The 72,089-nt window shown below is 38.7% G+C and overlaps 1 long non-coding RNA gene and 1 pseudogene across 1 annotated transcript; one reads left to right on the plus strand and one right to left on the minus strand.

The window, feature by feature from the left end:
* Nucleotides 1–7,576: 7,576 nt before the first annotated feature.
* Nucleotides 7,577–27,257, minus strand: LOC131837949 (uncharacterized). The gene is made up of 5 exons (XR_009356384.1): nucleotides 27,198–27,257; nucleotides 18,896–19,081; nucleotides 14,793–15,102; nucleotides 11,665–11,769; nucleotides 7,577–7,883 (listed from the first exon to the last, which is right to left on the minus strand). It is a non-coding gene; the product is annotated as an uncharacterized LOC131837949 (long non-coding RNA).
* Nucleotides 27,258–60,681: 33,424 nt separating this feature from the next.
* LOC131839777 (ribonuclease P protein subunit p29-like) overlaps nucleotides 60,682–72,089 on the plus strand; it is a 19,341-nt pseudogene continuing 7,933 nt past the window's right edge.

The following is a 72,089-nucleotide window of genomic DNA, read 5'->3' on the forward strand; positions in this document are numbered from 1 at the left end:
TTATTTCTCCCTTCTTTTTAGCTTTCCAGATATAATTTCCTCCTGGTTTTCCTCATATCGCTTTGATTCTTCCTTCTTAATCTGATTTTCCTTCCTCCATGGCTAACATCCTCCCTTGGGTTCTGTTTTCCACCTGTTTTCACTTCGCATGCTTGTATCAGTTCAGATTAGATTCCATGGCAAGTAATAGTTAACCTCCCTCCCCAAACAGTGGTGTAGACCAGATAAAAGACTGTTTCTTTCTCCTGTCAAAGTCCAAGTGAGGGCAACTCGGTGCTGGTGTGATGAAGATTCTGTTCCACACAGCTTTTAACCATCCATGTTCCTTTTATTCTGCTTCTTCATCCTTCACGGCTTTCAGTCTCAGTGTCACTCATGGTTTAAATACCACCAGCAGGTCTGCATTCCAGCCACCAGGAAGGAAGAAGTGATACAGAAAAAGAAAAAAGCTGCCAGCTGCTTCTGGGAAGGCTGCTGGAAGCGGCCACAAGATACATCTGATCACAGTTTGTTGGCCAGAGCTCCGAGATCTGGCCACACATAACTGCCCTCGAGGGTGGGAAATGCAGTTGGCTCAGCTAAAAAGTGGAGATATTCATACTATAAAGCCATAGTCTGCTGCATGGGCTGCAATTCATCCATATATTAACAATCTTACTACACACAGAATCCACTCAACGCCCCTGCACCCCCAAGGGAGGTATATGGTTTGCGAGGGCTGTTATAACAAACTTCTGCAAGCTGGGAGGCTTCAACCACCAACATTTATTGTCTCGCAGTCCGGGAGACTGGAAAGCCAATGGCAAGGTATCGGTAGGGTTAGGGAAGGGGCTGTTCCAGGCCTCTCTCCTTGGTTTGTAGATGATCATTTCCATATTCACATGGTGGCCTCCTTGTGGGCATATCTATGTCCAAATCCCCGCGCCCTTTTGTGAGTACACATCAGTCATATTGGATTAGGGACCACTCTACTCCAGTAGGATGTCATCTTCATGAATTACATCTTCAACTGCCATCTTTCCAAGCCCTGAGGTATTAGGGGCTAGGACTTCAACATATGAAATTTGGAGTGGGACACAATTCAACCCATAACAGGAAGTAATCCTTATTATCTGTCAGGTTATTGAAGTCTAGTCTAGGATAGGAGTCTTGGATTCTAGGAAGTCTAGGAATCTTGGGTCAAGTGGCCAAACCTCGTGGCAGACATGCTGGACGAAGAAGGGAGAACATGTTACTGCCATGACTGCCTACTTCTGCCAAATGGCCAGTGATTACGTTCCAGGTAGTTTCTCTCAGAAGGGGTTGTGGTGGGGTCCATCTATACTATGGATATGATTGCTATGTCTACTGACCATGCCACCTGCCCAGAACCCCCTTATTGGAGCACAAACATATTTATGACACTTGCTACTCTGCTTGGTACATCTCTTTAGACATTCAGCTGGCTCAATCAGACTCTGTTCAAGTATCACCTTCACAGGGAAGCCTTTCCAGACCACCCTGTCTAGAATAACCCTTTCCCCTTTCCACCACCTTCTAGACTCTGGCCATAATTTGTTTTTTTTTCATAACATTTATCACTACCTGAAATTATATTAAACATGCCTGTGTTTCTTCTCGGTCTTCCTCACTAGAATGTAAACTCCATGAGGACAGGGATTTGGGACATTTTACTCACCCCTACAGCTCCAGTACCTAAAGCACGGTGCCCAATAAAATGTTGACGGAAAGAATAAATCCTCCAAGACTTTGCTTATCTTACATATATCTTGTAATACATAGATTAAAAATATATTGAGAGTGGGAGAGTCTTAAATTTTGCTCCTGGGCTAATATTAATAAGAATTCATAATTCTGTGACCTATAAGTTAAGAGAGCTATAGACATCCTTGCCATTTTGAGACTTTACCTGGTTTGAGGATTTCACTCAACTTTCTCACTTTCTCTGATAAACATGCACCAAACCGTATGTTCTCATGAGAGCAATATTTTCAAACTATGGGTCATGACTCATTAGGAGTCATAAAATTGCTTTAATGAATCACAACTATTATTAATGAAAAGAAAAAAATGAACCAGATGTCAGAACTTGTCCCATGTTTTAAAAATAAATATTGTTTTTGTGAAATCTCTGTTTTGGTTTTATATATCTATGTACATGTGTACTGTGTTACAAAATAAAATGTGTTTGTTATTTTGGGTCATGGTCAAAAACAGTCATTGCTTTTGTCCTCAGAGAATTGAAACACAAGGAGCTTATCTTAATGCAATTTTTTAGCTATTGAAGCTTAACTCATTTCTTCAATTCACTTCTTTGAGGAGAGAACAATCAATTTGGTTAACACATTATTTTTCAAAACAAACTTTGCCCTTGAAAAGCTCATATTGTTGCAGAAAAAGCAGAATTACCATATAGGATGGGAGATTTAACAAGAAGCACAGTCTTATAGGAGTTCAGGGCAGGGAGCAATTAATTTTGCAGGACAGTCCTAAGAAATGTGTTTATAGTTAGATTTGAGAGATGCACATACATGAGAAAAACTGAAAACAGGTTTTGCCTCTTTCACACTTTTGATAAGGTCCAGCCTTGATGGAGCAACAATCTCGGACTCTTAACTACTAGAGCCATTTTGCTTAGGGCTTGAGAGCATTTCGATTAATTTTAATATCATACATATATATTTTTAATATCATATATATACACACACACACGTACATGCACACGCATGTATATTCTCTCTTTACAGTTCTTCCTATGAAATTCTCCACAGGAACAACGAGATAACATATATTTGTTCTGGCACCCTTAGGAGTATAATAATATTAATATAGATTTTAGGCACTGTGGTTGAACTCATTTTTTTCAATTCAGAATTGTTTTTCTTTATGGAGAAGTAGATTGACTCTGTGTCTTCCCATATGATGTCTATTGCTTTCAGCACTCCAGATTAGGGCCCCCATGTTACTGCCTACTTGAGGATATTCCTAACATCGTGGAATTCTATTCCCTTTAAAAAGATGATGTGTTACCTATTTGACAAAGTATCAGTGGGCATTTACGCATTTGTAAGACTTGGCTTTAGAAAAATCACACATGTGAGAGATGCTTTTTCAGACCAAGAATCTTGATTTGGGGGTCTCTAAAATATGATTATAGAGTCAACAGTATTATTTATCATTGTTATTAGAGATCAGTGGATATTAAACAGAACTCTGGGCTGCGTGTGAAAGAAAGCAGGACTCTGGCTGGTTTTAGAGGTGACTTGAAAGCTGCTAGGTTGGTCTTTTTCTCTTCTCTCTATTCCTTTCTGCTTTTATTCTATCACACTGGCTTTTGCTACCCAGCAGGAAACAGATGCCAGCAGCTTTTCCCCTCATTCCTTCTCAACTGCACCACTGAGGAATCCAAATTCTCTCCCTCTCTCTTGTCCCAAGTTAATAAACAACAAACCAATCAACAAATTGAGCCTGAGGAAAAGTTTAAGTTACCTCAACAGAAGTCTGGTACAGGTGGCCCCCACTCTCTGAAAGTAGAGCGTTCCTATGAAAACCTAGAATGGTGTAAATTGAAGAAGCAATCAACATCAATTTATGTGGAAAATTTTTTTGAGCGTTCCAAGACCCCATCCAAATTACCTCTCTTGTGCTTTTCTGATACCTTAGCATGTCTTGCTAACAGATGCACCAAAAAAATAAAAGAAAGAAAGAAAAAAAGAAAAAAAGAAAGAAAGAGAGAAAGAGCGAGCGAGCACAGAGGCTCACAGACATAGTTCAAAGCTCTGGTAGCTTGATGTGGAGATGCTGAGTGTAGTTCCCAGGGAAAGAGTTTGGGCGCGCCACTCGTAGCTCAGAGTGGGGGCTACCTCCATGAGCGCCTGCTGCAAACGAAGCATGAATGCTATTTTCACTCTTCTTTTTTCTTAAAACCAAAAATCCTCTTCAAGTTTCTTTCGATTAGTGAAATCAGGTACTAAAGTAGGTCTTTTCCTAAAAGCAAAGTGGCATAAGGAGAACTTTAGAAAAGCCAAGGATACCTGTTCCCTATCCCAGGCCAATAAACTGTTTCGGGGATGTGGGATACTCTTATTAATCCAGTTTCTGTTGGATAGACATCCCTGGGTCAGTCAGTGGTGATGACTTGCTGGGAGGTGTAAGAAGATGGCAATTTTTCCTTTAATTCTCCGGCTAAGTAGAAGCAGTAACCCAACACAGGAACAGAGCTTATTTGGGGGCGGATCAGACCATAAACGTTCACTACGTGGGTGTAATGTTAAGTATCTTACACGTATCACTTAAGAGAATCCAGCCACAGCGTGCGAACAGCCCTTAAGATTCAGTTCAGCTTGTCATCAAATTGTTTTGTCCCCAGGTAGAGAAACACAGGTGCTTTGGGGCCGATCTCGGTGGGTCATTCTTGAAGAGAAGCCTGATAAAATCTAGCCCTCTTGGTCTTGCTTGCTAATGGTTTATAGCAATGGAAGAACAGATCTTTTGATACTATAGAAGGGCCTATCATAAAACACAGCAAGAAGGTTTACCTTGAGGTTTTCTGTGTAAAAATGCTGATTTGACCTATTTTTCCCATATGGGCTGACCCTCATTCTCTGCTGCTCCTAACAGCTGCTCTGAAGGTTACAGAGTCTGTTGCTTACACAGCTGCTTTGGCAGAGAGGGGCCCAGGCAGAGTTCCAGCCTTCAGACTGTGGGTTAACCCCTTCACAGCTATTTCTGAAGCCTGAGGAGGGAGATGATTTCATAGTCAGGAGCTTATGTTCCAATTCCGTTTCAAACACTGGGGCTGCTGACACCGAAAGTCTTTTTTCCTCCCGTCTCTTCTCTTCCCCCTCCCCTCCCTCCTCTCTTCCTGGCTTCTTTCCCTCTACCTCCCTCTCTTGCTCTCTTTTTCTTTTCTTGCCAATTACAATTTCTTGCATATATGGGTTAACAGGTTTGTTCCCCCCCCCCCACTGTTACCTGGTTTGCCCCTTCCTCCATTACAGTTCTGGACTCGAGATGTTTTCATTTCACCCTTCTCCCTTGGCAACAGTTTAATTTAAAAATTTCCTTAACATTAAAAAAGAAGTTCTAATTTCTTTTACAATTTTTGTTTACAAATGGGGTATTGTCATTGAATTTTGCCAAAAGATATTGCTAGCCATAAAACAAGGAAAAGACAGATTGTTAGCTATCATTTTGGATCTGTGACATACCTAGATGTATCATAGTGACCAGAATATGAGAACTAGACCGGATCCTAGGAAGACAAGAAAATTGTCTGCTCAGTTGAATCAACCCACACTTGAAGGGCTCTAACATATGTTAGTTTTATTGACATCATCTGATATAAGATAAACAGTATATAAATACTATTTCAATCGGCTCCAAACAAGGAAGTATGAGTGATCAAACTCTTTATTCAAGCTAGTCATGATGGTACAGAGGTAAATAAGACTGATGTCATCCTTGATATGACAGAGCTCACTATTTAGTGTAAGAGGCATTAACGATTTCCCTGAGCCAATAAATCACAAGTCTTTTGAGTACAATGAAGGAAATGCACAGAGTGAGGAGGAAATATGTAACAGGGGGATGATTCCCAGCCTGGTATTTGGTGAGGAGGAGGTTTAAAGCTGTTTCTCCATGGCAGGAACATGGACAGATAGAGTGAATGTGAGTGGAAGTTGGCTTAACCAAGAGGAAAGAGAAATAGCACCCAGACTCCACGTAGAGACTCCGTGCCGGGCAAGGCCTTTGACACACCTGAAGAATTGAGAGGGAGGTCGGAGTGTAGTGTGGGGAGGAAGAAGAGGGAGCATGCTGCAAGCTGAGGCTGAAGAAACCCATAATGGTCCTTTTAGGTTGTCTGAAGTCTTTCTTTCTTTCTTTTAAAAGATTTTATTTATTTATTTCACACAGAGAGAGAGAGAGATCACAAGTAGGCAGAGAGGCAGGCAGAGAGAGAGGGGGAAGCAGGCTCCTGGCTGAGCAGAGAGCCGGAGGCGGGGCTCGATCCCAGGACCTTCTAAGTGGATTTTACGTGAAGCTGTAGCAGTTAGTGATTGCTGCGGGACAAACAACCACAGCCCCTGAGGGGCATAAGAGAGCAGGCATTTGTTTTTTTGCTTACACAAGTCGACTGGGTTGGCTTGGCTGTAAGAGGCCGCATATCTGAGGGTCAATGAAAGAGGCTCCACTCCACACGTATCACTCTGTGGTGTTGGCCCAATAGCCAGTAGCTGCCAAAGGAAGCTCTTTCTCATGGTCACAGCAAAAGCTCAAAAAAAACAAGACTGACAGCAAACAACAGGCATGGCTTCTGCTTGCGTCACATGGACTAAAATCCCACTGGCCTGAGGAAGTCGTGTGGCCATGCACAACATCACTGGGGCACAGAAGGAGGCAGGTGGGAGAGAGAGCGTTTTTTTCTATAATAACCTAACCTACCACAGAAGACACAGAGGGATTATAACCCAGGAGCCAGGAAGATAGGTTTGATTTTAAAATGGGCGTATTTGGGGATGTGGAGAATGGATTCGGGAATAATTGTAGAAAAACAAGGTGATTATTGTGCTATAATGAAGAGAGAGATGACAGTGGCTGGAATGAGGTGGTGCTCCTGGGTTGCCCTGGAAGGATTCACATGTATATGATGAAGATGCAAATAACAAGACATGTTGAGCTTAAAGGAAATGCTACCTTGGTCTTTGCTGTGGGATCTTGGGTGGATGAACAAACTACTCACTGGGACAGAGAAAAAGAGAAATTTTACAGCAGGAGATGATGAGTCTAGTTTTGTATCTGCTCAGATTTGGTAAATCAGTGAGATATGCGAGTCAAGCTCATCTGCATCATCACTGTGAATCATATCTCACACAGCCAGGGCTCATTTTCATAATTTCTCCATAATAGCATCTGTTGTTAGACTTACCTTGGCTAGTAACTAGAAGAGATTGCAAGTAGATGTTTCAACAAAGAAAAATTACTTTAAGAAATAACCAGTAAATTGATGGAGTTTGGAGATCATTTAGGTTAATCCCCTCATTTGACAAATAAATCGAAAGGACCCGGAAAGCGTTTTATTCTTTCCTACATAGGGGGGTATTTTAAAAAGCATAGCCTACACGGATCAATCATGGAGCAAAACATTTGACTGAACATTTATGGTATGTTCCAGACTTTATTAATTGATTTATGGTATGAATAATAATAATAATAATAATAATAATGATAGTAGCAATGTAAAATATTTAAGTACCAGGTGCCAGGGAGTTACAAAGTGTTTTTTATGCATTAGAGTGCTTATTTCTTATAAAAGACTGAGTTTATTAAGAAATAGAATTCTAATGGTTAGTAAATTGTCCAACATCATGTTCTTAACTATTATGCTCTATTATTTTTGTTCCTGATTTAGAGCAACCAAGAATATGATGGGAGGGGGCAAGTATTACACACACGCTTAGAAAACTATACAAGAAGGCATTTTAAATACTAGTTTGGGGATAACAGACTAGAAGCTACTGCAACATCTTTATAGACTAGAGACTTCAAATCAGAGGGACAATGCTGTAGACCTTATTGAAGTTTGTTCATCTTTGGGCTAAGATGATCATCTTTTTTTGTTGGACATCTGCTAGACATTGAATAGGAAAGAATTTTTTGTCCTTGGTGTGTAACTTGCTTGTTTGGAAGACACAGACCTTGTGAACTTTCTCAGAGGCTCTTGACAACTTCCTTCTTGTTCTTGTTCAGCTCTCCACCTGCATGGGGGGTCGTCTCCCCTTTTGGACTTATGAAACCCCTCACTGTAGAGCGAGGACTCTGCCATTGTGACCAGGTGCCCCAGAGAATGGAGTGTGGGGGAATTCGATGTTCTTGAAATAAGCCTGGAAAATAAAAGGCAGATTAATTCTTCCTGTATTCTCTGTCTCATGGGCTTCTCTAAAGCGTGGTTTCTCCACGTTACTCTTCCAGACCATTTACATGTACTGAATGAATCAATCCAAGGAGCCTCCCTTAGGGTTGTCATCTTGATCCTGAGATAAGCAAACTGCTCTGAAAACAACGCTTTGCACTTTTTCCCATCATCTTGATTGCTCCAGCCTTCCTCTTCTCAGGTAAAATGTTGGCATCTTAATCCTTGCTTTAGGCTCTTTTCTAAGAGCCAATGGTGAAGAAAACATTTAAAGTTTCGACACTTTGAAAGTGGCATCAAGATTTCATTATGCATAATAATTTCTAATTTCTTTGAGGCAAGAAGTTGAGTTACATTTTCTCATCAAAGTTGGTGGGTAGGATTAAGTCACTTACCTAGTGACTGAATCCTGACAAGTGCCGAACTAGTGTGTTATGGTGAAGCTTCAGTAGTCTATATTCATGCCTCACCAAGCTTTTTTGGTATAAGCCACATGCTATAGTTCTTCTCAAAAAGTATCAGAATATCAGTGAGACTTAGGATAATGGCAAACATGTAGATAACTTGGAGGCCTCCCGGAACTCCCACCTCTGTAGGCTTGCCAAGGTCATTTCAATAATCTTGGAATAATTCAATTCTATATTTTATATGATAGAAATTTGTGGATCCCACTTACAGCACTATGGCTGGGTTTAAGTGTATTTCATTTTATTGTTATGTATTGAAATAAATGGACATATTATGCTGCAGGTGCAAAAATGTACATGAAATTTAGAAGATAAAATACAAGACTCCAAAGAAATATGTTTGCCACAGACTGCTTTGAGAAAACATGCTCCACTCCTCTTGGAATTCTCAGTTGCTAGGAGTAATTAGTTTGGAAAATTTGAGAACCACTGTGTGGGTGTATGTATAATTCCCCCCCACCCCCATTAAACATATCTATACATCTATAAAGTGAATAAAAAAAGTTACTCAAAAAAACTGCTCCATGTCTGTGTTCTAGGGGGATGTTGCAGAATTGCTTTTCAAAGGAAGATTCCTTTTTAGTGTGGAAGAAGACACTGTAACAGGCCTTTTGGTTTTCCAAGTTAAGTAAATCCCAGCAGCTAGTCTGGAAGGGAAATGTTGAAACACAGAGGAGTGTAAACAGCTATCATCATTCTGCCAGGTTGACAACCCTTGCAAGATTATTACGGGATGGCCTGTTTTAACACCTCCGGCTGGGGTTAAGGGAAAAGGAATGTTTGGGCTCTACTCACAGGGAGGGAGGTTGAGCAAGAACCAGACTCTCATTTGAACTGACACTGGTTCTGAAAACAGAGTGGCAGGCTGAGGGCTCCAGAGGAAACTACTGACCGACCCAGGACCTCCACTTAAAGGATGTGATAGCAGATAGGTTTGGTTGTGTTTTTCTTCTCTGAAATTCTCCTCTGTTCTTAAGCCCTCAATTGTGCTTCGGGGACTGAGGAAGGTCTGCAATTGGGGGCAACGTACACCTGCAGACTGTTGGGGCGGCATATAAAAGTGATGATGAGTCCCCCAGAAATGATGAGGGAGCAGCAGATTGGAACGAGAGCAAACCACACCAGAGGAATGAGAACATTGTCTGGGTATTCTCGGAATCGTGCAGAGCTTTGCATTTCCTGAGGCAGAGGGGTTTGAATTTGTTTTTTGGGGGTATTAAATGCATTGAGTCATCACAGAGGAGAGAAGAATCTCGAAGTATAAATACATGTCTATGGTATTGCAAATCAAGGTATGGTGTATTTATTATTGGAAGGGTACTTGGGATTAAAAAAACATGGATGAAGGAACAAAGTCTCTGATAAGAGACAATGATGCTGCCTCTCTGAGAGGAAAGGCTGGGCTTACAGGAGGGACATGGGATTTTAACAAAGATGTTTTATAAATTGAACACTACAGAGCAGGCAAAAAGGGGACTAGCAAGTGTAGAGCAACAGGACGATTAGGAGAATCAAGACATCCTTTAACTAATTTAGTTACAAGGACTTCTCTCTATCTCTTGAAGAATCTTTTAAAAATACAAATCTGATCACGTCCCCCATGCACTTGAAACACATCAATGGTTTCCCATTGCCTGTAGGATCAAGTACCAAATCCTTAACTTGCTTGGTAAGATTGTCTGAGCTGGTGCTTATATCAAGAATTTCAGTCCCTTCTCTTGTCATCACTCTTCTCTGTCCTTCCCCTGCCAGCCACTCTGGGTATGTCTGTCTCTATGATTGCATAAATAAAACTTCAGTTCCTTTACCCCTGGGCTTCTGAGCCAAGTTTTCCTTCCACGTGTGTCCCTCTTGCCTCTCCTCTTCCACTCTTTGTTCAAGTAGCAGAGGAAATGCCATTTCTTTAGGCTGACCCCCTTCAGCTCCCCAGACCTGCTGAGGTCCCCCGGTGAACGCCCTTGTAGACTCTGTGCTTCCCCCCTTCATACCATTCTTCCAGAAAATACTTCCTGAGCCTGGCATTGTTACCTGCTTGAGAAACACAGCAGTGAAGGCAACAGACGCGAATCTCTGTCCTCCTCACAGTGACATGTTTCCTCCTTGCATTCTCTGTTCGACACAGCTTCATGGCGGGGGGCAGAGAACATGTCTGTCTTGTTCGCCCTTTAAATCCCCGCACACATAGTATTGAGCCTGGAACACTCTGGTGCTTAACGAATATGTGTCAAAGGTATGAATATTAGAGAAGTAGGAGATTCACCGGGGCCCGTCAAACTGGAACCAGGAAGTCTTAAAATACTTTGGTGGCTAGTTTTAGCCTAGATCAACGGCACACAGTGATTTATTAAACCTGGAAAATTATAAAACTTGCTAGGAATATGATTGATATGAAAAGATGGCTTGACCTATTAGGTGGCTACATTTCAAGCTTTCGAGGGCAGATATTGATTTGAAGTGTTTTAAGGGAGCAGGGTAGAGGGGGAGCAAAAGTGTCCTGGCCTCCAGCAGCTTTTCAGAAGCTGTGGGGCCTCCTTAAATGCTTACGTTGGGAAGTATTTTACAACCAGCCTCGTGTTCGTTTGGGAGCAAGCTACTGCTGTAGAATGTTTAGAATTTTTCTTTCTTTCGTCTTTGTTGGCATGAGAGAACAGAATTAAGTGGGAAGGCTAATTTTGCTTTAAAAAAAAATTTATCCTTTTGCAAATTAGTTTTTAGCTACAAATAAATACTGGTTCTGAATGAGAAGTTTGAAAGAGTAAATTAATTTAATTCTAGACAGTAAATTCCTTGAGAATAGGGTCTGTGCCACAGTCAGCTTTGAGTCCTCGGTACTGAGCACTGATCCTGACAATAATAAATTACCTAGAAGTATTGTTTTTTCTTTTCATGAATGAAGAAACACAGTTTCTTGAGTGGGAAAAAAAATCAGTCAAATTGCTTGTTTTTGTTAGCATAGAGACCAGTAATTTTAATTGGCTAAAGTTTTCGTATTCATAATTCATGGATTATTTTGATGTAGATAAGGTCAGGAAAAATTGTCAACCAAATCAAAATAAGATGTTTTAATTAGATCACATTAGAATATGTATTTATAGCCTACCTAGTTCTATAAGAAAATCAAATACAATAAAAGAAAACATAAAACAAAAACCATAGAAAGGAAACTAGAAAAGAACATTACATTAAGAAAACATCTTTGAGGAAAGGCATAGCAATCTAGCGTGATACTTAGCTTTAAGTTTCCTGTCAGCCAATGCTAAGAGGAAAACACGAAGGGGTACCTACTTCTCATTGTCCAGGAGAAGAAAGCATCCAGGTTCATCCAGAGAAAGAACATCTTCCTCCTCCTGACATTGAGGTAATTTATTCGATAGCTTTGTAAAGAAGACCCTGAGAAAAATGGGAACAAGAAACTTAACGTCAATTTTACAAATAGAGATGAAAAGACAAATACACGTGAAATGTTATTTTTTCCAGCTGTGGGTGAAAGATGAGGACAGAACATTAAAACGTGATTCCATGAAAACTATTCCTGAAGGTAAGAGGAGAAGTTCTGTGTTTCTCTGGAGGAATGCGGTATAAAACTTGGGGAGGATTAAGAACAGAGTATTTTGTATCACCCTTGGTTCTAAAGGTCTCAGAGTCCAGGGCCAATCAACGGAGTGCCACAGAAACCAAGGCTGAGACAGGTGAAGGCTGTCACCGTGGGGGCGGTGAGGAGGACAAGGCAACATGCAAGTGCTCTGAGCCTTCACCCCTACTCTTGCCTCTACTGCAACCAGTGATGTGCCTCATTTCCAGGTTTTAAATTTTGGAGCTCTTTTCCCACTTTTGCTTTCCTTTGAGAGGAAGCTTCTGCAGGGAGATAGGCACACTTGTAGCATTACATACTTCTATGAAGAAGCCTTCACTGACCAGGCTGTTTAGAAAGCACCCACCTGCCTCGAGCCAGCAGCTTTATCCCCTTGTGCTGCTTTGTATTTCTTAATAGCTCTTACCAATATCTATGTTACTATATAACTTATTTCCTTATTTTGTGTACCAGTCAGGATTATAACAAGACACATTATCCTTGAACTGGGTGATTGGAACACAGTATAATCAAAGAAATAGTGACCAAGATGTGGGCAAGGTTCAGGGAAACCAGTGAGGGCTCATGTACGGCTGTGGGGCTGACAACAGTGGCAGTAGGGTTGGGGGTGGGGGCATGGATACCTCCAGGCCTGTAAGGGAAAACTGAAAGAGCAATTATTAGAGGTGAAAGAAAAATCTAGAAAGGATAACAACTTGGAAGACACCCTTGGAAGAAGGATATGGCCCTCCCATGATGAACAAATTCCACAACTTTTTTCTCCTCTTGAGCTCCCAGTCCCTTCCACTGGCCAAATTCCACTGGAGAGGAGAGGGCAAGTGAGTTTGTTGATGCGGTCTGTGGAGAAGGCTGGAAGGTACGTCAGGAAGAGCATACAAAGGATCACCACTATATTTCATTTCCTGTCTTTCTCCTCAGCCGAAACCTAAGTTCCAAGAGGACTGGGATTTTTGCCTGCTGTATCCTCTGTGTGTAGAACAGTGCTTGGCTCATGGTTGGTGCTCAATAAACATTTCTTTCTCTTTTTTTTCTTAAGATTTTATTTATTTATTTGACAGAGATCACAAGTAGGCAGAGAAACAGGCAGAGAGAGAGGAAGGGAAGCCGGCTCCCCACTGAGCAGAGAGCCTGAGGCGGGGCTCGATTCCAGGACCCTGGGATCATGACCTGAGCTGAAGGCAGAGGCTTTAACCCACTGAGCCACCCAGGTGCCCCTCAATAAATATTTCTGAGATGAAGAAATACCAGTTGATTTAACATAAGCTTAAAAGCTCGACTACAATGGAATAGCAGTTATAGACTATTTATAAAATGTTACCATGCGAGATACTTTTTACATTGGTTTTCTTTGTCTCCCTGATTTATAGGAGTAGTAAATGCTTGATACTTGATAAATTATTTGAATTATATATATATTTAGGTTCCTGGACCCAGTTTCCATGTATATGTGCATATGTATGCTGGGGAGGATTTCCTACATAATACCAAGCAATTTTCAAACACTAGTGGGGTGTCCTAAGGTCAACTCAAAAGGGTTCAGTCCTTCAAGACTGCACCCCCTCTCCCCCGTGCCAATTTTAAGTCCAGGTTGTCCTCTGTGCTTCTGACCATCATTGGTTCCCAGGACCTCCTCCCAGATTCAATTACTTTGCTAGAGCAGCTCCCAGAACTCAAACATTTTACTTACTAGATCACTGGTTTATTACCAAAAGATACAACTCAGGAACAGCGAGAGGGAATAGATGCATAGAGCAAGGTATGATATGTGGGAAGAGCTCAACGCTTCCATGCTCTCTCAGAGTAGGTCATTCTCCCCAAATCTCCATGTGTGCATCAACCTGGAACCTCTCCAAACCCTATCTTTTTTGTTGTTTTGTGGACGTTCTTTACATAGGCACGACTGATTAAATTACTGGGCATTCTTGACTATTCAACCTCCAGCCCCTCTTCTCTGAAGGTCTGAGGTGGGACTGAAAGTTCCAACCCTCTAAACAAGTAGTTGGCTCCACTGGCAACCACCTCATTAGCATAACATAAGGCACCTTTATCACTTTCAATACTTAGGAAATTCTAAGATTTTTGAGATCTGTGAGCCAGAAATGGGGATGAAGACTGTATATATTTCTTATAATAAATCACAACTATATATATTATATGTGTATATAAATATATATGTGTGTGTGTATATATATATATATATATATAGTGTGTGTGTGTGTGTGTGTGTGTGTGTGTGTATGTGTGTGTGCAGCTCCAATATGGTGTATTTAAAATTATATTATTAACACTTTGGAAATAATTTTCAATTGGGCTTTGAATAACTATATTTAGAAGAAGAACTTCCTGCACTGGCATTTTCTGTATATTAATAAAATCCAAATCATCTTTATTTCATATGTACCTCATGTTGCTGAGGACAGCATTATCTTATTTAAGTCCTCTACATTTCAATAAAGCAACAATCATAGCATAAAACATCAAGCACAACAACATTTATACCACTAAACTGGTCAAGATTTATCACAGAGACAACTGTTTTGAACACCCTTCTGCTAGGGCAAAAAAAAGGAAGGTCAGTGATTTATGTGAATGGACAGATGGGTCATAATGTATTCCTTCAAAGTGATCTAATTTGGTCTCTGACAGGCTGTAAAAAGAAGTGGCTTAGGGCAGAGTGTCCTTCACTGACACAAATGCGGCCTCTGGTGGAGGAACTTCTCTATGTACTCAGCCAGGGGCTGGGCAAGGGTTGAGGTCCGCCTCTTAAGGTGTCGGGATCACAGGGCCTAGGAATTAGATCAGGAGCAACTCCTTGACTCACCTGAGGAAGTCTCTACGTTACCAGTGCCATCAGTCAGTGTTGGAGGAGCTCAACTCAATATGGCTGGCATTGCTGAGAAAGCCATTAGGTCTCTGGAGCTCTGGCAGCATCTTGTGAAGTCTTGAGACTTGAGAGGTTCACGGACGGTGCTCCTTCTAAGACAATTTGGTGACATTGTGACAGGTGTCCAAAGTGAGGGTGTTAGATCATATTCCAGCTCAAATGGTTTTGCCACTCCATGGGGCGCTGCTCCCTGAAGGAGGATTTCACATTCTCTGTTCGTATCAGGATTGGCCATATATATGACTTGCTTTGTGGATGAAGTGGGGAAAGGAGATTTAAGAACAAGCTTGAATTTTATCATGATTCATTTTCCTCTACCACAGTCTTAATGTTCCCGGAGAATTTTGCTCTTTAGTTTCATCCTGGAGTGAAGTTGGCGTCAGTCAGAGCTGAGGGTCAAGTGACAATGGACAATGAATATGAATGAGAAATAGACCTTTGTTGCTGTTTGCCACTGAGACTTTGGGGTCATTTGTTACCGCAGCATAACCTAGCACATCTGACTGATACAAGGAAATCGTATCTCTCACTGTTCCTATTCACCCAACCTCTGGGAGGAACAGCTGTTATTGTGGCCAAACAGTAGGCTTGTAGGTCTCACCAACCATGTAAGGTGGTAACACAATGAAGGCTGATGGAGGTCAGATCGAGAGTGCCAGGTTAATGGGGAATTAGCCACTGGCAACGTTTCCTTGCTGAGAAACAATTTCAACTTGAAACTGGCCCGAGCAAGGATGTGGGTGTTGTTTCAGAGGCTGTGACTAGCTCAGGGTGGTTGTTTTGGGCTTCCAAGAGGATGCATGGGAAGGTGGCCAACCAAGGCACTGCTACAGAAGGACTGTTCCCAAGACATGGAAACCCCTGGCCTGTTTGGACTGTGAGTACTGTCACAAGGTAACAGTGACATCTGGAATTGGTGCTCCTGAAGAGGAGGCAGTGGAAGCAGCAGGAGACGGAAGCATTAATAACTGTCAAGAACAGGGCGGACAGGCTAACTTAATGGGTGAGCTCAGTCCACTCGGGGCCTGATAAGTCCTGTCACTCTCCCTTTCTACAGTCACTCCTCCTGGGAGACGAATAAATCATATCCAATGACCTAATAAAATAATAAGGTTTGTCTGAGTTTTGACAACAGTGGACCTCAAATTCAGAGGGAGAGAAATAGGAGGCATTTTAAAATTGCTTTCTCACCGGAATACAGGAAGGCTAGAGATGAACACAAAGTTATGTTCTGTCCACTAGTTGTCAGTTTCCTGAAAATACCCACAAATCTATAACACTTTATAGAGCTATACCCCAGAGTCGGGTTAAGTAGGTGGCGTTTTTCTGTGGGACGTTGTCTCTGTTAGGTAACTCAACAGTATCTTTTTAGCATGAAATTAATTTACTGAAGGTCAATCTTTAAAATTACTTCATTTTAATTACGTGGAGTGGGCATTCAAGCAAGGCAGATCTGAGTTTGAATCTCAGCCCTGCTCTCTAGACCTCTGGCCTTGGCAAGGTACTTAATTTCTCTGAGTCACTTTCTTTCATGTGTTGTTGTGGGAAATTAAATGAAACTACAATGTATTTAGGCATTTGGCGCAGAGCCTGATACTTAAGAGCTCAATCCTTTTTAGCTGGGAGGATTTCTGCTGCCGGTGCAGGTTAGTCCTGGTATGACTAACAAGGTGCATTTGGTAATCATTATAATTAGAAGAATAGGTGACTACTGAATTTACCATTTACTCTATTAGGTCAACCACATGGTGAACCCAGCCCAATACTTTGCTGTAAATATCTAGGTTAAATTTCCACATGGCTGATAGCTGGGTATAATGTTTCAGTTGACACGTTTCCTTATTCATTAAGAGCCGGTAGTTTGTGTCACTAGTTAATACCGTTGAATTCAGCAAGTATTTGAGTCACTATTGCACACAAAACACCGTGATAATTTCTCCAAGGCCATCCTTTTTACCTGCTTTCTGTCTTCTGCCCATTTAACAAAAAGGGCTGCTGTTTCTGTTCTACCTGTGTTCTCAATTCTGTCTTTCCAGACCCTCAGGAAACTTAGTCTGTCAATTATTTCTTCCCTTGATTATTGTCAATCCCCTCTGTTCTGCTGTTTCCTTCTCTGCTGGGACAGAAAACCAAAGAATAAAAAGCAGAACAGCACACACAGGGAAGGATCCTTTACCAGGAAGCTCAGACGCTCCAGTTCAGGCCAGCTGATACAAAGAGCATGAAGGGGCTGGGTGTTTGGGGTCATCATCAGGATAATTAATTATATCTGGTGAATCTGGACACCTTTTCTCTCCCTATACCGAACAGCTGGTAGAACCTAGCTAATTAAACTTGTGACAACCTTTCTTTTTTTTTTTTTTTTAAAGATTTTATTTATTTATTTGACAGAGAGAAATCACAAGTAGGCAGAGAGGCAGGCAGAGAGAGAGAGGAGGAAGCAGGCTCCCTGCTGAGCAGAGAGCCCGATGCGGGACTCGATCCCAGGACCCTGAGATCATGACCTGAGCCGAAGGCAGCGGCTTAACCACTGAGCCACCCAGGCGCCCGTGACAACCTTTCTTAAATAGAGTGTATGAAATTCTTGGTGCTAGTCTAGCCTGAACTGTAGATCTGGAACTTTCTAACAAGTAGGGGCAGGAAAGAGGAAAGGGAAAAAGAGACTTTGGCATATTTTCCTAGCATAAATCCTAACAGAGGTTAGTAGCAGGTGTTCTGCCGTGGGTAACGCTCCGTCAGATGCAAGAACCAAAAAGGACAGGGACCTCCCAATTCCAAAGAACCAACCACCAGTACACTCTGCCATGCTGGAAATTGGACCCCTCTTCCAATCAGAGGATGCAGAGAGTTCCAACATTTGGATGTGATTTATTTATTTATTATTTTTAAAGATTTTATTTTTAATTAATCTCTCCACCCTACTTGGGGCTCAAACTTACAACCCCGAGATCAAGAGTCACATGTTTGGGGCGCCTGGGTGGCTCAGTGGGTTAAAGCCTCTACCTTCAGCTCAGGTCATGATCCCAGGGTCCTGGAATCGAGCCCCGCTTCCGGCTCTCTGCTTTCTGCTCTCTGCTCTCTGCTCGGCAGGGAGCCTGTTTCCTCCTCCTCTCTCTCTGCCTGCCTCTCTGCCTACTTGTGATCTCTCTCTGTCAAGTAAATAAATAAAATCTTAAAAAAAAAAAAAAAAAAAAGAGTCGCATGTTCCTCTGACCGAGCCAGGCTGGTGCCCTGGATGTGATTTTTTTTTTTTAAACAGACTCAGTATTGTCAATCTCTTTTCAAACAAGGGAAGAAAATGATCAAGTAATAGGAAAGGGTCAACTGCTCTACCATTGTAGCATTTGCTTTGTCTTATTAAATATTCTGATTATCTTATGCATTTCAGTGCTAAAGTGACAGATTCAGGCTATCCAAGCTAATATATATACCACATAAGCCATTTGAAGTCATAAAAAATAGTTTTTAAAATTCATAAAATAAATCCCATCCTTTTAAAAGATAGTTTTGACTCTTCTAGATCCTTTTGATTTCCATATACATCTTCAAATCAGCTTGCCAATGACTCTGCTTACTCTTTAATATAACACTTTCGACCCACCCATCCATTTTGTTGACTTGAGTTATAACATAAAAGGTAAAATGCAAACATATCAAATGTAAACAACATTCAAATAATGCAAATATGTGAATAATATGAAAAAATGCTAATTTTCCACAAGTAGAACACAGGCAGAAGTTGTCACACCTTTAATCTGGAGGCAAATGGGCTCGTTACCAGCTACTCGGTGTAGGGGAGAGAAAAGAGGTCTAACTTGTCCAGCACCTTTGAATATAGTTCTTTAATTAATGGAAATGTGCAAATATGCAAATCATGTGAAAATAAGTGAACTGAGAAGAGCTTCATGCTCTTGACTTAGTATTCCTGAGATGAAATGACATGCCTTTTCAGTTCATAGATAATCTTCGAAAACACAGGAGATGGGATATCTATGAAAATCATTACTAATCTAATATTTCAAGTTGTGGAAATGCATTACCTTTTTCTTTAAAATTATCCAACGACTGGCAGACGATTTGCTGGCTCCCTGGAGACCGCCAGTTATCAATACAGCACACTGGAAGAAACCCCCAAAACCAAGGAAGCAGTGGGATTCCAGACAAGGTGGAATTTAAGGTTGAGAGAGGCTGTAGGCAAGAACGATGCAAAATTTTCACCTTTATTCCTAAAAATGGAATAAAGAAAACACTATTATTTCATCAGTGTTTTCTCATGTCATAAAAATGTCCTCAGAACCTCCCCTTTAATTGGCTGTTTAATATTCTGTGGTGTGGTTGGACCAGCAAACTGAGTTCAACAGTGCAGGAAGAGTTCTCCACACGACAATGCAGCAGCAACTTACTACTAGGATTTTTATTAAGACTATAAATCAGATCAATAGGCTCAGGAAGAAAATACCACCAATGGATAGTGAAAAGCCACTTGATAAACTTCATCCCCAATTTCACGTTTTGCTGTGTTCTTCAGCAGCTGCTATGCCACAGAGGTTTTATCTCCTTGACAGTTTGAACCGCTGGAAAAAAATCCTCCTGAAAGACTTTTATTTCTTAAGTAATGATTTAATAACCTTCCATTTCTAGGTTATTAATGGTTATTGATCTGTTCTGATTTTGTTGACCGTCTTAAGTCAATTTTATAAAATTCCTGTTTTCACAGAAAACTATTTTCCAAGGCTAAATATTATAGGCAGAGAATTATAAATAGTTCTCTACCATCATTAATTTTTCTCCTTTCTATCTGTTATAATAGCTTTTTTTGTCCCTATTTTTGTTAGGGATTTTCCACTTTTCTTGATTAGATTTACCAAAGGTTTATTTATTGTATTTTTCTCATCAAGAAGTGTTTCATTGAATATAAAACCTTACTTTTCAAAATTCATTTTGGTTTATCTTTATTACTTTTCTCTCTGCTTTACTTAGGTATTTTATTTATTAGATGATTGACTGATGTTTATCTCTTTCAGCTTGAGTTGGATTATTTATTTTCATATTTAGTTTTAATAATAAAAATTAAGATTATATGTTCTGCCTTCAGTGGAATTATTCATTCATTTCACAATTTTATTGAATGTCTATTGAGGATCAGTGCACAGAGCAAACATAAATCCCTGACTTCATAGAGCTCACACTGATAGAGGAAAGTGAAAAAGATAAAGTTATTTATGTAGTATATGAGAAAGTGATACATTTTAGGGAAAAAAGATAAATGAGAAACAGTTGATAAGAAATCCTAAATGGGGTGACACTTGGGTGGTTCAGTCATTAAGCATCTGCCTTCAGCTCAGGTCATGATCCCAGAGTCCTGGGATCAAGCCCCACATCAGGCTCCTTGCTCAGCGAGGAGCCTGCTTTCCCTCTGTGTCCCCTACTCTCCACTCGTGCTCTCACTCTCTCTCACTCTGCTTGTGCTTCCTCTCTCTCTGACAAATCAATCAATCAATCTTTAAAAATATCCTAAGGGGGTATGTATAGAATTTGCAATTAGGTTATTGTATCTTGAGAATTCTTAATTTCACACCTTATTTTTGTCCAACTAGTATATATTTGCATTTTTTTTTTTTTTTAAGATTTTACTTATTTATTTGACAGAGATCAGAAGTAGGCAGAGAGAAAGGAAGCAGGCTCCCCGCTGAGCAGAGAGCCTGATGCGGGGCTCAATCCCAGGACCCTGGGACCATGATCTGAGCCGAAGGTAGAGGCTTTAACCCACTGAGCCACCCAGGTGCCCCTATGTTTGCATTATTATTTCCTTCTTTGCCAGTACTTACTGAGAGCACCTTAAATTTTATAACTTACTTTAAAACTCTTATCACTTATTTCCAGTTTTGTTGAATTGTTGGTTAGAGGACGTGGCTTAGACAGGCTTTGTGGTGGGTGTACTTATTGATGTGTTTTGTGACCATGTAAGTTAGCACTGGGCCTAACAGGCAGTACCAGAACATCCGGTAAGGGGCTTGCGTAAGGGGCCAATTCTTGTCCTCGAAGAGTCCACAGTAAGAAGTCCAGGACTGCCATGAAGGAACAGGGCTGTTTCCCTTTTCCTGCTCTGCTGATATGCAGAGAGGGGCTGCATCTCAGGCATCTGATGGATATTATAGGCAGCAAGAAGGAGGAAGGCCAAGAGGCAGTACTAGCTGGTCCTTGCTGATGTGTCTTGCTGATGTGTCTGATGGTCAGAACTAAAGCCCATGGGCACCCCCAGCCACAAAAGAGCCTACAGATAGAGAAGGAAAACTAAAAATGTACTTATTTTGTAGTTTAGAGTGATATTGGGTAGGCCAACACAGTGAATCTCTCACAGTATTGCTTTTTGCAAATATACCCAAGACATAGGAATGATATATCTTTATAGGGTTCTTTTTCCCCTAAATTTCAAATTCCTTATGTCATTGTTATTTTTTGTATACTTGACCTGTCAAAGGCTAAAAATGGTCTATAAAGTCTTCTAGAATATACATGTTTTTCTTTCTGCTTTGATTTTTAACAATCATACTTTCTATATTTTAAAGCTATTGCATTTAGTGCTTAAAGGTCATTGATATGTTCTTATTATGGACTAATGCCTTTTATGCTGTCTTTTTTTTTTTTTTTAGATTTTATGTATTTATTTTTGCAAGAGAGAGAGAGAAAGACAGATAGCAAGCATGAGCAGGGGGAGGGGCAGAGTGAGAAGCAGACTCCCCGCTGAGCAGGGAGCTCAGGACTGAGCAGGACTGAGCAGGACTCGATCCCAGGACCCTGGGATCATGAATTGAGCCGAAGGCAGACACTTAACTGACTGAGCCACACAGGCTCCCCTATACTGTTTCTTTCTGACTTGGATTCTATTTTATACAACTCCTTCCTCTATTTTATTTTAATTTACACTTGATTGGAAAACCTTGGCCCATTCTTGTTTTTTAACCTTTGCCATTTTATTTTAGGGCATCTTTTCTGTGTATCATACACTTCCTTATTTATCCACTCATTCATCACAAATATTTGCTGAATTCCTGTGGTGTGCCAGGTAATCCGTGATGCTGGAGATAGGACAGGAGACAAAACAAAGGATATAATTGTGAGACTATTACATATATTGAACAAGTATGACCCATGGAACGTAATCACTGGGTAACTTTAATTCATTGGTACTCCTTCAAATTTATTCATGAAGTTAGTTCTTTCTCTTGCCGATTTACTTTTCTCTTTCTCTAGGTTCCAACATAATTGAGTCCAAAAACTAGCTTAGAAGAGCAGTAGGAGCAATAACAGTGCCAGGAAAGAGAAGCCAACAAATAACAGTTTTCTCACAGAGAATTTGTTTGTAAAAAGGCCTGAGTTGGGAAAGGGGATAATCTTTGAATAGAGTTTAAATTTTGATTATCATTTGACATACTAATTACTACCAGAGGGTAATGAGAAGTCATGGAACTGGCCTGAAATTTCACCTCCAGGGAAGTAAGAACCAGTCCCATATGCATAGGTCTCTCTCTCCCTCTGTATCCAGGTAGCTAGTTCCCAATTTGTTGCTATAATCTGGGGTCCAGATTACATTCATTAAATTATAATCTTCCAGATTTTCTCTTTTGAATTGATTGAATTGATCCTGTAACTGTATTTCCAATGATTATTTACAACAAATTCTGCTTAATTTTCATATTTTCAACCCCCTTTTTTATATCCCATATTTCCCATTCTAAGTTTTGATTATTTTATCTCCAGGACAGAATGCATTTTAAGTTCTTATCTGTAGCTTAGGTAAACAGTCGACAATTCATCAGGTTATCACATGCTTGCATTTCACAATTTCCCCTTTATAATTTGTGATCTTTGTTTCATGGTCTTCTGGCATTAATGTTACACAAGAAAAGTTGGAGGTAAGGCTAATTTTCCTTCTTTGTAGGCAACAAAATTTTTTGCCTGAAAGGTCATAGAAATTTTTCATTACCCTTGAAGTTCAAGAAATTTTCCAGAATAGTTTATGGTTTAATTTTGTTTGGATTGTGGTATGCCTTTTTAACCTGCATTCCCAGAACTTTCTATAAAATCTTCCCTAATTTTGATACCCCAGATTCCTAGTTCAGTTCTTATAGACAGGCAAGCAAATTACAAAAGAGTCTGTATCAAATTTAAATTCAAACATATGATATATAATTCTTACCACATTCATTTATTTTAATACAGAAATAGCTGAGTAATAGGAATGATTCAATAATTTATTAAAGTAAACCTTTTGCCTATAAAACCAGATTTTTAAAATGTGTCTAACAACCCTTAATGAAGTAGAAAAGTCAAAATGGTAATATTGTTACACTTCAGGATTAAGGTAGAGTAGAAGAGATCAAAGGACAGAGAGGATAAGTACTTGTCTTATTCAGGGAAAAATAGAACATTTGTATGGTTAAGAAATGTATAGAAAAATAAATATAAGGATGAATACTCAAAAGAAGAAAAATAGAATGTATAACTTTCACATCAGACATAATTTTATCTATCAAGTGGAAGATAGAAAATCAGAATCAAATACAGTAAGTAGAAAATATAAAATTAGACAGCAAAACTGTTCAAAGAAGCACAAATCAAAATAAATATGAATGAGTTGAACTGACAAAAGTTCAGATCCTCTCAGATCAAATGACAACCACCAACAATGACAACAACCAAGATCTTGACAACATTTGCTCCATATATCATTGGAAACTTATGCCGGACTAATTGTGTAAAGGAAACAGGGACAATGGTAGATCCCCCAGACTGTAAAGGTAAGCTAAAAATGGGCTGTGATACCTGCTAGAGCTTCATAATTTACATAAAGTCGTCTATGTGGGATGGTAAGGGAGGATGAAACAGTTGAGCAACAGAATGTGAGCCACGCTGCTTTCATGGGACTCCATTTGTGATGTCCCTCAAATCATGTCAGGACAGAAGGAGAATTGTGGTGGACTCTGTGAAGAACTACCCAGATTTTCCTTCGAAGGACTTGTTTGCCCCAATTTCTTGGAGTTTTGCTGGCAGCACAAAATATAATTTTATCCCCAGCTAAACTACTATTTAAAATTGAGTTTAAAATATAGACATTACGGGTCATGATCTCAGGGTGCTGGGATGGAACCCTGTGTCGCGCTCTCTGTTCAGCAGGGGATCTGCTTCTAACCCACCTCCCCACATGCCTCTCTGCTTGCTTAGGATCTCTGTCAAATAAATGAATAAAATCTTTTAAAAAATGTATAGACATTATTCAGATACACAAACATAGATTTCTGTCCAGACACCCTTGATTAAGGAGTTTTTTTTTTTTTTTTTTTTTTTTTTTTACAAAGATTTACTCTAACAACAAAAAATCTGTAGAGAGGAAGTATGATGCCGAATTGGGGAACACACTTCTAAATTAATTAAGTGATGTTTATAAATCAGAAAGAAAAGCTCAGTGTGTAAAGAATTATAGCTGTACTATAAGGAACGAGATACTGAAACCTTCAAATTTTTATTACAATAGCTTTATCAAATCAACTAAAGGAAAGAAATGGTAGGGAGGAAAGAAAAAGCATGATAAACATAAAATACACAGTATGATGTAATAACTTTAAATGTTTCAATAATCAAAATAGGTATAAATGGATTAAACTTAACTATTAAAATACCAATAAAAGATTTCATAAAAATCAAGCTATTTATGGCTTATAGACAAACCCATAAAATAAAACCACAGAATAAAATACACTGGGATCATAATCAAAACAAAACCTGCTGTGGCAATGTTAGTCAAACAGAAGAAAATTTAAGTCAAATGCATTAATAGGATTGAGGCAGACATACACAATGATAAAAGAATAATCTACAAGAAGAGCATAATAATCATGAGCATGTATAAACTTGACAACATAGCCTCAAACTACAAAACACAATGTTTTGGAAGGAATGGAAACACCTACAATCATGGCTGAATAACTTTAAAAACCTTGATCAAGAACAGAGATAAAAGAGACAAAATAAAATTAGTAAGGATAAATAATATTTGGTCTGCTAAATTATAAGTTTATTGTACATAAACATGTACACACAAAACATTTGGCCCAATATATAAAGCATAAACATTCTTTTCAAGCACAGAGCATTTATAAAAATTGAACATGTATTAGGTAACAGAATGTTCCAACAGATTCCAAAGACATGCTGTCACACAAACCGTGTTCTTTAATGTAATTAAGTTAGAAAGCAATAGTAATGTGACAGTTTTTAAAAACCCTGAAACTCTCTTTTGGGGTGCCTGGGTGGTTCAGTGGGTTAAAGCCTCTGCCTTTAGCTCAGGTCATGGTCTCAGGGTCCTGGGCTCGAGTGCCACATCGGGCTCTCTGCTCAGTAGGGAGCCTGCTTCCTCCTCTCTCTGCCTACTTGTGATCTCTGTCTGTCAAATAAATAAATAAAATCTTAAAAAAAAAAAAACCCACAAAAATAAACCCTGAAACTCTCAAACAATTAATTCATGGGCTAAAGAGGAAACCACACAGGAAATGATAAAATATTTAAGGCCGAACAACAAAAACACCCCCCACTACATTTCAAAATTTATATTATGCAGTTATAATATTTAGGAGGAATTTCTACTTTAATGTATTTACTTAAAAACAATAAAAATCATTTTCAGTAAAAGATCTCATCATTTAAGGTACTGTAAATATAAAGTAGTAAACTTAGAAAACAATATAAGAAGTTAATCACAATGAGAGCAGAAATGAATAGAGAAAACAAGCAAAAAATCACCAATAGTAATAATTAACAAACTCAAAACCAATTTTGTGAAAAGGCTGATAAAAAATATATATCCTTAAAAAAACTTATCAAAAAATTAAAAAATGAAAAGCAGGTATTAATAATGAACTACAATAGAAACATGGGACATAACCACAAATATTGTAGAATATATATATATATGTATATATATATATATATATAAAGTATATGTATATTTATAGAGACTAACCATTGAAAAATATAAATAATATGGACGGTTTCCTAGGAAAATACAAGTACTTAAACTCAGAAGAAAGAGAAAAGCCAAAATAAGTGAATAATTGCTAAATTGGACCAGTTTTCTCAGATCTATTCTTCCAAAGAACATATTTTAGGTAACAAAAGACGAGTTGCATGAAATTTCAAGAAATAGATAAACATTTCAGACAAGAGGAAAAAAGAGCAAGACAATCGACTTGTACATGCCTAGAATATACCCTGTATGCTAAAACTAAGCAATAAGCTTATTGACAAATGTTATTTATTGTCACAGATGCAAAATAATGAAATAAATTATTAGCAAATTAAATCCAGGTAGCTCTATTTTATCTTATTTTATTTTTTAAAGATTTTATTTATTTACTCGATAGAGATGACAAGTAGACAGAGAGACAGGCAGAGAGAGAGGAGGAAGCAGGCTCCCCGCTGAGCAGGGAGCCCGATGTGGGGCTCAATCCCAGGACCCTGAGATCATGACCTGAGCCAAAGGCAGAGGCTTAACCCACTGAGCGACCCAGGTGCCCCCAGGTAGCACTATTTTAAAACTAGTTCTGAACAACATTGATTTTAACTCACAAATTAGGCACAGTTTAATACTGGAAAATCTACCCACGTAATTTAATACATTAATTGAGAAAGTAAAATTACATAAACATCTTAGCAGATAATCATAATAAAAAATCTGATAAAGTTTAGATTCATTTGTTTTAAAAAAGTCCTGTCAGATTATAAATATAAGGAATCTTCTTAAATCCAATGAAGGATGTATACCAAAATCCTACTAGTAATGGCAAAAAATTTGAAACAATCCAAATGTTCATTAGCAGAGGAATTCAGAAGGAATAGGGTTTATTCATACAGCAGGACACTATGAAGCAGTTCTCAGTAAAGACAGATTGAAAAGATAAGTGAAAAAAAGCAGTATGTTGTTTCTGTGTACATTGTTGAGGGAGAGAGGGAGTTAAATTGGGAAGCAAAGGACATAGGCTTCACAGTTATCTGTCATGTTTTAGTTCCTTGAAAAAGGACTTACAAATACAGCAAAATGTTAATGTTTATTACATTTGGATGGCAAGGACTGTTGTTTTTATAATATCTTTAAAATATTTAAGTTTTTTAAAAAGAGAATTTCTTAAAAGTCACTAACATCAAGAGTAGGCATTCTCTCAGGAAAAAGCAAAAATCCCAATTTTTAGTAGCTTCTCATGTTCTAAATAACACAGTCGAAACCCCTTATAGAGAGAAGTTAAGACTTACATGTCTTACAAACATGTAAGATTCTCATGGACATACCTGCTGCTTTTCTAGCCTTAGATCCCATATGTGACTTCTTTATTCTCTCTGGGGGAGGCTCCTTGCCAGAAAAAGATAAAATAAAAATAAATATTAATGGATGTTTTACTATCCCAATGAAGCATACTGGGAGGGACAGACCATTATCTAGGCTAGAGGTACCAAGAACTCCAGCATTCTCCCAACCTTGAGTTACCTTGTCCCTTTAGAGAACTTTAAGAGTCCACTTGAACCCAAGATTCCCTGTAAATTTCCCTTTATAATTTAGATAAACTCTGACTCAATAATCTTTCATTCCTTTTGTCAACCAACAAGTTTTTATAAAGTTAGGCATTGTGCTAGACACTGGATGTACCAAAGAAAACACACAGATGACCACAAAGAAAACCAAAGATAGATGACTAAATGTAATATAATTACATATATAAGATATATATATACACACAAGTATATATGTATATGATAGAATTATATAGAAATATATACACATATAAACACATACAATTATAGATAATACATAATATATACACACAAAATATAATATATATATACACACATATGTATACATGTATAACATATACACACAATGGAATATTATTGAGCCATGAGAAAGAAGGAAACCCAGCCACTTGCAGCAATATGAATGGATCTTGGGGACATTATGCTCAGTGAGATAAGTGAGAGGAAAACAAATAATCTATAACAATCTGTCACTTACATGTAGAATCTAAAAAAGCCAAATTCATAGAAACAGAGAATAGAACGATGAAAATAGGGTTGGGGAGTGCAGGAGGAAATGAGAAGACGTTGGTCAAAGGGTACAGACTTAGAGTTATAAGATGATTACATTCTGGAAACTAATGTAGAGGGTGGTGATTTTAGTCAACAGTACTGTACTAGACACTGGGCAGCTGCTAGAGGAATAGATCTGCAGTGTTTTAACGGCAAAAGGAAATGATAATTATATCAGGTGATGGAAGTGTTTACTAACCTTACCTTGGTAATCCTTCCACAACATATAAGTGTATTAAATAAACATACTGTATGCCTTAAACTTACACAATGTATCCTGTCGATTTCATCTCAATAAAGCAGGAAGAAAACAAATAATCAAGTAGGTACACAGCTATCTGAAGTAATAATTCCTTATTACGGATGTTGGGGAACAAACCGGGATGCTGCACTCGGAAGTTACACAGGTGATTCGGTAACGACTTTCCGAGCAGGTGATACTGGAGTGGAGGTTTACAGCACCAGAAGGTGGTCCTGTGAAGGTCTAGGATGGAAGTTCTGGGCAGAGAGAAGAGGAGTACAAATGTCTTCACTTTTTAGGAACCTGTTAAAGGGCCAGCATGGTGGGGGGACAGTCTCCTAGATGAGACAGGACGGTAGCAGAGGCAGAGAGATCCCGTAGGGCCTAGGAGACCGCAGCAAAAAGTTTGTCTGTTATTCCAGGAGAAGTGGGAAGCCATGGAGGTTTTAAGCAGAGGAATGACAACGGATGTGTTTTTTAAAGATCACTCTGTTTTAGTTAGCTTGGACTGCTATAACAAAGTACCTTAGACGTAACCGACAGAAATGTGTTTGTCCCGGTTCTGGAAGCTGGAAAGTACGAGATCAAAGTGCCGGCCCATCTGGTGTCTGGCGAGGAACCACTTCCTGGTTTTGAGATGGTCAGCTTCTCATCATGTCCTCACAGGGCAAGAACACAGTGAGAGGCTCTGGGTCCCTTTCTGAGGACACTAATCCTATTCATGAGGGCTCCGCCCTCATGACCTAATTACTTCCCGATGGCCCCCCTCCTAATAGCCTCACGTTGGGGGTTAGAATTTCAGTATAACAGTGGGGGTAGGAGTGGACACAAACATGCAATACATGACGCCATCTGTCTCTTCTCAACATATTTCATGGCGGCTTGGGTGGGTCCTCCGATAACCTTAGCTGTAAGTGGGGACTTGCCCAATGTGGGGTAGGCTGGCAATTTTCTAGCATCAATGGAATATGTGGATAATTCCATCTAATGCTGGATTTCAGTATGAGAAAGCCCCTTTTGCCACGTACCACAGCAGCGCTCTCAGTGAGAAGGCAGTTGAGAATTCAGACAGGCAGGCAGATGCTGGGAGAGGAAGGATGAGCAAAGAGCTGGCTTCTGTTTGTCCTGTGTCTCATTCCACACTCACCAATCCAATGCCCTCCTCCACTTCCGCAGGGAGTAAAGTGAGAAGGCAAAGAAAAAACAGGCTAGGACTGTCACTTTAGAAAAACACTCCCTCCACAGGGAAAGAATTGCTGGGAGTGAGAAGTGCTTTTCCTTGTGCCATTCTCTCTCTCTCTCTCTCTCTCTCTCTCTGTCTTTTTATTTATTTATTTGTCAGAGAGAGAGAGAGAGACAGAGATCAAGAAAACACATAAGCAGGGGGAGCAGCAGGCTCAGTGCTGTGTCAAGAGCCTGATGCAGGACTCGATTCTAGACCCCAAGATCATGACCTGAGCCAAAGGCAGACCCTTAACTGACTGAGCTACCCAGGTGTCCCTGTATGGTTCTCCATTTGAAGGCTGCCCCCCACACTTCCCTTACTCCCTCTTTAACTCTCTTGCTTGCTCTTATAGCTTGTTTTCCTCTTGGGGGAGATTAAACAGATTCCACTTTTCCTGTCAGTCCCAGATGGCTTTCATCTCATACCCGGTTGAGTCTCCACTGTGTATTTTTCTGTATCTGCTGCGGACTTGAAGACCTGTGCGGTGAATACAGGGGAAGGCAGAGGAGAGAGTGTTTGCAAATAATGGCCACAAGTAAACTCTTCGAAAGTCACTTCGTTATACTGTCTGTTCCTTACAAGCTGACTTGTGAAGTTATTAGCCTCTCTGTGTCATAGAGGCATAAACTGAGTTTTCAGAAAGGTAAATGGCTCTCCTTAGTCCTGTAATTCCAAAGTGGGGAGAACCAGAATTCTAAGCTAAGTTTTCTCACCTTTCAGTCCTCCTGTGCTCTTTCCTTTGAACACAATGGCTTGTTTAAAAATCTTTGCCTTTTTTCAATGTTTCTTGGTTCGCTAGCCTCTTTCTCTTTAGCCTGCAGATGAGAGAGGAGAATGCCAGAGAAGCTCTGGAGAACAGAGAACAGAATGGCTTCTTATCTATGTATGAGAGAATTTGTATAAAAGTACTTTAATAGTTCAGTGCATACACATTCCTTGCTTAACAGGTGCAATTATCTTCCCAGTACCTAGTCCTAGTCCCTGGGTGGCTCAGTTGTTGGACAACTGCCTTTGGCTTGGGTCATGATCCTGGAGTCTCAGGATCGAGTTCCATCTCTGGCTCCCTGCTCGGCAGGGAGTCAGCTTCTCCCTCTGACCCTCTCCCCTCTTATGCTCTCTCTCACACTCTCTTTCTCTCAAATAAATAAATAAAATCTTAAAAAAAAATTACACAGCACTGCCATATGTATTGTTTTTTTCTTTGCTGAAATATGTTAAGTTCTACCCCCAGCTTCTGATCACTTCACCCCTGCATATTTCACTATGGACTGAGGGCAAGCTGTTCAATGTTGGCAACGCTCTTCTAAGAAGTATAGACTTTAGTCTCTAGGTTTGTTACTTACCAAATTATTTCATAGACATCCCACACATTTGGTGTTTGGATTTCTACCTCAAGTAAATAAAATATAAATGAAATAAATCAATAGATTGTGTTTACCCCAACATCTGGAAGAAAAATGTCTATATAATTTAAAAAATGGGTGAAAGAGTCAATGGATCCTTTCAGTAATGGATCAGTTGGATGGAGAGGCAGGGAAATAGCTGAGATGGCTGCTTCTCTAACTGACTGTTGCAGAGCTGAAGTTTCTGACCTCTCTCTTCCCTAGCCAGCCACTAGAAAGACTGCCCATGGGAGCCCTGCTCCCTCCTGCACTGTTTCCACCCAGCTGTGTAGCAACAGGCTGTGTGCCACAATGAAACTGTTCTTTAAGACCAGCTAAAGTCCCACCTGCTCCGGGAAGGCTTTCCTAATTATGGCTTCCAGTTGGCTCTCTTCAGCACACAATTCTGCAATTACAGTTTCATGCATATAGTTTGTCTTCTCTGGTAGTCTGTGAGGGCATCAAGGGTAAGAAGTGTGTTTAGCCTTATACTGTGTGACTTATGATGCCAAAGAATGAAGGCACAGCAGGTGCTCAATAAATATTTATAATGCAGCTTTCATTTGGGCTGATGTCATTAGTGTCACTTTTTCTGTTCAGAATCAAGTTATAAGGGAAAGAAAAAAACTCAGCAGAGCCATTTCTGTCGAAGAATGTGAATAAAAGACAGGTTGGGTTGGCTTTCATCCATCCACTAGTTCAACCTGCTCTACAAGTCTCTTAAATCCTGCCTCTTCTGTCTTTGCTTGAACAACCTACAATGCTTTTTTTTTTCTTTTTTTTTCCTTGTGCAAATGACTAGGGCAATTGTCTGTGGTTGGCACGTATTGTGGTATGACCACATGTTTAAGAATCATGAAACCCTACATTAAGAAGTCGATCCTTTAACTGAACCTTTACCCAAAGCAACCGGCTCAGTCCTGTCGCAGCGCTATGGTGCCACCAAGTGGACAGTTTTTGAACAACCCAACTCATAAACCATTTGTGGCCAGTTGGTTTATGGAATAGCAGATTTCACACTCTGCATTTTCTACCTAGAATGTTTGATGAATTCTAACAACTGCTTCTCTTATGCTTCTTGAAATATTATTCTCTTTAACTCCTACTTGTGATTTAAGAAAATTCCCAAGCAAAGCATTTATGAAGTACAGTAACATGGGAGCTTACTTTTCATCTTCCTACCTCTCGAGAGAAAACAAGTTTCTCGTTACCTCTGAGGAAACTTTTAAAATATTAATCCTATTTCCTAGGGCAGTCTACTTAAAAAGTAAGAGAGTTTGCCTCTGCACTATGATATATATGTCACCTACGTCTAGTCTTGATGTATAGTTCCTCAGGAGTCAATCTCGTATCAGTATTACTAAGTCAGAACACCAAGTGAATGGTGCTGGAACAATCGGATAACCAGATACAAAAAAATGAACCTCAACTCTTAGCTGACAGCATAAACAAACATTAACTGGAAATGGATGCAATTATCACAAATTCCCTAAGTCTCAGCTGAATGGCCAGTTTAAGGACCTCCTTGGAGAAACAAAACAGCTCTAGGACACCTTATTCTCTCCTCCTTCCCTGAGGCTAAACATACCTCACCTGCATTTTTCTCAGGAGAGGCTGCGTATGATGAATTTTCTTTCTTTAAAAAAAAGTATTTTTTCAATTTAATGTTTAATTTTTCTAAAAGTATATCTTGGTTCTATGTAACGTAGGGTGGTGTATACTTGTGTTCTGTATGAAGGAATTGGAATTTTTTTTGAATTTATAGGTCATTAAAAAATTCATAAGATGTAGACAAGTGCACTGGACGACCAGCCAGGAGATGGAAGGTCCAACCCCAGGTCTGTTACAACCAACCAGTGTGGCCATGGACAGGACAAGATTCGATCTCTCTGGGTTTCCACATTTGTCAGGTGGTTAATGTCTTTTACATTTTCTCTAATCAGCCTGTTTATACTATTAATAAAGACTTTGGGTAGGATCTCTTAGATTCCTTCCTTGTACCTTGTTTGATATATATATATATAGCCATTGTGTTTACTTGCAAATTAGTTTCCTTGCAATATGAGTTCTTCATTTAAAACTATTACTCTTAAGATCTCAGATTAATTTTGATGACCACTCTTGGAAAATTTCTCGGAGCTATAAGTTTCTTTCAAATTTGCTAAATGTACGTTACATGTGTATTTCTCATTTTTGCCAAATTTCAAGTTTAAGTGAGTTTGAGCACCATGTGCCCTAAATATGCCATCGAAAAACCCCTCTACCATTTTCCATAAAAGAAAAGGCAAATTAACCCTCATGTACTGTGCCTTGGGCCATCATGCGAGGGGATTGCACAGGATCCTACAGTAATTTTGCTGTATTAAAATACATCAAAAGGCATAAAAATACAGTGGGGAAGCCTTGGATTTCAGCCTGAACCTCTCAACCTCCAAGCACATGATTGCGGGGGAAAATCCCTTAATGTGTCTGAGCCTATGTCTTCTTATCTGCAAAATGGTGATACCTGTTCTGCTGAAAATGCATTTGGTTGAAGGTTCAAGTGAAATGAGATTCAAGGTAACACACTGAAAACTTGGAAGAGCAACTCTGATGGGAACCCTTCATTTCATAGGAAGAAGCTGAAGAGCTTGGAAGGATAGGGGATACAGTAGAAGAATCAAGGATGATTTAGGACCAGACGCAAAACCTGAAGGTGCCTTCTGGTGGGGCATGATAACCAGCAGCAATTCCTGATCCTCCTCTCCCCCTTTTGGGAATGATGGAAACAGATATGGTCTTCTGTCCACCATCCTTTTCGCCCAGATAACAGGAAGGGAGAGTAAGTTGGATGTGACAGTCCAAGGATCAAGTAGAAAAATGAGGGGGAAGAAATAGGGCAGGAGAGGATGACCATGGGATTGACACTACGTTATCACCTGTAACAAGTCAGACACCGTGTGCATGTGATCTCTTTACATGCAGGGATGGCTTCTGGGTTCCCAGCAGCAGGAATATCCTCAATGCATGAATGTAAAGTGATCATCACTGAAAAAGGGAAACAACTGCAGAATGAGAAATGTTCTATTTTTCTTTAAGAGGAGGACTATATTTTAAAATTGTCAACATAGAAGACAAAGAAAGATTATAGAAATGTTCCAGATTAAAGAAGGCTAAAGGATGAGTACACGTGATCTTTGATCTATGCTGCATATGCTACTAGAGGAGACAAAACAATGTCATAAAACATTATTGGTCAATAGAATTGGAATATGGTTGGCAAATGAGGGGAAAGGACTATGTCAACACTAAGTTTACTAGAGTTGAAAACTATACTACGGTTCTGTAGGCAAATACCCCTATTTAAGAGTGGTGGGCCATGATGGATGTAACTTATCTCTAAATGGTTCAGGGAAAAATATATAAAGAGAGAGATAGAGTGAAAGAGAAAGTGAGCAGGTAGGGTAAAATAATATAAGTAGATGATCTGGACAAAAGGTAAATAGGTATTCCTTGTGCTATTTTTTTAAATTTTATTTTAAGTAATCTCTACACCCAACATGGGACTTGAATTTACAACTCTGAGATCAAGAGTTGCACGCCCGTCCGACTGAGCCAGACGGGGGTCTCTGCACTATTTTTATTTGTGCAAGTTTTTCATAAATTCGAATTTATTTCCAAGTAGCAAAACTTTTAAAAAGTGAAACAAATATTCTAATGAGATCCTCTATGCATTAAACATTCTCATCATTATTTTTAGTTATTAAATAAATAACACTTAATACCTGCATGCCTCTGAACCATTTACAAAGTCTTTCCACATATTTTGTTTCACTTAAACCTCATGAAGAAGCCCCATTTTATAGAGAAGAGAACTGAGAATCAGAGACTTCTCATAGGACCTTGGCTAAATTGTCTTTGTATTTTCACTGCCTTGTCCAGTGAGAAAAGGAGGGCAGACAGACAGGGATGATGAAGGGACCTACCCCCAAACCACAAACCTAGAGGCACCCATGTTGGACTAAGACTCAGAGCTCAGCACCTTTTATTTCTCTGCAGCTACCAAATACTATAAAACACACTTAAATCTCAGAACAGGACTAACCGTTATTTAATTACTGTTTGACGATCACAAGTCACACAATCTTACAATGCTTTAGGCCAACTTTTATGTATGCCATTTATCATCCTGTAGCTAAGGGAAGTAGCTGTCAAAAAATGTTAATCCGATGCTGGCAGAGTAAGACTACCCTGTAGTAAACTCCAATATATTGCTTTTACCAGTGACACCATGTAACCTAATAAGATAAAGTTATTTTATATAGACATTTTTCTTAGACCTAAGAACAAAAAGATGTTACCAAGATATCCATACGGCTTATTCGAGTGGTAAGCATTACCCTTAGTATGACATTTTGTGTACTGTTAACACTTTTTTTTTTTTTAAATTTTCATCTCTCCCCCACCCCCAGCTTCATTTTCAGCATTTAAAGTGAAAATCCTAGATCGCCAGAGGAATTTGCCTTCACAAGTGAAAAGGAGACATGGTACCAGCAGCAGAAATGGCTTTCTCCACCTGGTTAGTAATCTTCAGTGCCAAGTAATTCTTGACATTCGCTGCATGTGGTTTCCTTTTAAAGTTCAAGAAGTTACACTAACTAAAAGCAATAGCAATACATATATGAGGGAAAAACAACAACAACAACTCACAACAACCCAGAAGTGCCAAGAATGAGAATGAAATCCTAGACTGCTGTGCTGGGGGGGATTACATGGTCTAAGGGCAGGTATCTGGGTGATGAAGAAAATCCGGTGTCGGGGGCTGCCATGGGAATAGGTGTTGACCAGGCTGACTTTCCCGAGTGGGTCTTCAGTCAGCTTGTATTGATCTTTTACTCTGTGAGTCATGAGTCTAATACTGGATACTCATGTGTAGGCATGGGTTATAGTTGGGAGGGGACAAATGTGTCATCTGGGGAGGACAGCTGGCCACTTGACAAAGTGTGAAGGTGATTAGACTGATTGTTGCCTGTTAATCAACCTTCAGTGAGCGGCTCTTTGAGACAAATAGACGTGGCTTATGACTGACTCCGCAATCTGTACTGAGCTCTCCATCCCTTTTCTCGTGTGATGTATTGTCTTGCTCATCAGTAAATTAAAAACTAGGTGCAAGTCAATTCTTTTTTTAAAAAATTTTTTAATTTTTTTATAAACATGTAATGTATTATTAGCTCCAGGCGTACAGGTCTGTGAATTACCAGGCTTACACACTTCACAGCACTCACCATATCACGTACCTTCCCCAATGTCCATAACCCCACCACCCTCTCCCTACCCCTCCCCCCAGCAACCCTCAGTTTGCTTTGTGAGATTAAGAGTCTCTTATGGTTTGTCTCCCTCCCGATCCCATCTTGTTTCATTTTTTCCTTCCCTACCCGCCAAACCCTCCATGTTGCCTCTCAAATTCCTCATATCAGGGAGATCATATGATAGTTGTCTTTCTACGATTGACTTATTTCACTAAGCATAATACCCTCTAGTTCCAACCATGTCGTTGCAAATGGTAAGAGTTCATTTCTTTTGATGGCTGCGTAGTATTCCATTGTGTATATATACCACATCTTCTTTATCCATTCATCTGTTGATGGACATCTAGATTCTTTCCATAGCTTGGCTATTGTGGACATTGCTGCTATAAACATTCGGGTGCACATGCCCCTTCGGATCTCTACGTTTGTATCTTTAGGTTAAATACCCAGTAGTGCGATTGCTGGGTCATATGGTAGCTCTATTTTCAACTGTTTTCCAGCGTGGTTGCACCAGCTTAGAGGCAAGTCAATTCTTAATGCCGGCCGAATGAATGTGTTTTGAACGGTTATTCTCATATAGATTCTCATTTGCATAACTTATAGCAAGAGGATCTTCTGTGAGTTATTCACCCTCCATGGGTACTTAGCTTGGCAGATTAGAACCTCATATTAAGGTGAGCAAACTCATAGGTTTCATTTTAGGAAGAGCAGATTTACTTCTCAATGCTGCAGGGTGTTTTTATTGAGCACCTACTATAAGTCATGGATTGAAGATTCAAAGGTGAATAAGGCTGACTGTTTTTATAATTGGGGAAATAGATAATTAAACAGGTGATCACCAAAAAGTGATAGGCACTAAGAATGGGGTAAGAACAAGGTTCTATGGGACATTTTTTTCTTAAAGATTTTATTTATTTGACACAGAGAGAAAGAGCACAAGCAGGGGGAGTGGCAGGCAGAGGGAAAGGGAGAAGCAGGCTCCCTGCGGAGCAAGGAGCCAAATACATGGCTCCAACCCAGGACCCTGGGATCATGACCTGAGCTGAAGGCAGATGCTTAACCGACTGAACCCCCCAGGTGCCCCTCTATAGGACAGTTTTTGACAGGCACCTACTCTATGACAGTCACTTGGTCTCTTTGCTCGTCAGGGAAGGTTTTGGGGAAGAAGATGGCTAAGCTGAGCACTGAAGGACACATAAAGGTTTAATGGGGGAAGGTAACAGAGGGAAGATAGGAATTCTAGGGGTTAAAATAGACAAAGGTCAGGAGGTGAAGGAGAGCAGGGTATATTTTGGGGACTGCAATCAGTTGACAGAGCTGCACCTAAGATGGGGCCGGATCATGAAGTTTCTCAAATGCCATTCCAAGAATCTTGGATTTTAAACTGATGGTTTTAAAACAACGCTGAAGGGTTTTAAGTAGACATAAAATGATCGAGTGTATAGAGAATGGATTGGCACGTGGTAAGTCTGGAGGCAAAGAAGCGGGGCCACAGCTTGAATCACCAACATCCTACAGCTGTCTGCTGTGGCTAGAGAGGTTGCTAGGAAAGAAGAAGTGGGGGTGGAAGAATTTGGAACCCATCTGTGCTCTCTGCCCTTTTAAGGAGTGTTAAATAAGTCATCTTTATTTTTAAAGAATTACAGACTCATAGTAGTGTAGTCTAATACGTCATTTAATAGAAGGAAAAAGCAACATTATTTACACAGAAATGCTGATACCAAGACGGAGTACTTCAGAAGTGGATGAAACTAAGTAGGAAATTATCAGCTGTGAAATTTCACCAACAATTGCAATTTTATCATCTCATATTTATTTTATTTGAATTCAAATGGAGTATCTGCAAATAAATATATACATTGGTTAGACTTAAAAAATTATTCCTTTATTAATTCTTAGCTTTAGAATTGAGAAGACTATATTCTGTTCATTTTCCCACACTTGCTACCTGAGACAGGGGCCACCATACCGTAAGTGCTTAATAGGTGGTTGAAAGTCAAGAATTAAACACACACGGACTAAAATAGATTTTCTAAGACCTCTGATGATTTTCATGAAAATTCTAAGAAATTTCCTTAACACCAAACAAATATAAGTTGGAAGTCAAATAAACAAATACTATATTCATTTTGGATAAATGTAGCTTCAGTTGTGTTTGATACAATTTGCAAAAAAAGGCAACGGGAATTGTGTGGGTGAAACTGAATGAGGAATTCGGTCTTTTGTAATTTCGAGCTGTTTAAAATGAGAAGGGTTGAGTAGTTTAAAAATGGATGGGAGGAGCTGGGGCTTAGTGGCAACCCACAATTTTCTTCTCATGGTTGTGACTACAGAAAGAACATTTTCTAATTTCCCACAATGCTCACAAAGATGTTTCTAGATCAAGGACCGTGAGACCCTTTGAATGTAAGAATTAGAAAAGCCTTATATGGATCTATACACCTCACTTTCAATTGTGTCCAAATTTTAATACACAAGTTTATAATATAAATCAATATAAATAAAATAAATTAATAATTATATCCTATAATAAAATATTATTGTAATATAAATAAGTTAATAATTATAAATTATAACTAAATGAACACTTAGGTTTTAAGAGAAATCATCTTGCATACTTTTTAAATGTTACTATTTCACTTTTTCTGGTCCCTTAAATAATGCTTGTATAGCTTGAACCTTTATTTTTGCAATAAAAGCCTAAGTTTGCAGCAAGTGGAGCGTAAATTACACAGCTATATTCATACAAAAGTGCAGTCGTGAAAACACATTATGCCAACCACATTCCTTATTAAATGCATGCTAATATTTTCTTTGGCTTTTATTCTTTGTATGTTAGTCATGTAGACAAGGAAGAATGTTTTCATGGGGACTCCTTATTAAGTGCTGAATAGAGATCGATCACTATCAAGGAGGTCCGTACTGCACCCTGCTCCAAAACCTTTGCCTTTGAGTCTATTTTTCTGCAATGCCTTTTGTTGTCACTGTTGCTGTTACAAGATGGGATTTTCAGTTTTAAATTTAAGATTCATGCAGCTAAGGAGCTCTTCCCATTTCTTCCCTGTGGCCCATACCATGGCCCATACCATGCTTTAGTTTCTTTAACAACAGTTCTAAGTAGGGAACCTGGAGCACTGAGTTTCAGTGGAGATACTGGGGCTCCTGTTGGTGGCAGCACTGCCTTTGCTCTCTGTGACTAGTCTTGGAAATGAAAAGTTCACTACCGAACAGCACACTTTGGGGGACCTTTGAGTACAGAATGATTGGAATCAATTAGATGAGCAAACATGAAACCGTAATAGATGTCCAGTAAAGCAACCTCATTTTAGGAAAACCAAATATATTAAGTTCACAAAAACACATTGATTGAGGAATGGTATGGTTTACATTATGAAAAACCTGCAAAATTCTTCAAGTAGTGAGCTACGGAATACAAATTTTGAAATCAGCATTTACAATTTTAGAGCATTTACAAATTTTACAATTGTAAAATTTTACAATTTTTACTCTGGCACACCAGAGTAAAGCACCCTGGTTTTCACACGAGAGTAGGACATTTTGCATTTGGCAGGTTTTTGCACTTTGCAAAGGAGCCCATTGCTGGGTCTCCTCTGATCTGCATATTCCACCAGCTGTGGGCAAACACCACTATACTCCCCCCCCCCCTGCAGAACCCACACAGCCTGGTAGAGAGCCCATGACCTCTAACCCAGCACCAGTTCCTCCCACCCCATTCCTACAAAGGCATTTGTTTGTTTTTTGTGTGTGGTTTGTTTGGATTTTTTTATTTTTATTTTTATTTTTTTTAGTGGAGGTATATGTCTATTGCAGGTAACATATATTTGTTTGGACACTGTGTGTATTAAAATACTGCTGGCGTTTAGTGGACAGAATTGAGACACACCTTTTAAACCCTTAAATGATGGACATTTGGGGGGCGCCTGGGTGGCTCAGTTGGTTAAGCATCAGCCTTCGGCTCAGGTCACGATCCCAGAGTCCTGGGATCGAGTCCCACACTGGGCTCCTTACTCAGCGGGGAGCCTGTTTCTCCCTCTCCCACTCCTCCTGCTTGGACTCTCTCTCTGTCAAATAAATAAAATCTTTTAAAAAATGATAGACATTTTGTATTACATTTTAAAATCACCTCCCTTCTATTTCAGAATGTTATAAGCAAACCTATTATACCCATATATGGCAAACATAGGGTAGATGCACATTTTCTTACTAAGTTAATATTTTTTAAAGTTCTTATTGAATTTCAGTTAGTTAACATACAGTGCAATCTTAGTACAATGTAGAGATTCAACACTGAATCTCTATATTGTACTGTAGAGATTGAGTCCATTACAAATGGACTCAAATCCCCGTCACCTAGCTCACCCCCCCCCCCACACCTCCCCTGCAGTAACCATCAGTTTGTTCTACACTTGAGAATCTATTTCTTGGTTTCTCTCTCTCTTTTTCCAAGTTAACGAATATTTGACAGGTACTTCTTTCTACATTCTGGGGTAATAATTTGATATTATTTCCCCCTGCGCTGAAAATTATTTGCTCATCACTTTAGGCTGTACACATTGCTTTTTCTGAGGAAATATCATAAACATGACTCTGACCCAGTAATTTGAAGAAATACGCATTGCGCACAAGCAGAATGAGTAGAAAATTTATGCCCGACATCCACACTTTGATTCCATGTGAGGGGCAGAACCTAATTTTGTTCTGCCCAGAACCACAAGTGGGTGGAGACATGCAAAATTGTGAGCCCTGAGGTGATAGGTAGCCCACATCAGTCTGTTACACTGACGAATTTTTTAAAACTCGATTTAACCGGCACTTTGCATGTAGCTGGTGCTCAATAGTACTGATGGGTCAGTTAACTGACTTTGGTTAGTTCTTGATTTGCCTGGTTTAGTCCTTGCTAGTTTTCCTATTTGCTGCCTGATGGGTCCATCTGTTAGCAACTAGTTCCCAGTTTTAGGCTAGGCTCTTTGCTTGACACCGACCTTTTTGCTGTTATTTTATTTTCTGAGATGTTTTGGAAAGGGCTTCATTTTTTAGCAGGAGAGATGGCAAACCGTGGCCAGACCTCCCTTGAAGAAATGTGGTTGTTCTGGGAATAGGCGAGCTATCAGTCTGTCAGTGGAAGAAGGCAGGGCAGCCCTCCATTTCTTAGAGAGGAGGATTTGCTTCACTTGTCACCTGGTGGCTGGGCAGAAGGGAGGAGCTCCAAGGCAAGTGTGAAGTAACTTGCCTCTTACCCAGCCCCACCTCCGTGTCCCTTAGCCCCTTTCCGCTGTCTGTTGGTCAGTCTGTCCACCTACCCAGGCTCCTTCTAGCCTCCAGCATTCTAACCCTGGCTGCTCTGAGGTCATGTCTCCCTTTCCACATCCATTCCCCTTTCCATGTCCCACCACCCTAGAGCAAACACTTATGAATAGAGATTCCACTAGCTGGTTGTTAGAAGAGTAGCAATTAAACCAATTCATACCAATATATGCTGTAATTTGTGTAAGAATATTTACATTTCAGAAGAATATGTGTTTAAACCAAAAAAGTGAAGCGATGATGACCAATTTTGTATCAGTAAGGACGTGTTTGAACCAGAATCTTCCAGGTACTTAATGAGTGGAAGTTTATTTTCATTCTATCTCAGTCTCTGGAAGGATGAGAAGAAAGGTATTGGGATAAAAATTATTTGTTTATAAACCGGTGTCATGCTTGGTCACGTTCTGCTTGCCTCTGACAGCTTTGTAAATAGTTAAGCTGCTATGTAGTTTAGTTGGGAGAATCTCAGAAAATTAGTTTATCACTTTCCTTCTCCGATATGAATGAAGGAGGTGATTAATATTGTGGAGTTTGTGCCAGAGAGAAAGGCAAGGCAGTTTCTGTCTCTTGCCAGCTATGTGGCCTTGGGCAAGGAACACTACCTTTCTAAGCCACAGATTTCCTGTTGAGCTCATATAGTTGATGAGAGTGATTTCTGTATAGGGAAAATCATTAATATTCCCAAATACGTACATTTGAAGCAATTTGGGTCAGAGTCCCACTGTTGTGGTTATTGTTGGTTTTAACTGGTCAAAATAATTCTGAAGTTAATACATGGAAGAAAAAGTGTGTCAGTATTGTCAAGAAAGTTTTGAAAGAAAACAAACAATGAAGGGGAACTTGCTATACCGGATATTAAACTTTCCAGCATGGCTGCTACAATCAAAATAATATGAATATTAGCTCAGGGATGAACAAATTGATCAATGAAACAGAACAGAGAGTGCAGAAACCAATTCAAGTTAAAATATGAACTTTGTATATGGCGATGCTTATATTTCAAATTATTGAGAAAAGCCACAATTACCTTATATAGAGCATTAAAGTAAGGAAATACTCACCTGAAAGGAAGAAGGAAGGAAGGAAGGAAGAAAGGAAGATAGATAGATTTGTAACTTGAGTAAATATAAAGAGAATATTAGGATATAATGAAGATTATGAAACTTGAGGGTAGAAAAGGGACCTTCATATGTTAGAAAAATCCAGAAATCGGGGGTGTCTGGGTGGCTCCATCCATTAAGCATCTGCCTTCAGCTCACATATGATCCCAGGTCCGGGGATTGAGCCCCACGTCTGCTCCCTGCTCAGTGGGAAGTCTGTTTCTCCCTCCCCCATCTGGTGCATTCACTCTCTCTCCCTCTCTCTCCCTCACAAATAAAATCTTTAAAAAAGAAAAATCCACAAAAAATGTTTAAAATGGATTGACGTGACTACAAAGAAACCAAACATTTCTGAATGTCAAAGGCACCATTAAAAAGTTGAGGGATGGGGTGTCTGGGTGGCTCAGTGGGTTAAAGCCTCTGCCTTTGGCTCAGGTCATGATCTCAGGGTCCTGGGATGGAGCCCCGCATCAGACTCTCTGCTCAGCAGGGAGCCTGCTGCCCCCCTGCCCCACCTGTCTCTCTGCCTACTTGTGATCTCTATCAAACAAATAAATAAAATCTTTAAAATAAAAAAGTTGAGGGACAAATGATAGATTGGGAAAGAATATTTGCAACAAATATGACAAGGCATTAATTTCCTTTATAGACAATGACTTGTGAATAAACAAAAGACAAGAAATATAACAGAAAAAGGAGTACACAAGATGATCTAGCAATTATCTAATGAGGGATACAAATAGCCATTAAACATTTTAAAAAGATGCTAAACTACAGTGTTGGTCAGGGATATACTAAAGAAATAGAGAGTTTTCATGTATCAGAGAGACAATAATTTTTTTAAAATGGATCAAATTTACTTTGGCAAAAGTGTGGAGAAAACATACCTTTTAGGCACATTGGCGAATGTGTAAATTGTTAACATTTTTGAAAGTCACCTGGTAACATGAAATTTAAATGTGCGTATCTTTGACCTAGAAATGCCACTTCTAGGAATCTAACTTACATAAATAAAAGTGCTAGTTTTAAGAAAAAGGCTGAGTGAAATTGCATATTGCTGCATTTAAGGAATGAACTCTCCAAAGCCCTAGAATATACCCTGAACATCCACCAATAAAACTGATTATTATTTACCACCAATAAGACTGAATATTATTCAAATATTTACGTAGGTCTATACTCATTGATTTAGAAAAATATCCGTGATATATTGTGAAGTGAAAAAAGCAAGTGCTAAAAATAGGTGTAATACATTTTATTTTTTATAAAAAGACTATATACCTGGTTGCGTGTCTAACTATAGGACTATGTAACACCTGGGGTGTTGGGTGGGTCAGTCATAGACAGACTTATGGAAGGATACTTTCCAAAATATTGGAAGCTGAAGAATGGGACTAGATTAGAGGAGGAGAGCATTAAATTTTATATCTCTTTATTGCTTGAATTATTGCACAAAGCCTTCATTACTCTTACGAATTGAATTATGTCCCCCCTCAAATTCATAGGTTAAAGTCCTAACCGCCCAGTACCTCAGAATGTGACCTTACTTGAAATTAGCTGTAGGTGTAATTAGCTAAGCTAAAATGAGATCATACTGGAGTGATTGTCCTTATGACTGGTGTCCTTACAAAAAGGGGAAATATAGATATAGATGATATAGATATAGATATCTATCTATATAGATAGATAGATATAGATATAGATGAACTACATATCTATATCTATATCTATATCTATATCTATATCTATATCTATATGAGATTTTATTTCCTTGAGAGACAGTGGGAAGGAGCGGCAGGGAGGAGCAGAGTGAGATAGAGAAGCAGACTCCCCACTTAGCAGGGAGCCTGATGTAGGACTTGATTCTAGGACCTAGAGATCAAGACCTGAGACAAAGATAGACGCTTAACTAACTGAGCCATCCATATGCCCTTATAAAGGGGAAACTTAGACACAGAATCAGGGAAGACAATGGGAAGACAAAATGATGGCTATCTACAGTCGAGGGGAGAGGCCTGGAGCAGCCACTGCCTTCCCTCACAGCCCCTGGAAGGAGCCCACCCTGCTGTCAACACTTTGCTCTTGGATTTCCAGCCTCCAGAACTGTGAGAGAAGAAACTTCGGTTGTTTAAGCCTCCCAATTTCCAGTCCTTTGTGTTGGCAGCCCTAGCAAACAAATACAATCACTCTTGAAATTCAAAACCAATAAAATATTTTCGAAAAAGGTAAAGAATAAAAAGAACTGCATTGTGTAAGTTTATTCATTCAAGAAACATTTACCAAATATCTGTAATGTGCCAAGTAGTTTATCTTAATTAGTTTTCTTAATTTTCCAGAAATGCAAGAGGATAAGAATTAGTGCCTGCATTTTACAGACATTCTGTAGCTTTTCCATTATCACACAGTGAATAAATTTTAGGGTAGGAATCAGTACCTGTTTTTCTGTGGCAAATTCCAATGCTGAGTGCTTGATCTCCTCATTGTCCATTTCCAATCTTTAGTGAGCACTCAGGAGAATGTTCCCGTCTCCATTTCTTTCTAGAACGTTAATGTAAGACACAGAATAATGATGCCAGAATGACACTATCCATAAAGTATGACACCAAAGTGGAATGATTTTATGGAATCTCCTTTTAGTGGGTTGTATTGAAGGGAAAGACAGTGAACAATGGTTATAGCCTTTTCTTGGTTGTACTCAACATTTCATGTTCATTTTTATCTTGCCAGTTGTCTAAGCTAGAGAGCTAAAAAATAGGAAGATGGAAGAAAGAAATATTTCAGAAGTCATATGACTTAATCATAGATAGGTGGTTTGGCTCAGTGACATATTTCAGAGTTTCATCAGGGAAAAGTCGAACTGAAAATACCCATGACCTTGTGATACAGATGTTATATTTTCCAAATCCTTTAGTGTAGGGCAGAAGGTTTCTTTGTTGCTCAACTTGCAAAGGGCACTCTGATGACCTCTTCTATTAATTCTAGCCACGGCCATGTGCATTTGGATGCTTATTATTTTATGCGACCATTTATGGATAAATGCTTATTCATCCAGCTCAATGCACACGTTCTATCACCTTCTCTCAGGTCAGTTTGTTGTACCTTTTTCTTTGCAGCTGTAACACATTTTTACTTAAAATACAGAATATATAAGGTATTCTTAACAACATGTATTCTCTTGTATTATTTATGTGTGAGACTCTTTTTCTACATTGTAAATTCCTTAGGGTTTGAGACCACTCAAACTCCATGTTCATTAGGATCTCACAACCAGGCATACCAGTGACCGAGAGAGCAGAGAGGATTAGAAATACCGGGCAGGTCAGCGGTGGGGTGGCAGAAGAGCACCTTCCCCATCTAGACTGGAGACGATCTCATCATTCATCTTTCCCACAGGTACTACACCTCCAGCTGGCATGATCACAACTCTGTAGTTCGCAGACAATTCCCTTTTCCAAATACCCGCTCCTCTTTGCTTCCCCGCTTCCTTCACTCCCTGGCAGAATACAGTTAGTAGTAATAGTACCAGTACCGTTACTTGCACTGGGAATAGCTAACACTTACATGGCATTAATTGTGACAGGCACTTTTCTAAGGCTTTGCATACACTAAATGTCTTATATAGGTACTATTATTAGCCCCGTTAAATAGATGATAAAATTAAGGTGCAAAGAGATTAATTTGCTCCAAGTCAGATAGCTCCTAAGTGGTACAGCCATAATCCAACCCAGGCAATCTGGTTTCAGAGTCTATCCTCTACACCACTGTCTTCATACCCAAGAAACTCACACCTGTAATTGATACTGTGGTAGAGAAAGGGAGTTAATAAAAGATTATCTATCTGTATTTATTGAACTGTTTAAAATTAAAATACAAATGTCTCATTTAAGTGGTCAAACTTTAATGGTAGGGTCCAGGCTTTTTCTTTGAGAAGAAGTCTGCTGACTGAAATTCCTCCACATTGATATTGAATTATTTTTTTCCTTTTTGCATGGTTCTATAATTTCTAGCTTTCATTTCACTGAAGAGAGAAGTTGAAATGCACTCACAAGGTAATGAATGCAAAATTCATCGAGACGTCTTACCATTGTCTTCCAGTTATTTTTAGGTGTCTGACCTCCCCAATGCAAAAACATCTTCAATTTTCATTTCAGATTTTCATTTTTTCAATTTAGGGAGCCCTTCCAAAGCATTTGTTTTCATAGACCCAGAATTCTCTTTGTTTTCACACTGAACCCGAATTGATTCACATAACATTTAGTTTGAGTAATGATACTAGTTAATACAACTGGCATAGACCCCCAGGAATCAACACCTCTGACTTGAAAAGCACACAAGTCATGAGCGAGAGGGGGAGTCTGGGGCACCCCGGAGGGCAGGTTCTCCAGTCAGGAATCGGGAGCCATGGTTTCCAGAAAGTAGGTGTGTAGAGGGGTTAGGAGGGCTCGGTAACCTGGTGTTAGATGAAGGTGGCTGAGCAAGTGCTAATGTGTTCTGTCCTTGGAGCCCTCGGCTATTCCCTCCACTGCAAGCCTTCTCTAGTTGTGTCTCCACCTGACACAGAGGGTACTGCCTCCTCTTCAGTGACCCTATAGTATGCTATGTTTCTAGTGCATACTTTTTTAAAAAATATTTTATTTATTTGTCAGAGAGAGAGAGCACAGGCAGGCAGAGGCAGAAGCAGGCTCCCTGTCAAGAAAGGAGCCCTATGTGGGACTCGATCCCAGGACACTAGGATCATGACCTGAGCTGAAGGCAGCCATTTAACTCACTGAGCCACTCCGGCATCCCTGTTTCTAGTGCATACTTATCATTCTTAAATGTGGCTGTGTTTTTAAAAATTTTTTGTTGTGATAAAATACACATAGCCTAAATTTACCATTTTTACCGGTACAGTTTACTGGCATTAATTACATTCACATTGTTAGGCAACCATCACCACCATCCATCTCCAAAACTATGTACCCATTAAACAATAGCTCTCCATTGTCCCTTCCCCCAGTCCCTGGCAATCACTGGTTTACTTCTGTGCCTATGATTTTAAATATAATAGGTACCTCATATAAGTGGAATCACATGGTGTTAGTTTGTATGCATTGCCTTAGTTCATTTAGTATAATGTCCTCAAGGGTCATCCATGATGTAGCATGTGCCAGAATTTCCTTCCTTTTTGAGGCTGAATGATATTCCATTGTATATATATATCACATTTTGTTTATCCATCCATCTCTCCAGCGACATTTGGTTTGCTTCCAAGTTTTAGCTATTGTATGTAATGCTGCAGTGAACAGGGGTATCCAATGGTCTCTTCAAGACCCTGCTTTCAATTCTTTTGAGTATTAAATGTGTGTGTGTGTGTGTGTGTGTGTTTTAGTACATAGCTCTTCCTCACTGGAATGTGAACTAAATCTCACATTTTTAGTGGATAGCACACTTCCTGGTGCATAGTAATTTAATAAAGGCTCATTAATAAAACATACTCTTTGACAGATAACCTGGAGGTTTTATCTAAGGAAGGTCTAGAGCCACGATTACTAACCACATGCAAAATTTGTACCTGGAGAATTACTCACACCTGAAGTAGAGTTAATTTGAGAACTCTTGTCCCAAAACACTGAGAATCTATAACTAAGATCACCTTTCTTTCTTTCTCCCTTTTCCCCCAGGTAATTGTATATAGAATCATACAGCATGTCTTCTCCCTAAAACTATGAGGCCTACCTCATTTTTCTAACTGTAGACTCTTATATATAAATTCAAGGTGGCAGAATTTTCCAAGGAAAGTACAAATCACTATTCATTCTTGACATCTATTTATAAAAGAGTCTATCTAAGTCTTTAGAATGAAACATGAAATCTCCTATTTTCACTTAGCGTTTGATGCAGACGTTTTGGATAGCTCCCGAATGTTTACATCAGCTAACTGATCATCATTACTGCCATGAAAAGATTCAATTTCCAACAGCTTAGAAGACTGCGTGAAAATTCTGTGGGGAGAGCATATATTTTAAAGCTTAAAATAAAAAAAAAAAGAAAAGAAAAAAGAAATGCTGCGAAGCCATTGACACAGGTACACCAGAAACAATTTCATGAAGAAATGTTTCAAAAGAAAAAAACGAACCAAACTCTGATGAGGTTGCTTGCTGTCAGGGACTGTTTCAGCTAAACTGCTGACCCAGTGAAGTCTATGTTATTAGTGAAGTGTTATTAATAACCCTTTTAATGGGATGAGTTCTACATTTTTTTCCTTCACTGCTATTATAAAGAAACTGTATATTTTTGGCTTCAGTCATGATATATTAATTTTATTTTTACAATGATTTCCTTTATGTACTTTTTACTGGTATAATCTAGGACTGATGGTTTGAGAGAATGGAAAAAAAAAAACAAAAAAATAAAAAAGAAGGAAAGAAAGAAAAGAAAAAGCTCAGGAAATACGCCAGTCTTCTATTTATGAGAATAGTTATTTTGGGGGGCACCTGTGTGGCTCAGTCAGTTAAGCCTCTGCCTTTGGCTCAGGTCAGGATCCCAGGGTCCTGGAATCAAGTCCCGAATTGGGCTCTCTGCTCAGCAGGGAGCCTGCTTCTCCCTCTGCTTCTTCCCCTATTTTTGCTCTCTCTCTCACTCTCTCTCTCAAATAAATAAAATTTTTTATAAAAAAGAATATTTTATTTTTTATTTGCATTTAGATTGCATTTGTCTTGCCAATGCCTCTTCCACTGAGTTTTTTTGGGCAGGACACTACCCTTAGCTTTCTCACTTTACATTTTTTTACTTTGTAAACGATACGATCATGTAGACATATTTGTAAGAGGGAGGGTCTGATTTTGGTAATGTGTTTATGACCTTATTCAAGAACACAAGCTAAGGGGGCCACAGAGGGTGAGAAAGGACTCAGAGGATGCCCTCAGGTTCTCACTGCAGAACACTGAAGGGGAACGAATGTCAGCAAGTCACCTTCTCAACTCCCGAATTAAACTTCTAGCAGAAGATTTCCTTAGTTTCCACTGTAAACACAGAAATCTGGAAAACAGTAGTATCTTATGGTATTTGTCAGAAGTATACCTGAGCACAAGTGACTTGGGTAACTGTCCTGCATTCCTTGTGTTACCTTCTTTCTAGCTGATGCTCCTGCCCCCACTCCCCTGAACATACACATGCACTGCCTAGCAGTGACCTAAGAGGAAAGGGGAAAGGAGTATTTATTTACAGAGCTTATATTTAAGTTGGGGACATAAACAAGAAAAAAATTAATACACAGCAGGTGTCAGGTAGGAATACGTACTCTGAAGAAAATGAAATCTGGAAGAGGGACTAGAGAATTATAAGAGTACATGTGCGCACCTGCGCGCGCATGTGTGTATGCATTTATGTATGTTGGGAGTAGCTAATTAGGTGGTGTTTGAATCAAAACCTGCAAGAATCCTAGGCATGAGCTTTATAACACCACCTGCGATACAGGCAAGATGGCAGCTTCCCCAGGCTCTGCTCATTAGATGGACACACATATCACAAACACAAACACATTTATCAAAGAATACATGTGTGCTTCTCTTTCTCAGGGCTTAGCACTGAGCGCTAGCACAGCACAATGAGTGACCCTAAATGTCTCTTCTTGGGAATAAACTGGCGCTCAGATGTCAGAGAAACTCTTGTCAAAAAATTTCTTGTGCTGTGACCTCAAAAGAAAAGGCCACAACGTCCCAATGCTGTTAAGGGTGGCTGGTTGTACTGCTGTTCATACTGGAGAGGGCCTGAGGAACAGCGGTGCACGGTAAAAGACATGTTAATTGACTTGTCAGATTCTTCTCAGGAAAGAACGGATTCTTGCATAATGACAAATTATTTCCCATTAGTGTGCTAAATGTCCACTTCCTTCCTTCTCCTCATGCTCTGATTTGCAGTTTTGGAGATAGAAATGAATTTGACTTTTTACATTGAAATTATCAGGACACTGAACACTAGACTTGTGGATCATTTTATATGTACAAAAATATTTATTATAGTCTACGTACCTTTTCCAAAAAGAAGTACAAGTTCATCTTAATCAATTTAATAAAATTTTGATTGTACTATAAAATTATTAAAGTTAGTAATCTTTAATATTTTGTCTACCCTATCATAAAATAACCACAGCTTTACACTGACATAAAATTGTCACTATGAAAGTCTATTTGTCAAGGCAAGAGAATATAATATATTTTACTTGGCAGTTTGTTGTCTTATCATTGTAAACACAAAATGCAGAAACTCTAATTTTACTTTTGCCCTGGGCTCTTGCAATGTGAGAGACGGGGCTAGAACACTGCCAAGACTGGAGGAAAGAAAGTTCTGGGCTGAGGGAAGAGCAAATACAAAGGCTTTAATATGAAAATGAGAATGGTCCCTATGAGGATCAGCGCACAGGCCAGCTGTAGCAAGAGGGAGGTAAGCCAAGGGTGGATCAGTAGGAAACCAAAGAGAGGTAAGCAGGAGCCAAACAATCTAGGTATATCATTGTATGAAATTTGGATTTTAGTCTAAGTGTTGTTGGAAGTCTTTTGAAAACTGAGAGCTGATACCCCAATATTTAAAAAAATATATATCACTTATGCTGTTCTGAAGAACAATGCTGGAATTAGAAGAGCCAATAATTTATCACAATACTGCAGACAGGAGATGATATGTATGAGCTAGGGGGACAGCAGGGGAGGTCACTGAGGTTGGGATTTATTTTGAAATTAGTCAACAGGACTTGCTGATGAATCACTGTGGAATGAGAGAGAAAGATGGAAGTCATGGATGACTCCAAGGTCTTCAGATGATGCAACAGGTTTGCTAAGGTGGGAAGACTGGGGAGAAATAGAGTTTGAAGAAGAAAGTCAAGACTATTGTCTTAAATTAAATTTGAGGCACTTCTTCGACATCCAAATGTAGATGTCTAGGAGGCATTTAGATATCTGAGATCAAAGTTCAAGAGACAAGTCAGGAATGCTTGAATCAGTGCTGGGACCCAAGAGCTAAAGTTGTTTAGTATTGAAATAGTTGCAATCATCTAGGGACTGAAGGTAGATAGGGAAGAGAATGGAGTCCTTCAATATTTAAAAGTTGGGAAGAGAAGGAGTCATCTCAGTTTAAATTTCACCATCTTCAGGAAGCCTTCCCTGACCCTTCAAGGTAAGTTATACTCCTAATGGACCCCAGAGGACCCTGTAGTTTTTACATCTATGACACAATGATGCAATCCCCTATTACTCATTCCCCTCCAAACTGTGAGCTTGTAGAAGTCTCCAATGCTTTTGTATTCTCATCATCTTGTGTAGGGTTTGGCTTCTTGAATAAATGAGTTATTTTACCATTTGTTAGGAAATTTGGGGATATTTAATTTTTATAATTAAAATCATCATAAGTGTTCTTTTAAAAAAAACACTGACTTTATTATTGTTTTTAAAAAATGTATCAGTAAGTCTCCCAATTAAAGCATCTCTTTTCTATTTATAGCAAAATATTTAAAAAATCCACCACCTTAGGTATCCATGTTCATGGATAGGAAGACTCAATATTGTCAAGATGTTAGTTCTTCCCAACTTAATCAAGAGATTGAATGTAATAGCAGTAAAAATTCCAGCAAGTTATTTTGAGAATATTGACAAACTGATTTTAACTTTATACAGAAGCAAAAGACCCAGAATAGCAATACAATATTGAAGGAGAGTAACAAAGTTGGAGGACTGATGCTACCAGACTTCAAGATTTACTATTAATCACAATAATCAAGAGAGTGTGGTATTGACAAAATAATGGGCAAAAAAGATCAATGGAAGAGAATAAAGAACTCAAAAATAGACTCATATACATACAGTCGATTGATATTTAACAAAAACAATACAATGGAGAAAAAGTCTTTTCAAGAAATGACACTAAAATGATTGGACATCCACTCACATACACAAAATGAATCTAGACACAGACCTGACACACTTCACAAAACTAAACCAAAACTGATCATAGACTTAAACGCAAAGCACAAAACAATGAAACTCCTAGAGATAACATAGAAAATATAGATGGCTTTTTAGATACAACACCACAGGCATGATCCATGAAAGAAACACGTGATAAGCTGGACTTGATTATATAATTAAAATCTTCTGCTTTATGAAAAACACTGCCAAGAGAATGAGAAGTCAATCCACAAGCTGGGAGAAAATGTTTGCGAAAGGCATATCAGATAAAGGACTGTTATCCAAAATATACAAAGAACCCTTAAAACTCAACAATAACAAACAACCCAATTTAAAAAATGGGCAAAAGATCTGAATAGACGCTTCATCAAAGAAGATAAAAAGATGGCAAACAACCACATGAAAAGATGCTCACCATGATATGTCATTAGGGAAAACACAAATTAAAATAACAATGAGGTAATGCTACATATCTATTAGAATGGCTAAAATCTAAAACACTAACAACAATAAATGCTGGAGAGGATGTGGAGCAACAGGAGCTCTCATTCATTGCTGGCAGGAATGCAAAATAATACAGCCACTTTGGAAGACGGTTTGGCAGCTTCTGACAAAACTAAAAATACTCTTACCATCTGATCCAGAAATTACATTCCTTGTTATTTACCCAAAAGAGCTGAAAGCTTATGTCCACACAAAAATGTGCACATGGATGTTTATAGCAGCTTTATTCATAATTGCCAAAATTTGGAAGCAACCAAGATGTCCTTCAGTAGGTGAACGGATAAATAAAATGTAGTAGAGCCTGACGATAGAATATCATTACAAGTTAAAAGGTAATGAATATCAAGCTATGAAAAGACATGGAGGAATCTCAAGTGTACATTGCTAAGTGAAAGAAGACAATCTGAAAAGGCCACATCCTGTATGATTCTAACTATATGACATTCTGTAAAATGCAAAGTGTAAAGACAGTAAAAAGATCAGTGGTTTCCAGGGTTTAACATGGAGGGAGGGACAAATAGGCAGAACATAGTAGATTTTCCCCGCATAGATCAGATTTTTATTTTTAAAAAATTTTTCTTATGTTAGACACCATATAGTACATCATTAGTTTTTGATGCAGTGTTCCATGACTCATGGAGCATTCAGTACGACATGCCCTCCTTAATACCCATCACCAGGCCCACCCATTCCCCCCAACCCACTCTCCTTTAAAACCCTGTTTGATTCCCAGAGTTCACAGTCTCTCATGGTTCATCTCCCCCCCTCTGATTTTAAGGGTAGTGAAACTATTTTGTATGATACTATAATAGTAGGTACATGTCATGTTACACTTGCTAAATCCTGTAGAATGTACACCCAGAGTGAACCTTCATGTAAACTATGAATTTTAGGAGATGAGGGGGTAGCGATGTAGGTTCATTAATTGTTAAGTGTACGACTCTGGTGTGGAATGTTGATACTTGGGAAGGCTGTGCGTCAGGGGAAGAAGAGAGTATGTGGGAGCTCTCTGTACTTTCTGCTCAATTTTGGTGTGACTCTAAAGTTACTCTTAAACAGTTTATTTTTAAAAAATCATCATTTGGGTATCACTGTCCTTCACTCCCTAATGTTCACTGTCTTAAAAATAATTTTTTCTAGCTTATGGCTGTATATAATACAGTGGAAAGGTGAATCTTGTCTGTTTGACTCCATCTTCCCGGAAGCAGAAGTACCTATTTTTTAATGTATTTGTTGCACTCACTGATCAAATTATATCAGAAGAAATGAATTCTACACTATTTTTTTTTAATTATGCTTTTGTATGTTTAAATTCCCTTAAGAACTGCTAATCTTAGGGAAACCTTTAGAAATAGTTCACTAAGAAGCATAACTAGGCTTCATGCCCACTTCTGAAGAGGACAGTCTTCAGTGTCACCCTACTCTCTCAGGTGGGGCCTTCTTGATACCCATGTCCAGTGGCTTGGATACCCTGAGTCTCCAGAATTCCCCTCACATCCTATTTTACTCAAGTCTTTACTCTCTTTTGGTTCAGACATCTGCTCTGGACTATAGCCTGCCCTTGGCTAATACGAACCACAAAGGGAATGGATATTATTGGGTAAGAACACTGTGTCTGCATTTTAATGGACTATCTGTAAATGATGTTCTAATACACAGTAAAGACTCCAGTGGCAGAAATTCTAGGTGTTCTGGCAGGTTGGTGGAAGTGATATTTTGAGGTAGGTCAGAATTTTGATGTTCATGTATCACACACATTCCGCTGGCTCCTAGTCTCCCTTTTTTAGGGTCAGCATCATCAACAGATGAGTGCTTTTGACTTTTCCTTTATTAATAAAAATTAATTTGGTTTCCACTTTTGAATTTCTCTGTATTTCCTTTAAAAAAAACAAGTAAAAGTAAAATGGTCATGCCATTCTTTCCATCCCTATTAGTCCTAAAAGAACAAAGAGAAATGACAATAGTTAACCAAGGAATTTAAAGAATCCAGAAACAGTTTTGTCTGTTTGTTTCTAAATATCCTTGCTTTATGTACTGAAGCACTGAAACTAGTTTTTCTGAAATATGTGAGGTGTTTCATCTCTTTGAACCTGGTCTCATTTTACAAATATGAAAGTGACTTTCTAGTAACCTCTGACAATTGGTATGGGGCAGACTCCTTGAAATCAAGTTAATGCAAAATGAAATGGAGACTTAGCAGATAGTAAGTTGCTGAAAGTTCTTGACAGCATATGTTAATTAATTTGACAGTGTACTGCCTGAATTTCCTGCACAAATGCAATTTTCCACTTTTGCGATCATCAAGTCTTGGAAACAAAGAGGTAATTGTAAGTAATGATGAACATTTCTTTTATATATATGCAGGAGGTGTGGAGTGTGTAGACAATACCATGGCTTTGTCTTTGGTGTTGGGAATAGAAACATAAAACAGCAGAGGCAGAAATACAGTCCTTGTCCTCAAATAATTTACAACCGACTTGAGTTGATTCCAAAGAAAAGTATTTAACCCAGCAAAAATAAAAACCTGAAGGTGAACGAGCACACAAAAACCCTCAGATTGTCCCATTCTTACCCATGTGAGAGAGTGATGATGTGTCCGTCATCAAATAAAACCACAGAGGGCAGTGCTCTCAGATCCCAAGTCCGAGGCGAACGTGGCATCATCTGAACTGAAGTTCGCTGTAACAGACCAGGCTTATTGGGACAAGCCAACAAGTACACGGACGAAGGAGTCTGGTAAAAAATTCCTGTATTTATACACGTGGTTCTGCTTCATGTCATCATACTCGATGTGGCTATGTCAAGGGACATATGTCCTGACCTAAAGAAACCAGACCACTCGAGGAGAAAAATCTATTTCATTTAGAAAAAAGTGTACACTTAAGTATATGAACTGTATCATCAACGTAGAGGGCAGTGTCTTTCTGTTACATGAATAATAGATGCCGAAAGTATCCTGATTATTTCTATGGACAAGAGATTTTTAATATCTAAAAAATAACTATAGGTAGTCACTGTAGTGGCATAACTTTCTATTCTAATCTATTATTTGAAAAGCGAATTTGTCTATTGGAACCTAAAGATGTGTGTTACGAGGTTATTTCATACATGGCAGATTTTCAAAGTCCTGCAATGATGACATTGATATAGTGCCACTACTCTGTTATAACCTTTGTATATTATTTAAGTGTAACAAATACTTCATTCATTGCTTGCCCTAAACTTTGCATTTGGTGACATTCTTGCTGCTGTGTTAATATCAGGTCTATTAAGCTGGACCTCATGGTCCATTACCCTTTCTTTAGATTTGACCCCATGAAGTTTAGGGGTCTTGAGCACAGTGTGAAAAAGCAAAGGGTTTCACTCTCACCCAAGGAGCTCATTAGGACTTTATAGAAACACAATAAATACTCACACAGTACTAACATTTCCACTGAGGGATGCTCACCAGACACACAGCCTGGTGTCAGAAGGTGTCCATTGTTCCCTTTATCTGGGCCTACCACTGATTCAGCCCACTAACTAAAGAGCGTGCTCATTTGTAATCTGGCATCTTTTTCTTTGTAGGAAAGATTCACTTACTGGTATTCTGACTTACTGGGATTTTTTTTTTCTCTCTTTCTATGTCTTGACCCATTTCTTAAAGATTCCACCTAAAATTTGGGTTGCGTAATTTAAACCAATTTCCACAGTTCATGAAACACTTCCAATAGGAAGTGCTGGCAGCAGTATCTGGACAGCAGGCCCTTATTCCCTCATAAACTACACTATAATTCATTAATCCTATTTGCCTTATTAAATACAGTTTTATAATGCAGCTAAATATTATTAGATTGGCTTGGGGGCACCTGCCACCAACACTGTTATTTTAGCCTTATTTTAAAGTCTAGTGTGCATTAACTCTCTGATACAACTTCTCATATTTAAAATTTTATAGTAAAGAGTTGTGTCATTCGTTACATAGACCAAAATTTGATTATATCATATTACTATGTCCAACCACCACCATAAGCAGGTTTCCCTTTTTAAAACAGATTTTAGTCTGAGAGTGTCATGAAACATTTTCTTCCAGTGGCTTGTAGGCAGCATGAAATGGGATAATGGGATTTCTATCCAGAAGTAGAAGCCGTTTGTTACTGTGATGTCCTTTTCCCTAGGGATGGCTTTTATGAGGTACAGTTGGAGATTCCAACTCTACTATTCAAATTAATCATATTTTTTGGGAAGAATGCCTCTGGAACCCCCTACAAAAACTCTTTTTGTCTTCATACTCTGCAAATTACTTAATGAAAACACTGGATTACACAAAACAAAAGGATTTTTCTGCTTGTGCCAATCAAGCATTGATGGTTTTATTTTTGTTTCTAAAACAAGAAAACAAAGGGAAAATTTTGCTTTACAAAGTCTGGATGAATCACCTCACTGCATAATTTTCTAAAAAATTTTATTGGCAGCTTGGGGAAATATTGGCAATTCAGTAATTTCCGACTTGAGACCACGTGATAAGAATCAACTATAAGACAAATTTACCAACCTTTTTTTCTTAAACTAACCAGCTACTCTTTAAAGAGCAAAGTGATTTAGAACATAGGGCATGCTTTAGCTTGACAAATGCCAAGAACATTCACTCATCTTTTACTGTGTTGGGAACTCTGCTATTCATATTGTAGATACAAAATCAGATAAGACTATGCTAGGAGTAAACGGGTTGGTGGAGCAGATTCAACTAACCACCATCCAACATAGAAACATGTACCATTAACAGAGGCTGGGACAGGAGGGGAGTGTGAGGGGAAAGAAGAAGAGGGGAAGAATACACTTGGAAGGAGGAGAACTTTCCTAGGTCATTAATGGGGGACAGACATTCTATGCAGAATTGCATAGCATGAGGAAAGACAAAGAGGTGTAAAAATTCCTGGTGTATTTAGGGAGTAGCTTTAACTGCACACCTGAGGCAGGAAGCCAGGCATTGGGGAAGTGGTGAGAAATGTGCTTGGGAAGGTCAGGAAGTGCTAGCTCTGGATATCCTGCCAAGAAGGAATTTGATATTTCTCTTGGTGACACTGAAGGATTTCAAGGATCCATGGAAGGAAATGAGAGAAACCACTAATATAGTCAGATCATTGCTCTAGGAAGATAATTGATGGCCAGGTGGAGGCTAGTCAGGAGAGGGAATAATTTGTTCACAGAGAATAATAGAGGCGATTACAAGAATCCGTGAAGGCAATCCGAAAGGTCTAAACTAAGGACGTGCAAAAAGGATAAGAAATAATATATTTAGGAGACATGTATGAAGAATTGATATAACTTAATGACCAACTCCATATGCAGATGAGCAGTTAAAGATAAGAGAAAGAGATAAGCCTAAAAAGTCTCCAAACTGGGTGATTGTTTAAATAGAAATTCCTAGGAGCAGGTTCATGGAGAACATGGTAAGTTTGGTTTTGGACATGCTGGGTCTGAGACACCCACTGGGGAAGCACTTCAGGTTATTGGAAATACGAATCTAGAACTCAGGGAACATGTCAGGTAGAGTTTGGGAAGCACCTTACCAGAAGTGAATGGGGAAACCATAGCTGAAATCACGCAGGGAGAGAGGTTCAGGGGAAGCAGATGTCCTGTTGCACATAACCTCCAAATGACAGCGAGCTTTCTGAGATGCCCTGTTGAGAAAGAATTTAAGGCCCCTTTTAGGCAGAATGGGAAAGAGCACCGTGAATCATGATTATATCCACCACTGGCTCCAGGGAGGAAAATGGTTGCATCTGTGTCAGACATTAGACATTCCCAGTAAGAAAAAAAAGGCACTCAAGATCCAACCCCTAGAGAACACCAGTCATTTAGGGACAGTGGGAAAGTCTGTGCAGGTAAAAGAAAACAAGAACAGAATTAGGAGGACCATGAGCCAGTGTGTCACATGGTAGTGCTTAGTTCAGCATCTCAGATATCATAGTCAGAAATATTTGTTGAAGGGATGGATAAGTTAATAAAATCAAATGTTGACAACTATACTGCAATTGGAACGATATGGAAGGTCAGCAGTATGATTCATCACGAGAACAACAATATCCCCAGGGGTTTTGGGTTAAGTACATTAACTCTTTGGTTACTTTCTCCATTTGAGTGTGCTGTTTTCCCACTTTTCACATAAATATGACAATTAGCCTCGTGTATGATCATTTGGGTTAATACTACAGAAAAAAATCTTTTTTTTTTTTTTTTAAGATTTTAGTTATTTATTTAACAGAGATCACAAGTAGGCAGAGAGGCAGGCAGAGAGAGAGGGGGAAGCAGGCTCCCTGCTGAGCAGAGAGCCCTATGCAGGACTCAATCCCAGGATGTGGGGCTCAATCCCAGGACCCTGAGATCATGACCTGACCCGAAAGCAGAAGCCCAACCCACTGAGCCACCCAGGCGCCCCTGGAAAAAATTCTTAAAACAATAACAGGATAAAAATTTATATGACTTGGTGTAGGAAGATGAGAAATTAAGTGTAGAAAAATAATGGTTAAAGAAAAAAATGAAAATGAAGGAAGGATACTCTTTGGGACATAGCCACAAAGAAGAGAGCTAAATTCTCCCTTTTACACCCTCAAAGACAAAATTTTTTTAGGAACAAAAAGAGAGAAGAGATGCCCCATCTATCAGATAATGTAGAGAATCAAATGCTTCCAGCCTGCACCGAGCATGTAAACACCACCACCGTATTATTTAGGCATTTTGTATTTGAAAAAACTTTTCTGCCTCTGAAACTTGACTCTAAAAAAGTCAATGACTCATCCATTAAGTGCTTTCTTCTGAACATCAACCCTGTGTATGACACTGCTCAACCTGTCACGGGTGTTGGCAGAATCAATGAAAGGATGTGGAAGCTTTAGAAACAAAGTGGAGTGTAGCTGCTACCACAAGGAGACAAAGTTTTGGGGGTGTATTATGTCTGTCCATTGACAGTAGGGCAAGTGGGAATAAGTGCTAACATAAAAACACAAATGTAAATAAGCAGAATGGGGTGCCTGGGTGGCTCAGTGGGTTAAAGCCTCTGCCTTTGGCTCAGGTCATGATCTCAGGGTCCTGGGAGCAAGTCTTGCACCGGGCTCTCTGCTCAGCAGGGAGCCTGCTTCCCCCCCCCCCCTCTCTCTGCCTGCCTCTCTGCCTACTTGTGATCTCTGTCTGTCAAATAAATAAATAAAATCTTTAAAAAATAAATAAGTAGAATATTCAGCAATTATGGTACATATGGGGAGATAAAGTCTAAAGAAGGAAGAAATCACATCTTCCTTCTTTGGAAGGAAGGAATAGGTATCAGCAAAATCTCTTTGGAAGACTTTCCAAACACTTCCAAAGAAGAACAAGACCGGCAAAGCCTCTTTGAAGAAGGTAAGATTTACACTGAACCCTAAAGAAACCCGAAGGAAAAAAAATGCATAAAATTCTCATCAGTGAGTAGTAGGAAGCAAGGTAAGGCAGGTAACTTGAGCAAAGGCAAAGAAGAGAAATCTGACAAATTCTGGAAGAGGGAATGAGCCAACTGAGCCACAGAAGACAGTTGAGGACTCTGGAGTTTCTGATTCCGCTCTTTAGCACCCCAACTTACTTCTCATCGCTCCTTTTTCGTCTCCTTTGGCTTTGAGTTGGGCATTCGTTGCTTGGGCTCCTGCCAAAGGAAAAAGGGTGAAGGTGCCCCGCATGTTGCTTCTACCTCCTATGCTTCATAATGCTCTGAGAGGATGCCAATACAAGGTTTTACAAGCCAGCTTCCCCCAGCTGTTGGAGAAAGAATTTACTGATGTAAGTCTGAAAACCTCAGAGGACCTAAACAAAAAGAACATTCTCTAAAAATGGGAAGGCAAGAATAAAACATGGGCTGTGAGGAGGTGTTAGAAGAGGGACTCCAATACTTCTGAACTTTTGAAGCTTTAAGGATTGTAAGATATGACCTATCTTTGGATAAGGGTCTTGCTTTTTTTTTTTTAAGCACAATTATTGGGTAAGTTTTTAATCCTGAAGATGTGCCCTACTTATTGTTCCTGAACTGGTCATCTAAATTCAGCTGTTTTTAACAAAGATAGAGTAGCCTTACTGTGATTACATGCTGGACTTTTGACTTTCATTTCCCAGAATTTGGTATAAGCTTCTTGATGGCAAACTCTGTATTTTATACTTCTTTATAGCTGCCACATTTTATTTTGCTGAAAACATTATTTTGTCTTGATTGAATATTTCTCAGAGGAGGCTCTGAGAAAGATTTTCATTGTGCCTTGTAATAGTTTAACTCAAACTTATTTTTTTTCATTATAAAACTAATACATACCTCACAATAGCCAAAGGGTGGCAACCATCCAAATGCCCATCAAGAGACAAATGGATAAACAAGATGTGGTATATACACACAATAGAGGATTATCCAGCCACAAAACCGAATGGCACTCTGATACATGCTACAGCATGGATCAACCTTAAAAACATCAGCTGAAAGATGCCAGGCACAGCAGGCCACATCTTGTGTGATTCCATTTACAAGAAATATCCCAGAATGGACAAAGCTGTGGTGACGAAAAGCACACTAGTGATTTTCAGGCACTGGGGGAGAACAGGAAATGAGGAGTAAATGCCGAATACGTACAGAGTTCTCCATTCAAGGTGATGAAGTTCCAGAACTAGACAGCATTATGAACAGACTTAATACCACTGCCTGGTACACTCTAATATGGTTAAAATGGTAAGTTGTATGTTAAGTGTATTTTGATGCAATAAAAAATAAGTTTAAAATATTTAGTCAAGGGGTGCCTGGGTGGCTCAGTGGGTTAAAGCCTCTGCCTTTGGCTCAGGTCATGATCCCAGAGTCCTGGGATTGAGCCCCACATCGGGCTCTCTGCTGGGCAGGGAGCCTGCTTCCTCCTCTCTGCCTACTTGGGATCTCTCTCTGTCAAATAAATAAATAAAATCTTAAAAAAAAAATTTAATCAAGCTCATCATAGAAATTCCACTAAATTAAATTCCCTGACAGGAGTGCCAAATAAAATACTATACATACACTAAAGAATTATTCATTGTTTATCTGAAATTCTAATTTAACTAGATGCCTATATTTTTATGTTAAATATGGCAGCACTACTGAGAGTGGAAGTTTTGTTTTTATCATTGCTTTACTCTAAACACTTAGGATAGTGTCTGGAACATGGTAGCTATAACCTCAATAAAGATGTTACATGAATATAAATTTGAAAAGACTTGTAAAAAATAGAAACTACAACATAGAAAGAAGAAACTAAAATCATTCATAGATCCACCAACCAAGAAAAATTACCCAGAATTTTTGGCTACTTTTACCTAGAGCCTTCTGGTATGTTTTGTTTCTTGGTTGTTATTACTAATGTAGGCCAACTGCATATCTTACTTTTTTCAGTAATGACTTTAATGGAAGCATCCATTATGCTACCAAGATCTCCTAATAAACATAAATTGTAAAAGCTGAATGATGATGTATTGTGTAGCTATATCATAGTTTACCTATTTTCATATCATAAAATAATTAGTTAGCTTTTTTTTAGTGCTTTATACATAGTGTATCAGTAAACATATTGGTCTCTAAATCTTTTTGATTTTTCTAAGATAAATTAGTAGAAGAGTTACTATGTAGAAGGAAATATACATCTTACCACTGTCAATCTCTATGGAAATATTGATTTCCAAAGCATCAGGTTAATATATGCTTCTACCTGTGATGAATTCAGCTGCTCATTTCACTTCCCTGGCCACTACCTTTATGACAGCCTAAAATCTTTGCTAATTTGATAGAGGAAAGAGAATATCTTGTTTTAACTTGCGACTTTTTTTAAAAAAATGAAAACTGAACACTTTCCCACACATTTGCTAATCAATCATTTCTTTTGTGACTGGTCTCTGCTGATTTACTTAGGGGCAAGACTTATTGTTCTCATTAATTTGTATGTACTTATTTTAGATCAGAGATATTAATCCTTGGCCTGCCATTCATTTAATAAATATCACTTTTTGTCTGTTGTTAAATTTTAGTCATTCCTTTTGTGATAAGGGCTTTATTAAAAGAAGGAGTGCTGGTTTATGTGTTACTATCTCTTGTGATTTCCCTTTGGTCTGAAATGCTGGCAGAGTCAGCATCACCTCAGGGTCTCAGTGTCTGGGAGTGGACAGAAGGAAAAAAATATAAAGAAAAAGCAAGAGCAAAAAAAAAAAAAAAAAAAAAAAAGCAAGGGCACTTGGTCATTGGAGAGCATCATTATTCTTCTCTCGTAGGATCCTGTTTGTTTGGTCAGCCACAGCCTGAACCACTGCTCAGCTTCCTTCAGTGTATGTAGCCTTACTGTCAAAGCCCAGCCATACCCTCATGTCTAATTTTCCCAATATTTTTTTTTTTCAGAAAATTTACTTTGCTGGTAAGATGAAGGTCACTTTTACACCCATTCAGTGGTTTTTGGTACTCTCAACAAATATTCACTTACACAATGAAAAGTTTAGCCTTGGAGGATTCATTTTAAGGTGAACCAGAACTAAAAATACACTGTAACTAAAGTTCACAACTATCCATTAGGATGTGAAAGGTACCATACTGACAACAACCCAGCTTAGATGGACGGAATGTCCTGTGACAACAGACCAGCACATGACATGATTGTTGGGGCAGAGAAAGAAAATCTTAGAACTTCTGCTTATATTTATTATAGATCTTGTAAAGTTTTTATTATTTATTCACTTTGTAATACATACACTTAGTAAACAAATAAACATAAATTGGAGGAATATACTGATTTTTTTTTTAATGGCAGGTGTGCACAAAAATGCCTTGGAAATGACTGTAAGAGATAACTAGAAAGTATAACTGTTCGTGAAAGGGCACAAAAGAAAAGACTAAAAATGAAGAGAAACACTGAGTAAGGTTTTATTCATATGTATTAGCTCCCCATCACAGAGCTGAATGGCATCCAAAAGTTATTTTTTATAAGATGAGTTTTCACTTCTTTTAAGAGTATTTGAATAAAATCTGATTGCACTAAGGAAATTTACTCAGGCAGGAGGTCCAACCTCTGCCAGTGGTAAACTAGAAGTAATTTTAGATTAAAAAGAAAAACAAAACAGAAACACAAAAAAGCTATGAGCCCAAATGGAATGATGTTATTTTAAATCAGTTAAACTAAGTTTTATTGCTAAGAGATGTTCTGCTTAGCAATTAAGGAAGACAGATCAAGGCACTGTTAGGGTTCATGAGATAGGAGTTTCTGATATATGCTATAATATATTTCAGTTTTTGAGTTACCTTTTTAAAACTATGCTTTATGACTATTTGCTTTGCATAATTTTAACATCAGCATATAACCAGATATCTGGCATCTCCACTCTGTCCTCTTCCAGGTGTGCCTTAATCAGGCAAAACCTAGGGAAATGGTAGATGTGACTACTAGCAGTTGACAGCTTTTGTAATGTTTGCCCTGGTTGCAATGACCCCATGATGGGACCCTCCTGTCCTATTGAGGCTGGGCCCTGAGAAATCTGGGAAAGAGAACTCCACACTTCCAGGACAACCTTTATTGTACTTATGGTTCTGATCACAATGTGGTGGGTCAAATCTCCATGAAGATTTGGGATCAGAGGAAACTGATGGCAGAAGGTAAAAAAAGGAAAGAAAAAGAGACAAGGTGAGTGGAGAGGAAGGATTATGAATTTTCTGGAGATTTTTATTTTCAGGAACCATTTGTGTTATCTTTCCTTGAAGTCTGAGAATTCCCTGGAATTGCTCTGCAATTCCTTGAATCATTATGTCCTTGTGATACATTTTTCCTTCTGTTTTTTGAAAGTTATCTGCAATTGGTTTCAAATACCAGGAGCCATAGGGCTAACGCACATATTACATGTTGGCCGTCACAACTTCAGAGTGTAGAGCAATACGCTGGCAGATGGAAGGCTGTTCACTCTCCCGTCAGAAGGCATTCTCAAAACCCAAGCGCAGCTCTGCTCTCCTTAATTCAGCAGGCACTGTTTCCCTACAGGATCCTTCACATATGTTAGTAGTTTGTGTGGCTGACCCACTGCAGTTGCTGAAGTGGCCAAGGACATTAGCTTTATCCTTCTGACAGTTGTTTTTTCAATATGTTGCATGGCCAGAAACGAATTTTCTGCAATTAATCAATTTTGTTACTTTAAGTGTGCCTGTGATTCTGTGGGAGTATTTTTCCAATGAAGCCATGGACTCCTGGGAGCTTTTGTCTGCAGAAGTAGAGGAGTATGAGGAGGCCAGGCTTGAAGACTATAAGGGATGTCTTCTTTAACAGCCTCAGCCTCAGAGGAGACCATGAGAGTTCCCTTCTGAGGAGCTACAAAGTTCCTTATGGGCAAATAGGAGCTCAACTTAGGCGTCATTAGAATAAACAGAAAATTACTTTGCAGTCAAAATGGTGAGGTCTGAATGTACTAGTTACGTGTCCTAAAGTAAGAGATTCTGCTTAACTCATCAACAGACAGCTGCTCACATAATTTGATCTGAAGGTTACTGCAAGGTTTCTCTTTCCAAAAAATAATTCCCTCACAGAGTACATCACCCACTCCTACAGGAAATTCCAACCTTCTTTGATCAGACAATTTAGGGAGAGCCATGAATTGTCCCCAGAAGGTTAAACTGCAGATGTTATCTAGGAGCAAAGAGAATCCTGTGGGTTCTATTGATCTCTCATTGTACAATGGCAAGCATTGGCTTATTATTAGACCAACAAACTGTTCCCTAGGAAACCAGGAAAGTGGTGGGGGTGAGAGGTAAGTGCAGGTGAGCAGTAAAGTTAGAGGATGTTATCAAATAACCTGAGGTAGACGTGGATCCTCAGAGCTGAACATGGAAGGTTGGCATAAGAAGAGCCAACACAATGACCCCATTGTGGTTGGGATACTAGAGAGATTATAAAAGAGACCAAGGGCAGTGTGAAGAAATGTCCTGTATGATGATACAAAAACGAGTGCCTCAGGGACCTCAAAGGTTTACCTTGCTCTCTTGTTGATCAGAACAACAAGCTATTTGAAGAATTTGTATTAATACCTGGAACTATTCTCTTGAGTTCCTCAAATATCCACTATATTTGTGAGAAAGTAAGGATCAGTTATAAATGACTACTTCTGTTCTTCTGCCCCTTTTAAAGAAAAGTATTACCTTCCCCTTACATGAAGAGGATTCGTGGTGTCTATGTACACTTCACTACACCAGAACTGGATGGGGACAGATGTACACCCACACCAATTCACTGTTGCCCTGAAGTTAAACCTGATAGTGGTGAAATTCGTGTGTCTTTAGACTAAGGTTGCCAGATTTAGCAAATAAAAATATGGGGCATCCAGTTGAATTTGAATTTCAAAGTCAAATTGAAATTTAACTATATGTTCTGTATTTTATCTGGCAACTCTACTTTGGAACTAATGGGGAGTGTCTTTTTCATACATGTACTCTTCATATTTATATAGAAAGCAACTAAAACTGGGAACTGAATATTCAGTTTGAATCACAAAACCATTACTGAGCAGGCACTTCCATTTTGTGAACTATTGTGCTAGGCTGTGGGGAAATCAAACATGATTAAAATACCATCACTCTTTCTTCCATGTTTACTACCTAAAGGGAAAAGCATTTGTGTAAATAACCATCAATAATACAAGGCAGAAGGAAATGTGCCAAATAGATTGTGTACTAAGACTACAGAAGGAAAAAAAAAAAAAAAAAAGACTACAGGAGTGATTAAATTTGATGGAAAGAATCTGGATAGAACTTCAAAGAATATGCAGCATCTCTGTCAACAGAGAACGGAGAAATAGTGTTCCAGGCTCAGGGAGCAAAATACGGGAGGGATAAATGCTCATGGTCCATGTTTGAGAAGCAGTGAGTAGACTAGTAGCAGGGGCACGGAATGTACAGAGAAATGAGGTGGAGTTGATGCTGAAAATGCTAGGTTAGGGCTGAATGGAGGATAGTCTCCGATGTTATGCTAATTGTTAAGACTTACTTTCATGAGCAAAGGTATGGAGGTGGAGGAAGAGCCTAAAGATTCTGGTTTTTGTGTTGTTTTTTGTTTTGTTTTGTTTTTGGTTTTTTTTTTTTTTTTGAGCTTAAGTTCTGAGATGAGAAGAGCATGAATCCACCCCGTGATGAGGATGATACATCTGTAGCAATGTAATGATGGATGAGTGAGGCAAGAGTTCAGAGGCAGGGAGTTTCAGCTTAGGAGGATGATGGCAATTATGGGCAAATGGGGAATTATACTCATGGTTTTAGGAAAAATTAGCCACTTTCTCTTTAATGTACTGAAAAGCCTACTTTCTGTGTTGAAGTGAAGTAAGAGCCCCTTTAATGCCCCTTCTGTTGTTGATCTTGGCCTCTGACATCCTATGGGGCCCAGACCTGCCACTTTCTTCCCTATAGTTAGCAGTTGTGTATCCCCCTGCATATCCAAGTGGTACACAGAACAATTCTTGGGATAACAAATATCCCTAAACTCCTCTGGACTGAAAACTTGGACTCACCACTCTGATCCTAATATAAAGGGAAGTGCTTATGCTGCTTACAGGGATTGGGAAAAGCATGAACTAAATTACTTATCAAGAATTTTTTCCCTCCATAGATTTGTAATTTCATGTTCTTTATGGAAAAGATAATTTTATTTTTACTATTAAGCGTGTATCTTCATTTAGATGCTTAATTCTCTTAGTTTGAATTTCTCCACTGACCACCTTTATTTATATCTGTAATAAGAGATAAAACAAATCAATACCCATAATGGTAACTAAAAGTCATTAACTATTATTAAACACTACATATTTTCTAGTCACTGTATTAATTTATATGAATTATCTCATTTAATCTACCCACTATCCTATGAATGGATAAATATGTTATTAAGAGATAATTCATATAAGGAAGAACAATGAAAACATCATGGGGATTATTAAAATTCTAAAAGGTATCTCAAAGATATGCAAATTATTTTTGAAAGCTGTCATTTTTACTTATTAACTTGGTACATATTAAGAAGAAATAACTTCAAGTGCTGGTTTCAATATAGTTTCATGTACTACTACTAGGATGAAAATTGGTAAGACTTTTCTGGAAGACCAATTTTTAGTAAGTGAAATTTCCATGCCCCATGATCCAGAAATTATATGTGAGGAAATTTGTGCCAGATAAATAATTAGAAAGGTATAAAAGATTATGGTATAAGGATATTCACTACAATATTATTATTGGAAAATGGAAAAGACCTAAATACTTAAGAATAAGAGATTTGTGAATTATGCTTTAATTGCTGCTACAAGGGTAATTGGCTAGGAGGATAGAAGATGACTTTTTGTTCATTCTTTAAATTTCTTTGAGAAAGGTATTAAAGCAGTTTAAAAGTGCTCTCCATGTTATTAAGACACTATATGATAATACAAATAGTATTTTAAAAGAAATTATTTAAACTTCCTTTCTTATTTTTTTTATACTCTACTATCCATACAGTGGAAGAATAAACATGGCTTAAAAGTTTACAGTTAATTTTTGTGTCTTTCTTAGCATATGTGCTGCTGAAGCGAGCACAGTTTTTGTCTTTTTAATTAACAATCAGTATTCTTCAAACCATAAATTTTAGGAATTATTATACCATAATGGATATTTATATAATTCAGCCCATCAGATCAGTCTTGTCATACTGTCAAAGGTTTTTTTCTTTGAGTCTTTTCACATACACTGGATTCAGGCTGTAATGAGCCAGTTTCATTTTGTTTTGTTTTTTATTTTCTTTAAAATTTATTCTTGAATGAGAAAAAAGAAACGATGTGAGTACCTAGCCAACCTACTGAACTCCTTTTTTCCCTGTTTAAATAAAATACTAAAAAAGAAAAAAAAAATCTTGCGCTCTATGGCTGTTTTAATTTGCTGCTGGTAATTCTTTAGATGTAATTTTTTTCCTCAACACATAAACTTGGTTTTATTTTGTCTTTTTGAGTCTAGTGGGCTCTCTGTCTAAATTTTTCTATCCACCTGACAGTCAAAAGAACTCCTGGTTTCTGTAAGGATTAAGTCAGGAAGCAGTTTTTAACGACAACAAATTGAAACGTTTGCACAAGGAAGTGTTGCTTTTATAAGTGATGGGAAACTTCAAATTTGATTACAAGCAACCTTTGGCTTCCTATCTGTTCAACAATAGGCTATGTTGTTAAGGGCAATTTCCATGCACAGCATGTGGGTCCCATTTTTTCATCCTTAGACATGGTTGTTTACTGTTCAGCACTGTTTATGCATTTTAATCAGGCTTTTTCAGTCTCCCTTAATAAATCACTACAAAGCAAATGTACCAAAACAAGAACTATTATGCAGTATTGGTTGCCCTTACACAATATTTGCTGCCCTCGAGTTTCACTCAGTACCCAAATTTAAAAAATAATGACAACAAGAACAAAATCCATAGCCAAGAGTATTTTATTTAGAATTGCAACATTTCTGGCTAAAGACCCTCTTTGAGCTCCATTCTTTAACAGTAGGAGCCTGACTTTAAAATTCAGTTCCAGCAAGAATGACTTAACAATTGGAAACTGCCATCAGTCCTTGGGACTGAAAGTCTTTTTGATGGGATGAAGCTGACAGCCTAGTTCCTGCCTGGCAGGCATTCACATGGAATGAGCCTGTATTAGTGCAGATAAATGTTTAGACATTCAGGTATCTTGCTGTCTGAGAAGAGTATTACTGGTTAAGGCAATGGTAAGCAGAAGAAAAAAGAGTTCTCAGGCATTCATGCCTGAGTGAGGAAAGACAATGGCTTGTTAGCATCATCTGGCAAGTGGGCAAAAGACAGGCTGACCTATCTCTCTTCCCTCCTTAAAGCTAAACTTTCATTTGGTTTTGAATAAACCAAGGGAAAAAAGTATGTTCTTTTTCCTCCGAGAATTTGTTGTTGTTGTTGTTGTTGAATTAAATGGATTTTTTTTTAACTTTGGCTTCTAGCATCAAAGGCAGATTATTATAAGCTGTAGTATTTTTAAAGCACAGGCCAGAGGTAAGAATGCCCTGAAAGAAAAAGAAGGCTAAGGACATTGTACAATACAGATTTGCATTTTAAAACATGACGGCACTTAGAATTTAGATTCATTGATTAAGAGTGACATAGTTTAGAGGAGTCACTGGAAAATTAATAGTATAAACATGTATGCTGATTTGAGGCTCAGGAGGAGTTTACTAAATATGAGAATCTTTGGGAAATATTTTAAATGAGTAGATAGTCTCCAAAGCAAATAATTATTTGGTAAGATTTATATTAACCTGCTTTGCACAACACCCTGTGTTACCCTTTGACTTCACTGTATAAAATCCTCCGGACTCCCCTGGAATTCAGCACAGGCAGGTGCCATGCAGAATTCCTCACATACCTAGCCAGCCAAAGTGCTATTCTGCACGTGGCCCAGAGAAAACATTTCATGAGTGAGAAATTAAATTGTCATGTGTTTAATTAAGAGGTAGATACAGGTGTTTGAGGATCTTTTCTAAAAGCATTCATCTTTTCTAAAAGCATTCAAAAGGTGACATGCATACCTTTTAAGGTGTTCTGGTTTTCATTCTTGCACAGGACAAAAATATCGCATCTGAAAAATAGGAGCTTGGCATTTAATTTACAACTTTTATGAACTGTATTGAGCTTCCCAGAAAGTCACTCTTCACCTATTTTTGCGTATAGATTTTTATCCCTTTTTTTGTCCAAACTTCTTTTCCTCAAGCCTTGATTTCTTTCCTCATGATGCCCTCCTTGCTATCGGTTGCCTTAGGGATAAATAACCCCCCAAATATTACATTTTCACAATTTAATTTAGTCTTTCTCATAAATTCACTACAATTCTCTATTTCTCAGTCCACAGTCCTTTGAGGTAGAGGCTATCTGTGAACTCCTCAGTACTCTCCTCAGTAATATTTCTCTTTCATGAATGAACACACATTTTGCACAGATAATGGACAACATTTTTCAGCCTTCCCAGGGTTTGGTGTGCTGATATGACTGTGGTCTAACCAATAAATTGTAAACAAAAGTATTGTGTGGGTCCTCCAGGAAATCTGCCTGGAATACAGATATGATGCTGCAGCTCTAGCAGCTATATGGACTTTGGGGATTGGAATCATATCCTATAAGTAGGAGAGCTATGAACTGGAAGGTTCCTGAGTCTTCAGTAACTTTGTGGAGATGTCATTCTAGTCCAGAGCCATGTTAGATTTCTCTGTTATACACAATTGAAATAATTGTAATGGGTACACCCTGACTCAATTATGGGGAAAAGTTAAGGTGGGGAAAAAGGATAGTTTAAGATGATTAGCAGAAACTTAAACTATTAAAAAAAAAATCACAAGAAGAAAAAAGAGAGACAGCTTAACCCAACTGGAATTTTTATACATAGCAATTTTCTTTTTAGATATGTGTTTCTGATAGCTAAGTATCTATTTTAATCTTAAATATTTATGATTTGGATAAATTCTCCCTATGGCCTATGATAAAATCATAGATTTGATTGGAAAATATATGGGATTATTAACATCAAAACTTTAAACCAAATGCTGCCAGACATTAGGGAAACATGTTACGGATTGGTGTTTATATCTGGTTTGGTTAGTACAAAGCATTTCTTTTAAGGTTTTTTTTTTTTTTTGTTTGTTTGTTTGTTTTGCCTTAATAGTTTGGTTATGAACTGTTCATGCTAAGAAAAAAATATTTCTCAAATATCATAATAACCAGAATGGTATTATTATTATCATTTATTATTGTTGCCAACACTTACTGAGCACTTATGACATGTGAGCACTTTGCTAAATACTTTACTTATATTAGTTTTATTTAATTTTTCACCTGTAAGATAGAAATGAAATTATTATTCCCACTTTCCAGTTGAGGAGATCAAAGCCAAGAGAGTATATCAGTGGCTTTAGAAAATGGAAGATAAGACAATTTAGACTTATCACAGGCAACTGGAAAAGTCAAAGGAGAACCCCAAAAAAAGTTTGCTTGAAGATACTGGACTGCTGATGAGGTAGTGTAGCCCTCAAACCAGAAGATTACAAAAATAAAGAA

The sequence above is a fragment of the Mustela lutreola genome, chromosome 8 (assembly GCF_030435805.1).
Source record: "Mustela lutreola isolate mMusLut2 chromosome 8, mMusLut2.pri, whole genome shotgun sequence".
NCBI classification, from domain to species: domain Eukaryota; kingdom Metazoa; phylum Chordata; class Mammalia; order Carnivora; family Mustelidae; genus Mustela; species Mustela lutreola.